The 72,089-nt window shown below is 42.3% G+C and overlaps 2 protein-coding genes and 1 pseudogene across 2 annotated transcripts; 1 reads left to right on the top strand and 2 right to left on the bottom strand.

Annotated features, from left to right (window-relative positions):
- Positions 1–23,414: 23,414 nt before the first annotated feature.
- Positions 23,415–26,110, bottom strand: LOC147451359 (uncharacterized). Its single transcript, XM_086520610.1, has 6 exons — positions 25,854–26,110; positions 25,464–25,775; positions 25,134–25,332; positions 24,336–24,758; positions 23,845–24,284; positions 23,415–23,472 (listed from the first exon to the last, which is right to left on the bottom strand). Exons 1-6 carry the CDS (start codon positions 26,108–26,110, stop codon positions 23,415–23,417), a joined length of 1,689 nt encoding a protein of 562 aa, XP_086376736.1.
- A 143-nt stretch (positions 26,111–26,253) lies between these two features.
- On the bottom strand, positions 26,254–27,112 carry LOC147451358 (uncharacterized; the record flags this gene model as incomplete). Its single annotated transcript, XM_086520609.1, has 3 exons — positions 26,254–26,262; positions 26,335–26,385; positions 26,477–27,112. Coding segments are annotated over 3 exons (696 nt in total), but the record flags the coding sequence as incomplete, so codon positions are not given.
- A 16,334-nt stretch (positions 27,113–43,446) lies between these two features.
- Positions 43,447–50,060, top strand: LOC147451357 (uncharacterized; annotated as a pseudogene).
- Positions 50,061–72,089: the final 22,029 nt, after the last annotated feature.

Here is a 72,089-nt window from a genome sequence, read left to right as displayed (position 1 = left end):
GATATATATCGCCACATAAGTATGACAACGAAAGATAGATATGATAGCTTAAGGCTATGTGAGAGTGTGGTTCCTTGAGCACGAGGGAGAGGGATAGAAGAGCATATGACTATGTGAGAGTATGGTTGCTTGAGAAAGAGGGTGAGAGATAGGAGAGCATACGACCCCTTGAGCATGAGGGAGAGAGATAGCTTATGTAGCTTTTGGGAGAGAGAGCTATGGTTTTTTATTAAGATGATCCGAGAAAGAGTAAAAATGAACTTGTCCCATGGTTTTATAGCCCCCCCCCCCATGTTAAGTTTCTAATTTCAACCGAGTCTCACCTCCCCCTACCACTAGTGCCAACATTAATGCTCGGTGTGGAGTTGATCTCTTGACGACGTGGTAGGTCAAAATTTGGCATGCATGAAATGTGACGCCGATAGTGTCAAATGGGGGTGCTGAGAGTTTTGATCATGCTCATTCTCATTCCCTATCAGTAGCTACTCGTTGCGTTGCACCATAGCTTCCCTTTCTTTTTATTCTTTATTCACATTATCCCCCCCTCCCACCTCCAACCGATTGCGGGGCCACATTGTTTTGGGTAGCCATCGCTTTGGGCTTGGGCGTCCACCCTTAAAATACACCACATTTGACATACATATCGACGAAGGAAATGCTAAGCACAACATGATTCGCCAATAGCCCCTCCCTCGGCCGGCACACATCCAATTAAAACACTACCAAGCAGGACACCTTTCCCCGTCAACAATCTCATCATTATTTCTCTCAACCATGTCAATGTCTCACATAAGGCCAAGAATCTTCAAAGTGCAAGCATAGGTGAAGGAATTTGGAGTAAGCCCTTCCCTACGTATGCGGTTAAAACAAACAAAGTTTTCCCATGCCACTACTACGTTAGGCTTATCCTTAATCAAAGCATTCCAAGTGATGACATTTTGGATGAGAAGCCCTTTAAGAACCGCATGTGCTTTTGTAAAAGCATCACATATGAAATACATTCCAACCCAAACACCGCCAAGCTTACATGCCAAGCAAAGTATTACCACGTACCCACAGATATCGACTAAAGTAGTGTTGAGCAATACTTTTGCTTTGACAAATGCAATGCATTTCGCATACAAAATCAACCAAGGCATTGCCAAGCACCCTATTTGGCCCAAATATTGACCTAGAAAGTGCCGATAAATACTTTAATTGCATTCACATCAATTTTCCCTCCTCATAGATGTCTGAAATTGCGTGGAAAACTATACTAGCCATAAGTTGAGCATTTAATACCCGATTTGAACACTGTAAAGCACATGTTGTAGACCTTTCTAGCCACTAGCAACCAAACCCATGTTAAGCATAATTCAATCTCTTTGACACACACGAGGTAGCTCCAAGAACAACAAAACTAACCCCTGGAAATTCTTGTACTACCCATAACTTCTTCATCTGAACTCAGATGAGCCGTAGAGACAGACATGGAGAGCATGTCGAGCACTACACTTTTGACACACAAAATTGCATTTTGACAGCATCTCTGTATCCTGGCTTATAGGCATCATACCTCATTTGATGGCCCCAAAATCCACAATTACCATACATTTCAATCAACTTGATGTCATAGCACATTCTGGCATAACTCATAAGATTGGAAAAACTCCAAAAATGCATACAAATTTTCATCTTTCACCCCGTGGTTGCAAAGCGGCATGACAAAGGTAACCCCCGCCCCCCCCCCCCCCCCTCCAATTGGGCTTATTTTAGTTTGCATTCCTAATAATGGTGAACCTAGTTGCCATAGATGAATGAGGGGCTGCAAGAGTTCTCACACTAGATTACTGAGGAGGAGAGAAATTCCACTTGAATGCAAGTGTTGCTAAAAGCCTTGCTACTAGGCATCTCCAAGGCACATTCCAAGAAAATTGTAGTATGTATTGATATAGCAAATCAAAGATTCTTATCGCGAAGGTAAAATGTTGGTGTTGTGGTGTAGCTTCTACTATCAACCATGACACAATGCTCGTGAGTGCTTGTAAAAAAGAAGGTGGGGTAGCCACCTTCTCCCTAAAGTTAAATGGGCTTAGTAATAGCAATTGGCATCCATTTTGGGCTAGGTTTGGCCTCATCATAACCCAAGTTGTGACTTTCATCTATCTATTATCAACCATCACACAATGCTCTTGAGTGCTTATAAAAAAGAAGGTGGGGTAGCCATCTTCTCCCTAAACATTAAATGGGCTTAGTAATAGCAATTGGCATCAATTCTGGGCCACGTTTGGCCTCATCATAACCCAAGTGAGGCTTCTATCTATCATAAACCTAAAAGAGAGTGTCATGTAGCCTGTAATAGTGGTGACTAGGTAACGTTAGCCTTCTGGTTGTAGAGCAAAAAATGCGGGGTTCAGGGGGAGACCGCCTAGCCATAGTGAATGATAGGCCACATGTAAAGGGTTCGAGATGAGGGGCATTTTTCATTGTCTCATAGGATGGGTGGAGAGCTTGGTGACCCAACCCTCTCTAGCTGGAATGCCAATAGTGGCATTACAAAGCGTTAGCATGAGTATTAGAGCCATGTTCAAATCACCACGTGTGAACAAGCCCACGTGATCAGTTGCCTTGTGTTGTTTGTCACCCATGATGGCATTGACAAGCACCCTCTTGCTACCCTTTAAAATGCCTTCTTGCTCACTATCTACCCACAAGCTATCATATTGCACCACCCCCACCGCCGACGCAAGTGGCCTTGCACCTCCTCTCAGTGTTTGTTGCCCAATTGTAGTGACCCAGCACCATGTCATACATTGATGGAGAAAAAGACACTGCGTACACACACACACACCCTTGACCCTTAAACCAACATAAGGAATCCATTTACTTTCCTCAACTCACACGCAAACATTCATGAGATCCATGAAAATTCTCCCCACAACCCCACTTCAAGCTTCAAAAGTCGAGACCTACAAGCCCTTGCCTGCCTGCAGACACTACGATGTGAGTCGAGCTAATCAAAGCTTGAAATACCACTCAATGGCAAGCAAAAGACACGAGAAAAACCATCAAAAACTCAAAAAATTGAGTCACAAAAGGCCTCTCTCAAACCATTGCAAAAGTTTCACCAAACTCTACTCTGTTGGACTCTTTATCGTAGCCTCAACCCTAATAGCACAAATATAGGGTCACATAGTCTTGCAAAAAGCCGCACCTTCCTCCTCAATTCCTCACACACACACACATCCATGGAAAATTTAGAACTTCCATAGACTCTTCCAAGTGAAAAAAATTGAAGAGAAGAAACTTTCATTCACTCCTCCACACACTCGAAAATAGGACGCAAACAAGACGAGACTACACAGGACCGCCTGTAGAAACCCTACTTCCTCCTTCACACAGAGGTGAAAGTTCTAATATCCTACTCCACACCTCTCCCCTCAACATGGAAACTCATGTAACCATGAAATTTAAAGCCATTTTACACCATTTTGACTTTTTTTAGGACCAAATTTGGCCAGTTTTGACCTCCAACGGGCATTTTTCATGAGAAAACACCAAAGGGACTCCAAAATCCACCAAATTTGGTAGTCTTGATCCTTGATACTCAAAATTCATGGCCACATGCCAAATTCTATTTTTGACCACCTCTAAAGGCGGTTCATTTATCGCTGCATATCGAGCACCGCAGTTCGCAAATAGATAATTACCGCACGTGTCAAATTTCCAGGGTGGGATGACGGTGCCCACACTTCCACTTGCATTATTTACATATAGAAAGCTCAAGCACACAACCTAGATCCAAAAGAAGCCACTTGGAACTGCATCTAAGGCTTCGACACCATTCCCAGTTATGTACATGTGCCAGAGTACCGGCATGCAACATGACTATTTGCCATATATAAAATTGTCCACCATATTTGAAACCTAGTATAACGTTTGACTATTTACCATATATACATTGTCTACCATACGACATGACTAATTACCATATATACATTGTACACCATATTTGAAACCCAATATAACTTTGGAAAAGCTTTCAAATGCATGTATTCACATTTTTATGTACACATGACCATGCATTTACACACTACTATGCACAGGCCAAAAGTGGTTTATCATCATTGCCCAACCTCAACCTTGAGTATTCATGCTCAATACTTACATCAAACAGTGTCCTAAAGCTGACTCCAAAATTCCTCCTGGATCATAAGGAAACTCATATATTTACATAGCAACAACTACATGTTCAAGCATGCCACTCACATTAAAAGGGTAAGCATCTAATGAACTCTAGACCAAATTAGCATATAAATAAATCAAACCATTCCTGACCTTGTTCTAGACTCTTAGTCTACAAAAGCCTTCCTTGTGGGCGGATTAATATGAATTCTTATTCCATAATCCTGGGTAGCCTCATACAGAGTCATATTCCATAATCAAAACATGACTAATGTACCTTGCTCATACAGAGCCGTACTTGAGGGAGTTGATGACCCGTGCAATACCGATACACCCATATGCTACCCTTAGATTGTCCAACCGTGCTCCACCTAAGAAACTTTTGCTTGTGCTTTATATATTGTGGAGATTTTTGCAGGATTCAACAAGTTAATACTTTAATTGTAACTCACTTATCTGTTAAATTATGCGATTCATAGAGCGAGCTACGGCTAGCATAGAAGCCCCGCTTCCATGCTTGGTGTGCCCAAAACCACTACTTGCCATGCATAATGGACCAATGGATCAATGGATTTGCATATATTTTCTTTATTTTATGGCCGTTGCATGATTCTATCATGCCCTTACATAGTTTTCCTTGATGACTTTGGCTTGCATGGCTTGTGCATCTGCAGGTTGTGCAGTAGATCTACTGCTTCACTAAAAATGGAGAGACCCAAAGAACCTCTCAAGCCTCAAGTGCCAAATTTGTAGAAAAAATCTTCGGGTTCATGGGGTGTGCATGCACCCCTAACCCAACTTGAGTGGCAAAAACCTTGACTGCTTGGGCGCCCGAACGAGAACCATGTTCTCTACAAGAATCAATAATGGCAGGCAGCATGTACATGAGCAAAAATGTAATCATCCCACTCACCACAGCTCACAAAAGACGACGCCGATGTGAAGAACTATTGCCTACTTGCTAGTGCAAGTTCAATGAGCCCCAAAACATGCAATTTTAATGTGGACGGCCTCCTCCCCTGCTAGTTGAACTTTCCCACATATCATTGATTGTCGACTTTGTAGGGGAAATTTCACACAGCCATGCCTCGAAGATCTCCAACAACCATCTTGCTCCACAGATGCATGACCTTTCTTGCATGTTTCATGCAGCCCGCATCTCCTTCCTGCAGACACGAGAGAGAGAGAGAGAGAGAGAGAGAGAGAGAGAGAGAGAGAGAGAGAGAGAGAGAGAGAGAGAGAGAGAGAGAGAGAGAGAGAGAGAGAGAGAGAGAGAGAGAGTAGATCCATGCCTCCTCGCTTGAGAAGATCCATGCCTCCTCCCTGAGCTCCGATACCAATATGAGACATAGGGAATTGCCTTGGGTAATCCTCCTCCCTACCACCCTTTATATAGACTCTTGGGCTCCTAGCCCTAGCCTATTTTCGGATTCCCCTACCCAGACTATGTAGTCTAGGCCCTTAGCCTAGGTTCATGACCCCCTAGGTTGACCGTTGGCCTTACATAAATGCATTGACAACCACTTCAGTAGGCTCTCCACTTCCTCGGAGTAGAAGGATGCCTGTGGCATAAGTGAGCATGGCCTAACCCATAGTTATGGGAGTCCAAGATGATTCGCCTATGGGGCAGTTCATAGAGACAATCTCTATTTAATGGTTTGGTTTAGCCGAGCAGTTTTGCACACAGATTCTGATAAATTGTCTGACAATTCACTCTGAAAACACAAAAATTCCTCCTACTGCAGATTCATCACTTCAACAACACAGACATTTCGAACTGAACATTTCTGCACTTGTAATGTACTCAGAACATAGAATACACAGAGAGAATGAAACAGATATACGACAACTAATCTGAATTTTGCATTTGATAAATTGCTGCATCTGACAACTAGAAATCCGCCATTACACAGAAAATCCACCCAACACCATCACGCTACATAGCTGAATGTTCTTCCTCACATGAAAGAGCAAACGACCCTTAACCTCCAAGATCCCATAAGTCACTTAAAATAGACTATGATTCACACCTTTGTCAAAAGTAATCCTCCTAAGGTTTAACTCCAACACTTGGCACAACCCGATGGCTTGAGCCATAGGCTGACCTCGGATCCACAATCCCTTGATCCGTAAACTAGATAAAAGAAAAAACTTGCAAAGATAAAACAAAATCAGCATAACAGCCATCTGAATATCCTCCTCTTTGAAATTTTGCAAATGCTCTGACTTTTCTTCTGCAATATAATCCTCCACTGATTTTTGATGAATATGCCACACTGCTGACTTTTTTCTTCTCTAACTTCTTGCCTTGTCATTGAATAAATTCTTCCTCCACATTTTGAAAATTGGACCGTAGTCCCTTGTCAAGCTGAAGTAAAGAAACTTGACTGTCAAATCAGACAACACTTTTGCAACACTCAAAATTTCCGCCTTGATGAAGAAAGTCCGCATAAACTCCATCAGATCATCCTCTTGAGTAAAGCACATTCCACTGAATCCATCTATCGATTCCTCTTGAACTTCTTGAGCATCCATACAAACTTGTAACACATTCCTCTTCCACAAATCAACAACTCCAAAATCTGGAACACATGAAAATCTGAATTCTGACAATCCGCCATCCACATCTGTGAGGATTCTATCTGATCCATTCTTATCAAAATCTGACCATAAAACAATCCGCTCAGCTACATTCTTTGCAACTGAATGTTCTCCTTTCACATACTCAATCTTTGACATCAAAATATGCTCTTGAATCTGCCAAGCATCAAGATAAGCTTCCATAAACTTTTTTGGTATTCTTGTATCACCTGCAATGTAACCATAACAATTATCTGCAACAACATGCTTTGACGACCTAGAATGGATTTGCCTCTTGTTCCTCCATATTCATCATGAAGAAATTCAATTGTTGAAAATTCCTCCCATTGATAAGCTGATTCCAACTTCTGTTTATAGGATTGAGATATCACTTTTGCAATATCCTTTGGCTGTATATCCTCTTGTTTCTGCTGATCTTCCACCTGCTTCCTTTTTTGATATTTCGCCTGTTGCTTATTCTGATGCTCCGCATCATACTTCCTCCTTGAATCCAATTTGATCTTCCACACCTGTTTTGACATAATTGGACTTGTAAAACGTGCTTCAGATCCTTCAAATATCTGCATTTGACATCCTCCAAGCTGAATGCTATCATAACAACTTTTGTCAAATAAATTTGAACCCAAATCTGCCAAATAGTCGATTTGATCACCAACTTTCTTCACAATGAAAACATCCTGAAAGTTAAACTGAACATTTTTTATCCACATCAAAAATTTAAATAGTTTAAAATCGAAGTTTTCACCCTCAACAACTTTTATGACTTCCCACATAAGAATTTGACATTCCACTGTTGACTTCTGCTTTGCATCCACATCTCTAATTAGATTTGCTATTTTCCCATCACATTCCTTTCCATGCTCTCTATCATCTATAACCTGTGTATCCAAAGCTTCAACCAACAAACTATTCCCCTGCATCATTGCATCCTTTCTCTCTGGCTTAATTTGCATCAGGATCTGACTTCCATGATGACAACCCAGCTTTGCATTCATTCTATATCTCTACTGAATTACTGAAATTGCATCTTCTTTCACATTAAACTGATGCTTGTATACATTTGAATCCATACCTTTCGTATTTGAATAATCCCAAGCACATACATCAATGAACTCCTGCAATAACCGTTTAAGATCCTCCTTAAATTCATCATCCAGGTTGACACTGACTTTGAAAACTTTTGGAATCAATTGAGATCCCAAATTTAGCTCTTGCAAAGCATCCTTCTTCACCCTTGAAACTATCTCCATCAGCTTGTCATACAAGTACTCAACTCTTGTATTTGCTTCTTTTGTTGCAATATCCCCGTCCAAATTGTTGAAATCCTCCTTCACATTTGACCTCTGATTGACTTCTATCTTTTGAATTAAATTTTGATCTACATCTGCATTCTCTGACTTATCAGATGACTTCTTAGAGTTCTCCTGAGAAACTGTAAATTCAGACACAATAAAATGACTTTTTGCTTGAATCTGTAAACCATCACAATCAACATATGTAAACTCCTGTATGGTTTGTTCAACGCACTGGGATCCTGATTTCAAAATCTGCTTATGGGGTTCATGTATCAATTCCTCAACATCATTCGGCTGCAAATCCTCTTGTGTAAATTTGTTTGGTAGAAGTTCCATAGTCACTGCATGAGCATATATACTCTAGTGGTAGGTTAGGAGTAGCTAAGGTAACTTTGGGGCTCTCTTGGCCAAGATCCTTTTGCACCTCCTTCTCCTCCATCTTTGTTACTCCCACTTGGTGACTTTCAAACTCCATGCCAATCCAGATGTCACCATCATCACTTGACTCCCCTTCGAACTCATCCTCAGATGTATCTCTCAACTTCTCACATGATTTTTGTAATCGCCCAATGCTTTTCCTGCTTGAACATGACTTTCGCATGTCCCCTTTATGAGTATCCAACCATTCATATGCATCCTCCAAGTCATCCTCAAAATCAGCCAACCTTTGTAATGCATTCTTCATTTCCCACAAATCTGAAGCTTTATGCACTTTACGTATTATTCTATGAAACTTTGTGCATAAATCAACCATACACCATTTCCTACATGCATCTTTCATCGAGCATTCATCAACCGCACATGGACAGTCATCTGCTTCATGCTTCCTACTCATACAAATCTTGCACTTCTTCTTCTTCTTTTTACCCCCCATTACTTCGATTCTTCTTGAAAACCTTGTGATAAAATGTTACCTTCTTGTGGTTGCAAATCAGATTCCATCTCTGCAATTCAAATTTCTCCTTGTATTCTGATCATCTTCTACATTCTGCTTTGCAAACTGTTTTCCTTCTTGTAACTGTCATCATAATTGCTACTCGGTAATCTGCTTGGCACTCGTCAATCCCACAAGAGAGAGTAAATCCGACCATGAAGACGCCATAAGCACCGTGATCGCCAATGTTTAATGGTTTGGTTTAGCCGAGCAATTTTGCACACAAATTCTGAGAAACTGTCTGACAATTCACTCTGACAACACATAAATTCCTCCTACTGCAGATTCATCACTTCATCAACACAGACATTTCGAACATTTCTACACTTGTATTGTACTCAGAACATAGAATACATAGAGAGAATGAAACAGAAATACGACAACTAATATGAATTCTGCATTCAACAAACTACTGCATCTGACAACTAGAAATCCACCATTACACAGAAAATCCGCCCAACACCATCACGCTACATAACTGCATTGTTCTTCCTCACATGAAAGAGCAAAACGATCCTTAACCTCCAAGATCCCAAAAGTCACTTAAAATAGACTACGGTTCACACCTTTGTCAAAAGTAATCCTCCTAAGGTTTAACTCTAACAGTCTCATCTCTACTTAAGGATTTTAAATTGCCTAGCCTTGGAGGCAAGGAAAGAGAGTGGAACAAAGATTCTCTGAATATGTTCCTAGCAAAATGGTTAGACAATCATGCATTGTGAAAGTTGTGTGTAGCCCATAGAGGCTAGCTTCTTGTTGACTAGCAAGATATAAAAGTGGTGGATGAACGTTACTATGTGTCCTATCACTTGGGGGAAGTTCAAAATGAAAGGAGTTCTTGCGATGCAATGAAGAAGTTATGGGACAAGTCCTCGATGGAGAACAAGTCCCTAAGGACATCTTAGACTATAGAGAGATTTTACTCAAGTTAAAAGGGATCGACGCATTCCAGACTTTGTGAAGCTTCAAGAGGGGCCTCACAAATGACTATTTTGAGCCTGTTCAACCAAAAGATTTATTTGAGGTGATCAATAATGCATAAGTCTATGATGATGTCGAGCACTATGGTGAACAAGATGGGGCAAGCAGGGCTGAAGATAAAGAGAAAAAGGGGTCAGGCTTAAAAGAAAGGGATTCCATAGTGAGAGGCACGGGGAGAGGACGGACCAGGGGAGTCAGGGTGGTCGTTAGACTAAAAAATTGCGACCATTTAAAAGAAAAGAGAGTTTAAAGAAAAAGAGAACTACTCTAAAGCACAGAATAAAAATCACTGCTTTAGCTACAATGAGACAGGGCACACCAAGCCCGATTTCCCAAAGCTTAACGTTGGCACTAGTGACGGTAAGCCCAAGAGACATGGTAAATCCTCTAGGCCATTACACATAGTGCAGAAGCTTCCTCTCAATTTTGAAGAGTTTGGCGAGGTGACTGTGCCAATGTGACCAACACCATGCTTGTTCAGTGACCTTGTCTATGTGGCAGCCTAATGTAGGTCATCATGACATGGTGCAGATGTGTGGCACTGTAGGTGGCTGTAGAGTCTTAAACCATTTTTTGGTTAAGAATTTAAGGTTGATTGAGACCACAAGCAATCATGAGCACATTGTTGGGTTGGCCAATGGTTATGATGATAAGACATTATGGAATACCGTAGTCTTGGGAGTTTCATTAGCCATGTAGGGGGGCTACAAGGCTTTGATTGACTTTTAGGTCATGCACTTGGCTAGAGTGGATGTGTAATTAGGTAGGGAGTGGCTATATAGCTTGGGACCTAGTCTAGTTCGGAGTTATTTGCATAACATGCTACCATTTGTGCATGGTGGTAGGGTCATCACCTTGCAAGGAGACCTTAGTGACCCCTCTACCCTCTCATTTCTTCCATGGAGCTACACAAAGTAGACTACAAAGTCCAGATAATAGTAGAGGTATTTGCTTGTTACTCTCTTTTAAATTCTTTTGATTTAAATGAAAGTAATAAAAGTGTCTCCATTGTTGAAACCATAAGTAATGTGTATGTAGACAAGCACAACTAAAAAGATGGACTTGGATGAGATCCACTCTTTGAGAACCCTTCTTGGCATACATGCGATTCTATATTTAAAAAAATTAAGGTAAAAGAGACCCGGAAGAAAAAAATACATAGATGCCTTGATGAATTTATTTTAGAGGGATGTATCGGATGGCTTGCTACCATCTCAAGAAATGGATTATGGCATCAACATTGTGCCAAGTTCAAAATCTATAAGCAAAGTTGTTTATAGATTAAGCCATTCCAAAACACAAGAAGTGGAAAACAGTTGATTGTATACTTGTTTTAGTTCGTGGGAATCACCTATTCTTTTGGTAAAGAAGAAGGATTGATCTATGGCGGTGTGTGTAGATTATAGGGCTCTTAATTGAAGAACAATTAAGAACAAGCACCTTCTATGAGTAGATGAGTTGTTTGATCAACTCTTTGGGTCAAAGTATCATTAGACATGAGATAGACATAAGATCTTGTTATCATCAGGTTAGGAGTAGACTAGAAGATGTTGTTGTGAAGACAACATCTAGGAATTTTGAGTTCTTGGTTATGCCATTTGGGATAACCAATGCACCAATGGCATTTCTGACATTGATGCACAACATTTTATGTCCATACTTCGGAAAATTTGTAGTAGTTTCCTTAGATGATATACTAGTCTAGAATAAATCTCAAAAAGAGAACATTTACGTCTACTGTTTGAGTTATCGAGAAAACACAAATTATTTGTGAACAAAATAAAATGTGATTTCTGTGCAACTCAGATTCATTATATTTGGCTCACATTATATGCGCAGAGGGAACATGGATGGAACTTTAGAAAGTGGAATTAGCTATTCTTAGGTGGCCAACACCAAAAAAATCTCAAAGAACTATAGATTTTTCTTGTTGGTACTTCAGGGTTTTGTCGATAATACGTAAAGGACTATGCAAAGGTTGTTGTCCCATTGATGGATCAATTGATGTCAGAAAGTAAGAGTATAAGTTGGGAGAAGCCCAACAAAAAGATTTGAAAAGCTCAAGGTGGCTATAACGGCTGCATGTAGATTAATCATAGTGGATCTAAATGAGCTGTTTGTCTTGGAGACATGCACAAGTAATGAGGCCATTGGAGTCGTGCTTATGCAAAGGGAATGGACGATTGCATTTGAAAGTAAAATGTTAGATCATGCCTAGTGTACCTACTTGGCCTATGAGCGAGAGTTAACAACTATTGTACATGCACTTTAAAACGTAGAGACACTATTTTTATGGTGCCACTTTTATGGTCCGGAAAAACCGTGAAAGTCTGAAATGGCTTTCAAGCTAGATTGAAGTGAAGGGAAGAAAGGCTCAATGGGAAAAGATCCTACATAAGTTTGACCTTCAAATATATTACTAGAGAGGTAAATATAACATACTGGTAGATGCACTCAGTTGCATATCCCTATTTAATGAATTAAGCTTCAAACTCTTCAAGAACAAGGTCTTGGAGTCACTACGTGGCTTATGTGACCATGATCTATCTTTTACAGAGGTTTGGCATGTTGTATACGATTGCACCACTTCACATACATGACTACCTCCCTCATACCTCAATGAACAAAGGGAAAAAAACCCAGTGGAGAAAAAGTTCCTTTCGGGTATGCTGCCGTGCCGCTCCGGTTAAAAGACAATTTTATTGTCCTAGTTTGTTCAAGGACATCTAGACTTATGTGCTGAAATGCAATAAGTGTTAGGTCAATAAACATGAATGTCTCAAGGTTGGGGGAATACTCCATCCTTTGGAGATTTCTCAAGGGAAATAGGAAAGTTTTTCCATGGACTTCATTACTAGTTTACCCAAGACTAGACTCAGTGTGGGCAATAGTGGATAGATTAACTAAAATGGCAGTTTATTGCGAATAAGTAAATTGTTAGAACGCTAGATTCGGCAAAGCTCTTTATTGAACATCTCTAAAAGCTATATGGACTGCCCACATATATAGTGTCATAGAGATGGAAATTTTAATAGTCATTTTTAAAGGCAAGTCTTCAAAAATCTAGATACTACTCTAAGCATGAGTGTAATAGATCATCCGTAGTTTGATGTTCAAACCAAAAGGGTGAATCAAATCCTAGAGGATATGTTGCATTCTTATATAAGTAAGAAGCAATCGAACTGGGAAGAGTACTTACCCATTTTGGAATTTGGTTACAATAGTAATTCCAAACATTCAACCATTGGGATTCACACCATTCATATTGATGTATGGTTTCTAGTTGATCTCCTATGGTTGTAGGTCTAGACAAGGAGAAGATTCAATTTGTCAAGGACTTCCTTGAGGTTATGAATGATATGTTGAAGGTAGCAAAGGAAATAATTTGTAGTGCACAGGATCATGCTAAGACGTATGCTGATAAAGGACGAAGAAAAGTTACCTTTTCAAAAGATGACGTTGTATTACTATAGTTTCTTGCAAGGTCAAAAACCATGAAAATAGGAAAGTGTGACAAATTTCTCCTAGATATTGTAGTCCCTTCAAAGTTCTTAAAAAGATTGTGAACGTAGCATATAAACTTGAGTTACTAGAGAGTTCTCAAGTTCAACCCATCTTCCACGTGAGTAAACTAAAGAAGTTAGTTCACATTTTGGAGAACATAGTTTCTCTAGAAATTTTGGTCGGCTTGATAGAGCCACCAAAGGTATTGCGTGAACTAGAAAGAATTCTAGGGTATCAAGATGATAGACAACACGTCATAAGGTGTATCGGGAAGTATTAGTTTTGTGGACATACTTAGACGAGGAAGTGACAAGTTGGGAATGCTATAGTGCGATTGCCAAGATATTTTCCATGGTGTTACGAAAACTTTTTATAAGGGGGGCAAGGGGTAATATCACGTATCCTATAACTATTACCATATATATATGGTAATGATCCTTGTGAACACACTTAGGACCGATGATACATTTTTCCCTTAGTAGGAGGTTTTTCCACCGTGCATTATATATATGCCCATCATTCTAGGGCTAACTTATCTTTCCATTGTGCACTAAGAAATATACTCTTAGTTGTGTGTCTTGAGCTTCTTCATCTTGTCCAACGTGTTTCCCTGCAACCCTATTTTAACAATTGGTATCGGAGCAAGTTGCATCCTCTTGGGCATAGTTGTCAACGCTGCCATCACTCATCTGCTCAATTTCTCTAATTTGGATAAGCTTTGGTGAGCATCAACAAGTCAAAAAATCCTTCCAAGACTCTCTAGAGCAGGGTCTACTCAGAATTTTGACTCGGGCTCATTTTGGCATCCGTTTCCACTACAAGAAGTACTATGTAGACCAATTCATCCTTTTGTGCAAAATTTTTGTCAGTGAAATTTTCAACAGAATAGGTCTCTTACAATCTAATTTGGGTTGTGCTATATATCATGTGTTGGTCCTACTTGTAGTTTTCACATCAGGTGCAGTCACCATGCTGACAAAAACACATATGTTTTCAAGATGTTTGTTGTTGAGGATAAACTAGATGGGGATAACTAATCAAGTGGTCTTACATGATGCAACATGTTCTTGTGTCAAAGGATATTTGGCATGTTGTGCAGGGCTCTACTGAGAATGTTGTAGGTTTTGGTGGGAGGACTTTTATAGCCAGAGTTGTTTTGCCTACTACTGAGCAGTCTCGTTGGGATGTTAGAGATTCACAGGCTCATGCATTAATTACATTATTTGTGAAGTGCACTTTTATTCCTCACATTTGCTCAACTAAATTAGCAAAATAGGCTTGGGATATTCTGGCTTCGGTTTATGCAAGTTGTAATGAGGCTAAAATTGCATTGCTACGTAAAGAGCTGGAGTCAAAGATTATGCATGAGGAAGATGACATGGACACTTTCCTTTCTGGTATCAAGGATATTATGGGAAACTCATTTTTGCAAGCAAAGTAATTTTTGACGATTCACTTGTGCAGACTGTTCTTGATGCATTGCCAGATTCTTACTAGACTTTTGCTAGTACTTGGAGATTTGGAGTCAAAGATTATGCATGAGGAAGATGACATGGACACTTTCCTTTCTAGTATCAAGGATATTATGGGAAACTCATTTCTACAGAGGCAAAGTAATTTTTGACGATTCACTTGTGCAGAATGTTCTTGATGCATTGCCAGATTCTTACTAGACTTTTGCTAGTACTTGGAGACTTATGTCCCAAGGAAATCTTGATGTTGTCAAGTTTGATTCATTATGCACATTGCTGTCGCAAGAGTCACTTTTAAGAAAGAACATGACTAAACAACATGCAATTGAATAGGGTTTTGTTGCTGCTCAAAGAAAAGGTGTTAATAGCAATGTAGCCACTTATCACGGTTCTTCAAAAAGCGAGAAATCACATATTCATAATGCTTCTGCTAGAGGCGCCAAGTATGGGAATTCTGGTAAAAAAGGAAAAAAGAAGATGCGTTGCCATTATTACAAAGCTAAAAATCACTTGATAAAGCAATATCCTAAATTGAAGGCAAAACAAGCAAAGAAGAAAGAGGCACAAGTGCAGCTATTGCAGAATGTTCTATAAAAGGATTTTTGATACTAATGTAGATGCAGAGTGAGCATTTAGTGTAGAGCGCACTTATGATCCTTCTCGCCATGATGCGTCTATGTCAGTTACTGCAGATTCACATGTGTGGTACTTTGATAGTGGTGTTGCAAAGCACATTACCTCACATTGTGGCTTGTTTACCTTTCTCGAGTTTGGCCCTCATGGGAATAGAGTTACTTGTGCCAACAATGCCTCTTACCTAGTAAAGGGATCTAGAATGATTGTGCTGACTACTACAAATGGCAATTCTTTCACACTTGTTGATGCACTTTATGTACATGGGATAAAAAAAACCTTTTGTCTGTATTTGCACTCGCTAAACCTGGTCTTGTTGTCAAATTTGTGGATGACATATGTACAGTTCATGATCTCAATTTTGGTGATGAAATTGTTGCATCTTGCCTTTCATAGGTTGTATAAGATTACTTTGTATGACAAGTGTGGGACAAATTTTGCAAATGCAGTTGTGGATTTGAAGGTTATTTTAGTTGCAAAACTTTGGCATGAATGTTTTGGGCATATGAATTTTGCTAGCTTGCTACATGTGTAGAAATCGGATATGGTTGCTTCTTTTCCGCCTCTTAAAGCACCTTCAAAGAATTTTTGTGAAGGCTGTATTTTGGGTAAGATGCAGCATTTGAAGTTTCCAAAGGATGGTTCAGTAAGGGCTACATGAAGATTGCAACTTGTGCATAGTGATGTTTGTGGGCCTATGCACACTCCATCCTTAGGCAATTACCTATTGTTCATGACTTTTATTGATGATTACTCCAAGCATGCATGGGTGTATCCACTTAAAGCTAACTCCAAAGTGTTCATATGATTCAAGAAATTTTTGGCTATGGCTAAAAATTTATCCTAAATGCACTATGGGCAGCCTTCGCTCAGATAGGGGGGAGAGTATACGTCTCATGAGTATAATGCATTTTTGGATGATCATGCGATACAACACCAATGTAAAGTGTCGTATACACCTCAACAAAATGGTATCACTAAAAGGAAAAATCGGTCACTTAGGGAGATGTCATGATGTGTGGTCAAGAGTCAAGCTTTGCCACATTTGTTTTGGCTTGAGGCTATCATGTGTGTTACTTATGTACTTAATAGGTGTCCTATGAAAGCTTTGCACTCTATGAGTCCTTACGAAGCATGGCATGAAAAGAAGCCATCTATTGATCACATGCATGTTTTTAGCTTATGCCATGGTGCCACAAACGCAACACAAAAAATTAGATGATAAGGTTGTTAAATGCATTTTTATTGGTTACAGTGCAAAAGCAAAGGTTATAGGTTATACCATCCACAAGAAAATGTATATTGGTTTCACAAGATGTTGTGTTTGTAGAAGATTTTGTTCAGCATTTGTTATCATGCACCAAAGGCTGTAATGTGTACCACACCTTGTTGCCTCGTTTCAATGGTGAAAACTTGAATGTAAATTCTAATGAGGCAAATGTATAGCCTATGGGGGTTTCAAATAAGTCTATGGATCAAACTGTTACTGATGCAAATGTACATGATGTGGAAAGGGATAAGAATGAGGAGGCTAGAGGTATGCCAAAATGGCTGGGACATATTTTGCATGATAGTAAATTGGAGGGGGTGGTTATGGAGCGAGCTTTAGAGCGAGATTTTTTTTATTTTTTTTTGCCACCACCTATACCTCCCATTGCCGCCCCTTACCACCCATGACAACCAACACCCTAATCCACCACCGGTGGTTGGTGGTGTTAGCTCACTATCACCATCTGCCACTCCTCCTCCTACCACCACCGCCCATTGCCGTTGGTTCTCCTCCCACTCTTCATTTTAGTGGGCTACTCAAGGACCTCCTATCTCTCTTTCTCTCTCTCTCTCTCTCCCCAACACACTCTCTCTTTCTCTCCCTCTCCCTCTCCCCCCTCTCTCTCCCTCTCTCTCTCTCTCTCTCTCTCTCTCTCTCTCTCTCTCTCTCTCTCTCTCTCTTTACTTTCTTACACACACACACACTTCTCTCTCTCTCTCTCTCTCTCTCTCTCTCTCTCTCTCTCTCTCTCTCTCGCCGTTTTTTGACCTCTCTCTCTCTCTCTCTCTCTCTCTCTCTCTCTCTCTCTCTCTCTCTCAGCCGTTTTTTGACCTAGTAGACAGCAGTTCACTCTTTTGACCATAACTTGCTCATCCGAACTCCGACTTAGGTGATCTATAGCCTCAATCGAAGAGCACGAAGCCCTCTACGCATTGATGTAAAGACAGAATTTTTCTGTGTAATGGAAGGCTTTGCTGTAATAGCATCTCAGAACTGAAAAAACTGTCAAAACTTTGCGTTTTTGTTGCCGACTTGAAGGCAATGTCAGACAAAACTCGCAAGGGTGGAAAAGCCACACTCGCCATGGAGAATGATGCAAAATCTCCAAGGAATTTGGATGCTAATCCAACCACATCATCTACAACAACGGAAGCAATGATCATGGCTTACTTGATCTCGTTACAAGAAACCGTCAACAAACAAGGTGAAGAGTTACGCGCACTTGCAATGGAGAATGGTACTTTAAGAGTTCTCGTTGTGGAGAATGAGCACCTCAAGAAGGTTCTTGAAATGCAAACAACACGCTTGATGCATCTTGAGACTGAAGTTCAAGAATGTAAACGCTCTCTTGTTGACATGAATGTATTGAAAGAGCGCTTGAGCAAAGTTGAGAGTGATCATGTATTGAAAGAGGAAACAATAGATACAATACGACATGATGTATGTGAGATGAGAAATGCATCCAAATCATGGGCTGATATATGTAAGGATAATGTGGTTTCTACATCTCCTATCACGCAAGCCGTTGTCCAAGCAAAGAATGTAGAGAATGTGGACACTCAAGAATTGCACGAACGACAAAAACGCTCAAAGAACATCGTCATTTGTGGAATCAAGGAGGAAAGCATGGAAACACCCCAATCTCTTGCAGTTGCTATTGAAGAGTTTTTTGCTACACACTTTGGCATGTCAGGAATCATGGCTTATGGTGCACATCGAGTTGGAAAACAAGGAGTCCCTCGCTCGGGAGAAAGACCTATTGTATGTACCATGGCTGATGAGGTAAAGAGAAAGATCATCCTTGACAATGGTTGGATCTACCTCAAAGGAACAGGTTGTAATGTATATGAGGATCGCACTCTTATGCAACAAAATGTACGTCGCAAAGCATATGAGGAAAGACGCAAGAAGGTTAAGGTATCACCTCAAGAAGAAAAGCCACTTAAGGAGGATGCAAGTCCACCCAACAAATAGGGACACATGATCTATGAGACCAACTCACGCTTGCGAATAAGCTTTTGGAATTGTAACGGGTATCCATGGAATGCGAGAATTGGCATTGATGAGCTTACCAATGACTCCGATGTGATACTTCTTGTCGAAACATGGAGCATGATGCGCAACGAATTCTTGGATTTGACAAATACGATGTGCATTCTTTGATGTGGGCAAAAAATGCAAAGCAACGAAGAGGCCAAGGAGGTGTAGCATGTATGACCAAAAAGGGTTTGAAAGATGTTTCCATTGTCAAAGAAGATAAGTATAAACGCTACTTATGGCTGAAAATCAGCCCACCAAATGGTCAAGTCATGTTTGTGGCTGGTTGCTACATTCCTCACTATGACTCCAACTTTTATGCTTGCTTGAATATGGATAGAGATCAGCCCTTTGTTGAACTAGAGAAAGACATTGCTCAGTACAAGGATCAAGGTGAAGTCATTGTTTTTGGAGACATGAATGCTCGCACAAATATGCTACAATACGACACACAACAAGTAGACATGCCGCATGTCTCAAGAAGAATGGATGACTCATACATGTATAATCGAAGTTCTAATGATGCAAAAGAAGTGGATCACTATGGAAAGTCACTTCTACATATGTGCAATAGTACCGGAATGCTCATTGCAAATGGTGTATCTCTATGGCAAGGCACCAATGACTTTACATGTAGAAAGCACAACGGTGCTAACGTGATTGACTATATGTTGTTCTCGGAAGCCACTCTAGAATGCATACAAAGCTTTACACTTGGTGAATGGAATCCGGAATCGGATCATAGGATGTTATGTATTGACCTCAAGTGTGGTAAACGGCCCGAGCATGTAGCCTCCAATCATGATGTGAATCATTTGTACCTATGTCTATACTTCAAACGAGCATTTATATATGCTGATATGGTGGACCAAATGTTAAGCATGATAGAGCATCAAGAGAGCCCAACATTAGAATGCAAGTGGAAAGTTTTCAAAGAAGTAATTTTCTCTTGTGCGAAGGAATGCTTTTCGGTGAAACACATGTCTTGCAAAAGGTCTAAGAAGGGTAGCACCAAGAAGAAATGGTTTGACATGGAATGTAGTCAAGCCCGAAAACACTTGCTAAGATTGGATGCAATCAAAGACAAGGAAGTTTACTTGGAATGTTCACACACATACAAAGCACTTGTTCAAAAGAAGAGGAGAAGGTGGGAAGTCGAAAAACAACTTCTTTTAGCACAAGAGAAAGCACATGCATGTGGCAAGTTTTGGCAAAATCTAAAAGGCAAGCGCGTTGAGAGCTTTGGTGACTTGACTCTTGAGGATATGTATATGCATTGTAAGAATCTCTATGAGCAACCCAATGTTGATAAGATGGAGTGTTGTAGCTCCCTTCTGTTTATGTCTCCCTTCTTTACCATTGAAGATGTATGCCGCGTGCTTGAGAAACTTGCTACTCGTAAGGCAGGTGACCTTCAAGGTGTCAAGGCTGAAATGATTAAATGGACAAGCAAGAAAACACGATATTGGATATGCGATATGTTTAACCTTGCACTTCAGTATGGCATGCCTCATGATTGGAGTGCAAATTGGATCAAACCTTTTCACAAAGGAGGAGATGTAAACAATGTGAACAACTATCGCACTATAATGGTTGGTTCTTTAATGGCAAAGTTATTTGGATGTATCATGGAGATGAAGATAAGTGAATGGGCTGAAAAGAATGGCAAACGTGCACTTGGCCAAGCAGGTTTTCGAAAGCATCATAGCACTATTGATCACCTTGTCACTCTTCGAGTTCTTATGGAAGCGTCTCGATTGAAAGGAAAAAAGTTGTATTGTTGCTTTGTGGATTTCAAGAAAGCTTTTGACATGGTACCGCGAGGAAATCTTTGGAGACATATGCAAAGCCTTCAAGTGCCGAGAGAATTTATGCATGCAGTCTTTCGTATCTACCAAAAAGTGATATGTCGATTACGTATGGGAGATGGAATTTCAAAATTTTTTGCAAGCACTATTGGTGTCAAACAAGGATGCCCACTTTCCCCAACCCTCTTTGGGCTACTCATTGATGAATTGGAATGCATGGTTCTTGACTTTATGCAGCAAGAAGGCATAGAAGAGGTTAAGATTGGAAATGCGGTGATCATGCTTTTGCTTTATGTCGATGATGTAGTGCTCTTGGCACATACCTTAGAAGATGCACAAAAGCTTATGAGTGTCTTAGAACGCTTTTGCCTACATAGCGGACTGATCGTGAATGGATCCAAAACCAAGGTTATGCTTGTAAAGACCCTCAATGATGAAAATCCATGCATTGTATATAACAATGAGAAACTTGAAGTGGTAGATCACTTCAAGTACCTTGGCCTTGAGGTTCCATCCAATCATAAATGGAAGGATTGTGCAATGCGTCGCTTGGAAGCCGGAAAGAGGGCCTATTATGCATTTGAGAACATGTGCAATGCAGGAGAGATCAAGTGTTGGGCTCTCAAAAAGTACCTCTTTGACACATTGGTGACACCGGTGCTTCTTTATGGAGTGGAGGTGTGGGTGGAAGCATCGGGAAGTCTACTTGGAAAGAGTTTGAGAATGTCCAAAAGCGTTTTCTCACCAACTTTCTCCAAGTCAAGACACAAACACCCTACATGCTCTTACTTCTTGAGTCCGGATTGCTTCCCATTGAGGTCTTGGGCATGCAAAGGGTTGTGGAGTACATGCGTAAGACACAACATAGCCCTTTGCATCGACTTCCTAGAATCGCATATGAAGCAAGTCAAATGGTTCAAAAGACATGCAAGAGCAAAATACTAAGTTCGGGGTGGATGCTTGATATCAAGAAATGGTTTGGAAGATGGGATGCATGTCACTTGGTCAAGGATGCGTCGATTGACTCCCAAGTTAATGAGGCCTTCATACAATGCCAATGTATCACGGCTTGGGAGAAATCCGGAGGTTCTCGCTTCAGCCAGTACACCACACACGTTGCCCCAAACTACAAATCTCTCTTCTTCTCGGAACGAGGTAACCGAACCCATTCCTACATCCTTGAGCCCATCCCGTTGAGTGCGATCCGCACCATTGCCTCCATTCGTCTTAGCTCCCATTCTCTACGCTGCGAGACAGGACGTTGGGGCACTGGCGAGGAGTGTCATCGACTTTGCACGTTATGCCCTCGTCAAGTGCGAGAGAGTGAGTACCACACACTACTTGAGTGCTCAGCTTTTGACCACATTAGGTCCTCTTTTCCCCATATATTCAGTCATGATCTCTCCCTACATAGCTTCCTCTCCCAACCACGATGTGGACTCTCTATTGCGACGCTCATTTCAGCCATTTTTGAGCATTGAGAGTCACTTATGAACTCCACTCACACCACGTGACATGTTCATTTGGTCCCATAGGTATATTTGACCTCCCAGGACGATAATAGAACTATCTATCTCTCTCTGTCTCTCTCTCCCCCCCCCCCCCTCTCTCTCTCTCCCCTCTCTCCTCTCTCTCTCCTCTCCCTCTCTCCTCTCCCTCTCTCTCTCTCTCTCTCTCTCTCTCTCTCTCTCTCTCTCTCCCTCTCTCTCCCTCCCCTCCCCCCCCTCCCTCTCTCGTTCTCTCTCGCTACTCAAGGACCTCCTCTCACTCTCTCTCTCTCTCTCTCCTCTCTCTCTCATCCTGTTTCTCTCTTTATTTTGCTGATTTTGTCTCTCTCTCTCTCTCTCTCTCTCTCTCTCCTCTCTCCTCTCTCTCTCTCTCTCTTGCCCTCTCTCCCTTCCTCCCTCCCTCCCTCTTTCTTTCTCGCTACTCAAGGACCTCTCTCCCTCCCTCCCTTTCTCTTTCTCTCTCTCTCTCTCTCTCTCTCTCTCTCTCTCTCTCTCTCTCTCTCTCTCTCTCTCTCTCTCTCTCTCTCTCTCTCTCTCTCTCTTGCCCTCTCTCCCTCCCTCCCTCCCTCCCTCTCTCTTTCTCTCTCTGCTACTCAAGGAACTCCTTCTTTCTCTCTCGCTACTCTTTCTTTATCGCTACTCAAGGACCTCCTCTCTCTCTCTCTCTCATCTACATTCATCCACATTTTGCAAATTTTGTCTCTCTTTCTCTCTCACTTGTCTATCTCTCTCTCTCTCTCTCTCTCTCTCTCTCTCTCTCTCTCTCTCTCTCTCCTCACACATTTACTAATTGAATATCAAAAGACAACAATGATAGAATTCACACAATCTCTCTCTCTCTCTCTCTCTCTCTCTATCAATCTGTCTCTCTCTTTATTTTCTTGAGTTAGTCTCTCTTTCTCTCTCACTTGTCTATCTCTACCCTCTCTCTCTCTCTCTCATCACACATTTACTAATTGAATATCAGAAGACAACAATGATAGAATTCACTCTCTCTCTCTCTCTCTCTCCCTCTCTCTCTCTCTCTCTCTATCAATCTGTCTCTCTTTATTTCTTTATTTAATCTCTCTTTCTCTCTCACTTGTCTATCTCTACCCTCTCTCTCTCTCTCTCTCTCTCTCTCTCTCTCTCTCTCTCTCTCATTCATCACACATTCACTAATTGCATATCAAAAGAGAACAATGAAAGAATTCATTTTGTTGAAAACTCAAAACAAAATATCATCATTTGCACAACTCAAGTTAAATGTGATAGCACAACAAATGCTACATTATTACAACAGTCTTTTTGCACTCAATAAAGTTTTGAGCTCGTTATCAGCCAGACTAGACTGATGGATGAACATGTTGTTGTTTATGTCCATTCCAAACACTCTCAAGTAGATATAATACAAGTGTTTGCAAGCCACATAGGTCATTCCTTCCCCTAACCTCCTTTGGAAGTCTTTGCAAGTACAACTAGGATTCCTAGCTACTGTGACTCGATATTTCTCACCACGTAACTTCGAGTTTGGTGTTACTACAATGAAGACTTCATGCTTACCGATCTTTACCATTTCCACTTGTTCGATGACCATTTCTAGTCCTAAAGCATTGTCGATCCTTTTCGATGCCTCTTCAGAAATACCTGTCCTATACCTGCCGACACGCCTTTGCCCTTGAACTTCCATAGTTTCTGTTGCGATATGAAACCCCGCTAGCTGCAAAGACTTTACTTCATGCGTTGTTAAGTCCGTGCCCTGTGCCACTGGCCACTCAAGTGGAGGCCTTGGAGGCCGCATTACAATATATGGACAAACATCCCACACATGTTTGACATCATCACTACAAAACCATACCCATGTCTCATTGTTACGCCCCTCCCAGTTGCGTTTCCCCCAGAAACTTGGTGCCGCTGTTCCCTCTTTGCATAAATTCACCTTTTTCTTGCACTTTCCTCCTTTGATTTTTCCTTGGCAAGTGAACTTAGACCCCGGTTTGCACCTGCGGATTGCCCACATGGTGTCATTTATGTCAACCTCGATGGCCCTAATTGTCACCCCTTCATTCTCCTCGTCCATATATTGATCTTGGATTACCTGTGATGCATCTCCAAATGACAACTTTCGAGCCTTTCTTTGTCGAGCAACATTTTGAGTGACATACTCTGGCCTGTGTGAACTATTTTCCTCCTCGCCTATAACATTGCCGAATGTCTTGCGTCGCCTTGTCATTGTAACCCGGTCTCCAAAAAACTCTGGCACCTTTGGAAGATCAGTTCCTCTTATTGCATCGTTCACAGCACGGCTACTCTGTGATGGAGTAGGTGTGTGAAATTGTTGTGAAGCTGCCTTGTCTCTCATCTTGCGTATGCTTGGTTCGATTCCTATATACTTACCCTCTGTATATGCCATTCTTTTGGATTGTTGAAGAAGAGTGTTCCCAATATCCGAAACTGTTGCATCGTACAAAGAAATTTTAGGCTTGTGACCTTCGCCTGCTAGCCATGAAGCGTGACGTGACTCTGAGAGATTTGTTCGAGGGATGACCTCGATGCAATAGTCATCTAAAGCCTACAAAAAAATAAATAAATTTACTTCTTTGATATCATGAAGGGTCTAATTAAATGGACATCCTACAAACTATTGTAGAATAAATTTGAAACTTACACCAACAATTTCCTTCCTCCAATGAGGGTACCTCACATGCCACCAACTCAACCAACACTCCATTGGGCCTAGATTCCCATCTGCCACCTTTCCTGTTGCCCACCAAGCTCGAATGAACCGATATTGGCCCTCTGCATCTTCACTGCTACGCGCGCACCGCCACAGTCGACACAGTCATTTGTGCTCGTCTTGAAATGCATTGAGAACATATTTTGTGGTGTGGATCCCTAGACTTTGTTCCCAATGGAAAAGGCATGATCTCTCCCTACCTTTCATCACCATATCCAGACCTCCATTGAAAATTGTGTGCACCGCATTCCAGTTTGCTTGGGCTTCATCTGCCATAAAGCCAGCAAAATCTGGTGGGGGCACCCCATTGCGCTCTAGCACGATGATCATTTGTTGCCAAAATATCATATGTGCTATAGTGTCCTCTTCTTTCATCTCACATATGGCAATTGTCATTAATTCTTGGACACTGAACATCAAGACAAAGCCACATCAACATTTAAGTATGTGTCAATATGTGTTTAGTATTCTAGAATTTGTTCTAGAATAGATTGTAGGATGTATTGAACATAAAATTAAAAGAATTAAATTTAAACTTGCCTTGGATCGTAAACATGGGCTACCATGGTTGTCCATCCTTCTACCCGTCTAACGTGATCAAAGCAAACCCACGCTCTTTTTAGATATCCATTTCCATTTCTTTGCATTCTATTGACAAGATCTATGCCTGAGCCAAGACTTGTTGTCAACATCTTGAATACAAAACATCTATCCTCCTCTCTATTAGATTGACTGGGAAAAAGCATTCCGTGGATAAACACAAATGTCAAGCGTCTCTTTAAGTCAATTATCAATGACTCCTCTCCACGAGCACTCGATTCCCCACGAAATTTATGCACCCAGTTCTTAATTCTGTGTAGAACATCATGAAAGTTTAGAAATATATAAGACTCTAAGTTTATAAAGTATATTAAAATGCATTTCCCATACCTTTGGCTTTTAACAAGAGGAAATATTTCTTGAAGTATAACTAACAACTCTACTTGTCCAAGCAAAGTGCATTCACCTGAAGAAGGTTGAAGGACAATTTGTGAAATAAGCTTAACCACCTCCATTTGGATTTTTCTCGGCCTAGCTTGGATGCCAAGCGAATCAACGGCCTCAGCCACCAAAGACTTCACCCTTGCAATGGTACTTTTGGATGAACCTAGTTTGACATCATGGTCATGGAAGCCTTGATGCACCATGGCTCGAGAATAGCGTTTGTTGGTTGGCATTATGTAGTATAACTGGCAGTCGTAGGTTTTTCGAATAACAGGCACATGTTGACAATAGAAGCACTTCAAGGTTCCATACTTTTGCAAGTCACCATTTAGCATTGGTCTCTCAATTAGTTTACCTGTTATTCCATGCCTACAATTGTGATTTTGACACTCTTCCCTTGTACATGAAAAAAAAGAATAATGAATACCTGTCCAAGACGAACAGTTGGGTTTTCCTGTAGATAACACTTGCGAGCACTCTGCAAACACACATTCAAAATCACCTCCACAATAGCTTTTCCTTATTGTTGCTGGAAATTTGATGTTTGTGGTTGTTGGTTTTGTCCACACATGCCCATCCACTGATTGCTCCATTCCATCCATAACTGACATCTTGATATTAGGCTGAGGTGGAAATTCAAACACCATGTTTCCATTGTAGCTTGATGGAATTTCTTGCACCCACTCCCATTCCGATGTTGCAATCAAGGTCTTCAGCTTCGGAGATCTCATATTGGGATTTAACGCTAGCTCCACTATGCTAAAGGAATCACCGATCGGTGCCCGGTCCTTCTTACATCCCTCTTGTAGTGGGGATTCTAGGTCGACCACCACATTTTTGGGTGTTTTGTTGGTGGGGTCAAAGTGAAACTCTTCGTTCTCTTCATCAGAAGAAAGCAACAGTATTTCGGCTGATTGTAGTGTTGTAGTAGCTTTCACAGGGGAATCCAAGAATGCAACATACTCTGTGGAAACTTTAGCATCCAAAACATAAAGAGGAGAGCTATTACCTTTTCCTGCATTCTGCAAAGGAAATGTTGATGGTTCACCTTCAACAGATTTTGCTAGTGCAAACACATTATAACCAGCTGGTGCATTTATGTCAGCTCCAGATAAAACCAACAAAGATCCTTCCAATGATAGGTGGTGTGGTTTTCCAACCCCCACACCACCCACGTGAACGATGAAATGAGAGCTTTCCACAGAGAGAGAGAGAGAGAGAGAGAGAGAGAGAGAGAGAGAGAGAGAGAGAGAGAGAGAGAGAGAGAGAGAGATGGAGGTGGGAGGAATGTGTTGGCAAAGTGAGGGATAGGAGGAGAGGATGAGAAGGGGAGATAGAGGAAAGAGAAAGAGATAGTGGTCAAGGTGTCCAGAGCACGGGATGTAAGTACAGCTGAGAGAGAGGTATGTGGGACAGCTAGAGGGAAAGATGATAGAGAAATGGGCTAGAGTAGATAGAGGATGTTATAGATAGTCAAGAGAGAGAGAGAGAGAGAGAGAGAGGTTGGAGGAGAGAATTGAGGTAGAGTGGATAGAGGTTTGTATAGGTAGCTAAGGGAGGGTGAGGTTGAAGTAGAGCTGAGAGAGAGGTTGGAGTAGAAATGAGGGATGGTCAGTGATGGTAAGTAGAGAGGTAGAGGAGTAGAGATGGTGAGTGAAGGTAAGTAGAGAGGTGGAGGAGGAAAGATGGAAAAAAATGGTAAGTTGTATTGAGCCATCTCTTTATATAACTCCTCATTAGGAAAAATATGAACCCTCTAGGGGCCCTTTGGGATTAAGGTTAATTAGAGGCCAGCCAATGAGAAGAGGGTGGTGGACACACTCTATGCCCTCAAAAATGTAGGGGGATTAAGTAGTCTTACACTTCTTAAATGGGCTCTTACCTAGTGAGAAGGTGGGGTGGGGGGGGGGGTGGGGTGGGCCATATGGAACCTCCAACTTTCCTCCTTTTTGATCCGGTTTTGAAAAAATCCCAAAAAATTGAAAATTTTCAAAAATTTCAAAACTCAAATTTCATCTTTTGAAAACCCCCCTAAAACTATTTTATGGTCAAAAAAGCATTTTTTGATCTCAAAAATTCAAAACGTGCATCCAAAAACCCTAAAATTCAAAATTTTTTAAAAACTTTTAAAAAATCTTTTTTTGCTATCCAGAGCTCCCCCAAAAGTAGTTATTAGGCAAAAAGTGTTTTTCTCTCTCTAGAACCCCTTTTCCAACCCCTCCTTGGTTGCAACCATCACACTCATCCTCTACTCCAACACTCTCTCTCTCTCTACACCATCTCCATTGCTGCAGCAAGGAAGCTCCTCTCTCCTCCCCTACCACCTTCCATTGCCACACCAAGCAAGGGTTATCCACCTTCTCCTCCCAGTGCCACACCAAGCAAGGGTTGTCCACCTTCTCCTCCCATTGCCACAAGGGTTAACCACTTTCTCATATCACTTTATCCCACCTACATTGTAGCAACAAGCAAGGTTCTTCTCCTCCTCCTAGTTTGCTTTGCTCAACCATGGCCAACTCTACTTCGCAAAGGCGGCCAAAGGATGAGGTCACAACACTTGCATGCCACAACACTAGAGGTGTAGATGATGAGTGGGTGCCACAAGAGTTCACCAAAGGTGCTTGGGTATACATGCAACCATCTGCTGTTGGCCCTCATCGTGTACGGAATCGTGCAAACTTGGATCTTCATTGGAAAGGAAAGCTCCTTGGCTTCAAGAACCGCAAAGACAAGGGGACCGTAGCCATTGTGCAACATGTTTTCGTGCAAACTTGGATCTTCATTGGAAAGGAAAGCTCCTTGGCTTCAAGAACCGCAAAGACAAGGGGACCGTAGCCATTGTGCAACATGTTTTCTCAATGTCAACCCTGCACTTGCAACAACCACCTCGATTTCCAACACATTGTAAGTACATGTTTTGAGAATACAAAGCTAGGTGTGAAATCACAGTGTAATGTTATTATGGACTCATACTTAACATTTGTCATGCATTTATAGTCATATTTCCATCCACGTTGGTGGAGGAGGAGCCACTACATAGTCTCTCCGGCACATTCAATGCTATACATGCGGATATTGGAGCAATAATGTTCCCACATCTTTGCCCAACCAAACTGGTTCAAAGAAGGATTTTCTTCTATTCTCACTCCTATATTGTCGCTACTTCTACACAAGCATTTGGAACGCTTGAACCCATCAAAGTAACTTCCTTATTAAGTATGGAGTGGCCGGTCCCATTAAAGTAGCATCTTTCAAGCAAAAGATGATAATGGATGTCCAAAACTCTTTGAAATACTCTAAAGCTTCTAGGTCTGTGGGCTTGAGTTGGTGTTTGCCTATTCATTGTTTTGTGAACATTTTTAAAGAGTTTGGATTTGTGGAGACTACCACAATGGTTGTATGTAAAGATGTGCATTACGAGGAATTAGGAAGGCTTTTAGAAGAGGACTAGGGTTTTGTGGAGGGCATGCGCAACGGGGACCGGTATCGTTGTAAGGTTGGAGCTTCAGGTATTGGAATGCGCTATTTGAAATCCCGCACCTCCTTGTACATACGATTTCACTATGATCATTGGATGTGCAAGCTTGGAGTGTGGACTCCCTTACAGAGTGTAGACGGCACTATTGCAAGCTTTGACATTGCAGTGAAGATGCCCAACGATGCTTTGGAGGCAGTCCAAGTGAACAAGCATTGGACTCTCAGTAATGTTCGAGAACATTTGGTTATTATGGGTTTTGAGGCCCTTCAACAAGCACAATTTCGTTTACAAGGTCACAAGGTGAGAATCCTTCCACCACATTTTCAATACATCATGGTTTGTCGATCATTAGATGCTTATTGTAATGAATGTCCGCAGATTGGGAAGAGAATGGAAGACAAATTGAAGGTCGAGGAGGACTGGGGGATAGATGGAACTATGCTATCGATCTTATAACTTTGTAACTCTTGCAATTTTCATATTGATCCCCGCTGTAATCAACATGATTTGCTTCGGCAAATCATGCCTTTGAATATAATTTTTTGCATTGGGATGAGAAATCATTTTTTGGTGAAAGTGCCTTTTTTTTATGTCTTAAAAAAAGGGTCCATTATAAAAGGGGGGCCACCTAACTCATTCACTATTTTCACTTTTGCAACTCTTGAGCTCCTCCACTCTCTATCCACACCCCAGGTTAGACATGGATGCTGCCACAGCCTCTGCATCTGCACCCACATCCACCCCTTTGTCACGCTTCATCCTCTTCCTCGAGGACACCAAATACAAAGGGAAGTTGGACCTCCACACCTTTTTTACTCGTCTCCCTGACCTTGACGCCACAATTGCCCTTCACATGGATGCATTTGAGGAGATTTCTGCATTCATAGAGGAGCACATCATAAAATATTCTGTATCTATCCCCCCACATGCAGGGATCTGGGTGCCTTGCGATCTTTTGCGCTATATACACAAAGGTGATCGCCCATTCTCAAAGCGGTTGCAACGATTCCAAGAAATTGCAATCGATGCAGGCCATTACTTGGACGAGCAAGCCCCTGGGGTGTCAGCGCTCAAGAAGCGCAAGTTGGGGGTGGAGTACCTTTCTCGGCTCGCAACATTTATCTTCTTGGTGAGCGAGGAACCTGATTTGGAGGAGCTCCGCTTACCACACCTTCAAGTTGGGTCCTTTATCAAGGACACCAAGGAGCAGCAGGTTATCCCCATGAACCCTGTAGCGGAAGGAAAAGCACACCGGCTCGAGTACCCTAGGGGTCTTGAGGAAGTGGTTGAGAAATCCATAGTTACGGCTGGCCCTAGTGACACTCCAGTGCCACTACCACTGACAGATGTGGAAATCCCAGAGGTAGAAATCAGCCGCTTCTCCTCAGTGTTAGTGGATGGGGAGGAGTATGTGTTCCTGCATGATTTGGAAAAATCATTTGGCCTGCGCATGGATGAATGCTTGAGCGTGCTATGCAACAGCAGCAAATGTCCCTTAGACAATACGCCAGATGCCCTAGAAAGCAAGCTCTTGCCAGATGGGGACTCTGTTGCTGACACTATTGCAGTTGTATGTGCGGAGGTCCTGGCAGCAGAGCAGTTGCACGTGGCTGATGAAGATTTCCAAGCCACTCAAGCCAAGGTTGAGGCTGCTAGGATGCCTATGCCATTATGTGACCTCCCATCTGATGATCCAAAGCTTGTATCTGTGGTGCATAGGAGCATTGACTTGGATGCAAAGGGCAACAGGGAGGAGGACGACAAGGAGCAGGAGGTAAACTGTATCCTAATTTTCATGTTACTATTTTATCCTTCATTGTCTTTTTTCTTTACCTTCATAGGTTTATGACAGGATGTTGTGGAGGTTGATGATTTTGCTGCAAGGACAGGTGGCAAGCGGACGGGCTTTGGACCTCAAGCTTCCCTTGCGCATTACCTAGGACAACTCCCCCCTGGCGATGTGGCCATTATCCATAATGAATTTACTCCACAAGCCCATTTTATGACTTGGTCGTTAAAAGCTTTGAGCAAGTTTTTGTGTTTGAGCACCATTGCTCAAACTGCGCATCAAGTGTTCCTAGTGCGTAGATCCCTTGTATGCACAGCGTTTGGCACTGGCTTTCGTGGTAAAGTGCTTGCCCAGATAGGGATACATGCTTCCATTGGCTCAACTGACCCAAATGCCATAGCGCAGTCCCTCTTGACTGGGGAGTTTCCTTACGCGCAAAATAGGCGCCAGGAAATGGTCAAAAAAATTATGAACTCCTCAGATACATGATGTAAAATCACCGTGCTGGAAGGAATAAAAAATATTTGAAATTGTCTCTCTATATTGCAAATTCTTTTGAATCTGATTTGTCAATCTTGAAAATTGTTTCAATTGGTGATATGAATTGTTTTTTGATTGGTGACTTTGTTATTTCAAGTTCTGTATGTAATTGCAGTCAATTTCAGTATATTTGTGCTTTTTAAGTACCCTAGGGGGTAGATTAGCCTATAAGGGGCAAAAAAATGCCTGGCCACAAGGGCGCGCAAATGGCCCATCAGTTTTGGATGGGCCATTTGCGCGCCCTTGTGGACAGGCATTTTTTTGCCCCTTATAGGCCAATCTACCCCCTAGGGTACTTAAAAAGCACAAATATACTGCAATGGATTGGTTTTGCATCATTCATTTAAATGCACCCTTTTTATGGCAATTCCAGCATATGTTCAGACTCAAGGACACTAGAAAAGCTGAAATCAATTATGAAATGAATTTTCCAGCACACTATCACCTGCTTTAGCTCTACCTAGTACACCCCTCCACCAAAAAGTCCAATTACATTGGACATTTGAAAAATCCAAATTAATGTTGCATAGGCACTTGGTTTCACAATATGTTATTTGTTTTGATATCCTATAAGGAATTCAAACCTTGAAATGACCAAAAAAAGGTGTCCACAAGGATCCATGTAAAATATTGATGCAAAACCAATAGGTTTTAGTAAATTTGTGCATTTTAAGTACCCTTGGGGGTAGATAAGCCTAAAAGAGGCAGAAAAAGGCCTGGCCACAAGGGCGCGCAAATGGACCATCCATCAGTTTTGGATGGGCTATTTGCGCGCCCTTGTGGCCAGGCATTTTTTTGCCCCTTAAAAGCCAATCTACACCCTAGGGTACTTAAAAAGCACAAATATACTGCAATGGATTGGTTTTGCATCATTCATTTAAATGCACCCTTTTCATATGGCAATTCCAACATATGTTCAGACTCAAGGACACTAGAAAAGCTGAAATCAATTATGAAATGAATTTTCCAGCACACTATCACCTGCTTTAGCTCTACCTAGTACACCCCTCCACCAAAAAGTCCAATTACATCGGACATTTGAAAAATCCAAATTAATGTTGCATAGACACTTGGTTTCACAATATGTTATTTGTTTTGATATCCTATAAGGAATTCAAAGCTTGAATTGACCAAAAAAAGGTGTCCACAAGGATCCATGTAAAATATTGATGCAAAACCAATAGGTTTTAGTAAATTTGTGCATTTTAAGTACCCTTGGGGGTAGATAAGCCTAAAAGGGGCAGAAAAAGGCCTGGCCACAAGGGCGCGCAAATGGCCCATCCATCAGTTTTGAATGGGCTATTTGCGCGCCCTTGTGGCCATACATTTTTTTGCCCCTTATAAGCCAATCTACCCCCTAGGGTACTTAAAATGCACAAATATACTGCAATGGATTGATTTTGCATCATTCATTTAAATGCACCCTTTTTATGGCAATTCCAGCATATGTTCAGACTCAAGGACACTAGAAAAGCTGAAATCAATTATGAAATGAATTTTCCAGCACACTATCACCTGCTTTAGCTCTACTTAGTACACCCCTCCACCAAAAAGTCCAATTGCATTGGACATTTGAAAAATCCAAATTAATGTTGCATAAACACTCGGTTTCACAATATGTTATTTGTTTTGATATCCTATAAGGAATTCAAACCTTGAAATGACCAAAAAAAGGTGTCCACAAGGATCCATGTAAAATATTGATACAAAACCAATAGGTTTTAGTAAATTTGTGCATTTTAAGTACCCTTGGGGGTAGATAAGCCTAAAAGGGCCAGAAAAAGGCCTGGCCACAAGGGCGCGCAAATGGCCCATCCATCAGTTTTGGATGGGCTATTTGCGCGTCCTTGTGGCCAGGAATTTTTTTGCCCCTTATAAGCCAATCTACACCCTAGGGTACTTAAAAAGCACAAATATACTGCAATGGATTGGTTTTGCATCATTCATTTAAATGCACCCTTTTCATATGGCAATTCCAACATATGTTCAGACTTAAGGACACTAGAAAAGCTGAAATCAATTATGAAATGAATTTTCCAGCACACTATCATCTGCTTTAGCTCTACCTAGTACACCCCTCCACCAAAAAGTCCAATTACATTGTACATTTGAAAAATCCAAATTAATGTTGCATAGACACTTGGTTTCACAATATGTTATTTGTTTTGATATCCTATAAGTAATTCAAAGCTTGAAATGACCAAAAAAAGGTGTCCACAAGGATCCATGTAAAATATTGATGCAAAACCAATAGTTTTTAGTAAATTTGTGCATTTTAAGTACCCTTGGAGGTAGATAAGCCTAAAAGGGCCAGAAAAAGGCCTGGCCACAAGGGCGCGCAAATGGCCCATCCATCAGTTTTGGATGGGCTATTTGCGCACCCTTGTGGCCAGGCATTATTTTGCCCCTTATAAGCCAATCTACACCCTAGGGTACTTAAAAATCACAAATATACTGCAATGGATTGGTTTTGCATCATTCATTTAAATGCACCCTTTTTATGGCAATTCCAGCATATGTTCAGACTGAAGGACACTAGACAGCTGAAATCAATTATGAAATGAATTTTCCAGCACACTATCACCTGCTTTAGCTCTACCTAGTACACCCCTCCACCAAAAAGTCCAATTACATTGGACATTTGAAAAATCCAAATTAATGTTGCATAGACACTTGGTATCACAATATGTTATTTGTTTTGATATCCTATAAGGAATTCAAAGCTTGAAATGACCAAAAAAAGGTGTCCACAAGGATCCATATAAAATATTGATGCAAAACCAATAGGTTTTAGTAAATTTGTGCATTTTAAGTACCCTTGGGGGTAGATAAGTCTAAAAGGGGCAGAAAAAGGCCTGGCCACAAGGACACGCAAATGGCCCATCCATCAGTTTTGGATGGGCCATTTGCGCGCCCTTGTGGCCAGGCTTTTTTTGGCCCTTTATAGGCTTATCTACCCCCAAGGGTACTTAAAATGCACAAATTTATTGAAATTGACTGCAATTACATACAGAACTTGAAATTACAAAGATAATAGACAGAGTAGACACAACTGTTGATCATATTGTCATTGGAAAGTCAAATCATTACAAAGATAAGGGTGTGCAATACAAAAAGAGGGATAACTTCGGCTAATGCTCGAAGTCTCGTCGCAATCGACGTGCAAGCTGCATATCTTTTGGCTGTATTGTCACTCGCTTTGCATGAATGGCGCATAGGTTGCTATCTTCCAACACCGAAATGATATGGGCCTCTGCAGCTTCTTGAATAGCCTCTAGCGCTATTACTTGCATTCTATACTGATTTCCATAGCTTTGAAGCACCTCCTTCATAGTGCGAGCAAAGGGGGCGCGTCGAATCAAGAGCTCCGTCGTCTTCTGGTAGTGGCGGATTTCTGCAAATGCCCTTGCTATTTTTCGGCGCCGCTACGGTTGTCTTGGGGGCACTTGCACATTTGCTGGCGGGCGGCGTTTAGGCTTCTTGAAAAACTTAGACTTGCGCCTATTTACATGCTTAGGGGCTGGTTCTGCAGCCTCTTCTGATTCTTCTTCTTCCCTTGGTTGCCGATCTTGTCGTGTGGGGAGAGCTCCCTGGCCTTGAGGCAATGTCTTCCCCCCAACGGCAACCCGGTGTGTGCGCGGTATTTTTTCTCGCAGCCATGGTGGCTAACTCTCTGATTCGATGTCTGTATGGACCACCCAAGTTCTGGATGGTCCTGCTTGTGATTGGGGGTGCGACAGCTGCTCCCTATCGGACTTTGATGTTTGCTGGCCCTCTGCTTCTCTCCAGCGCTGGGCACGTTGCTTCATTCTCTTTCTAGGTGTTATATCCTTAGGAGGTGGAGATTCAACAGTCCTTGATGACTCTCGTGCCCTACCACCATGCCCACTACCAGAAGAGTTCCTGGAACGGCCAGGTGTTCGTGGCCGTTTTCTTGTGCCTTTAAGCCATGACGGCTTCTCACATCCTTTGAGGGTGTTTTTGTTGGCAGGCGGATGCTCTTTCGCGGTTTGTTTGGTGCGCGCCATTTCGTTGGTAAGAGCTCACCTGTTCTTAAGAAATGAGTGATTTATGAGAGCATGCAATATTTATAAGGGCGCATTTAAAAAGGGCCCTATTCACACTAATTTTTTTTAAGAGAAGTATTATTTTTTAAATAAACATGTCGCTAAGAATTGGACCGTGTGTTCACGTTTAGTGACTCGCGCAGTATCCACTTTGATCCTTGTCGCACTCTGCATCGCCGCCATACAGCATGCTTGGTGGGACCTTGCGACATTTGCCACTTGTTGCTATGCTCTTGACGACTCCATTTGCGCACTTCAATAGCAATATTGGATTGTCACGCACGCTCCATTGTGAGCTTACGAGCAAATGTTGTGCGAAAAAACCAGTTGAACATCTCCTCCAAATAATTGGATTGCACCATTCCACCACTATGTCGAGTATTTTTGAAGTACACTCCCCTTGCTCGATAATGGGACTTCTCCATGCCTTGAGTGCTAAAAATTTCAAGCGATCCATACTTCCGCATAAAAAATGCACCATGCGCAAACAAGATATGCTGTTCACATGAGTAAACGATCCACATTATTAAATAAAAACAATCCCTTGTAATGAATACACCATGAATGACTTACCATGTAATGTGTGATGTTATTTTCACCCCAAGAAAGGGTGAAGACCTTGGTAAAATCCGCCAAAGCTTCTTGAAATGATTAACGTTGTTCTTCTGTTGTGCTGTTAAGGCCCATAAGCTTGACCATTTTATCAAAATGGGCCCAAACTTGCTTGCGCTTGTTTGCAAGCTCGCCATTTGAATCATTGTCAGTAGTAGCTTTGCATAACTCCTTCCAAAGCTCCCAAAGGTTACCTGCGTGCTGGTTGGAGCTGTTTTGAGCATCATATCGACTTGGCTTTCCTTGGGAAACTCTCTTCAAAAAGTGTCTAGCTTTTTGTCCACTCATTGACACTTGTTGAGCAATTTCATGGGCCTCCCCTGTGTTCTTTGCAGCAACTATAGACACATTTCCACCGTGACAGCCAATGGAATTCAAGAGTACCTCCACTCTTTCGATCGCTTCCTGGGACTTTTCCAACGGTTTCATTGTGAAAGCATAGTCAATGTGGAGCTTCAATAGCCTATCAAAAATGCGCATGAATGCGTGTAATGTACAAAAATGTACATTCGATAGAGAAAATCGAAAGATTGGATTCCAAGCGTGGTCCTTTTGATCACGGTCTGGGGCATTGAGAATGGGACATCTCAGAATAGACGCTTCCCATTCTCTACCTTCATCTCCGACATCACTACAATCTAACCCTTGTTCACCATGCCCTTGCCATGGAAGCATGTAACCGGCCTTTGCAGTGCTCTTATGTGATTTTTGTCCATTAGGTTTGTACCCTCGAGTGCAAAATGGACAAGGCATGAGAGAAGAGGCCCCTTGTTTGCATCCAAGCAAACACTTTATGGTCTTCAAATCCCCACCTAAGTGCCAATCCACATCATAACTACCAAAGCCCTCAATCTCCAACTTCTGACCTTTAATTTGGGAGTGTATTACTTCTGTGATCCATGGAGTTCTCTCAAAAATCCATGAAAGTACTCCATTGGTCTCTTTGGGCACCTCAATAGCACCCAACCACCAAATGTCTTTCTCTGATTGCACGCTAAAAGATAGGGTGGGATATGGCTCGATTGAATCCCTTCGCTTGGTTTGCAGAAGGGCCTCGTTAATTACAGTGACACTTAGCCTCTCTAACCTTCGGCCTTTCACTATTTGACACTCATCGAGTTTCAGCACAAAAGCGACTTTTGTGCCAAGCATTACAAAATAAATAGTGCTAAGACCTTAAACTTCAGTGTCTATGATAAGAATAATACCAAAGAAAAAAGTAAAGTGTGTCACCTTCTTTAGGTAACTCGTAAAATCTAAGCATGGCTTCTTGAAGCCTTCTAAGATCCATGAAAATATTGTTTCACATTGTGTAAGGAAAGCCCTTCTCCGAAGGTCTTATGTATTGTTTCTTACCTTTTCCCCTTGTCTTTGTTGCGCACGAAGCATAAAGGGAAGTTGGCATTGTGTCCTCAACGTGTAGGTATGTCCCAATGCGGGAGAACACATCTTCGTTTGTGGCCTTCTTTGCGAGCTTGACCTTGTGAGGAACGAGAAATAGGTTCTTTGAGGGCATCCTTTAGGAGTTGAAAAATAGCCTGATAGGCTTTGGTGCTGATTCCAGCCTCATCACAAGCTTGTTGAACATCATCATCACTAACCACATTTCATAATTTACGCATAAGATCCTTGGTGACTGCATCCTTAATGTGCTTACCTCCAGGTGATTGTAAGATAGAAATCACGTCCTCGGTATTGAGACAACTAGTGAGAAGGTTGACTCGATTATCTTGGCTTGTTCCACTGCATGCCTCCTGGATGAAGTTTCTAGCAACAAATAAACATAAATGTTAGAAAATAGTGTGAAGTAAGAATGCATCATGCAAGTAAAGACCAAATCACCTTGTGACTGTAACTCGTCGTTTGCGTACTCCTCCGGAATGTGCAAGAGTTCCAATGGATGAATACGGGCGTTTGCGTTTCCTTGCACCAAGGGGTGTTTCTTTCAAGTATGTGATGGTGTTGGTAAGCTTCTGGATGTGGGACTCCTTTTCTTGCATTTGTTGTTCAAGACTTTTAACTACCCTTTCCGAAGAGGCAACACTCTCTTGTAATGCCGTCGTCTTGAGGTGAAGAACTTGTCATTCGTGCATCCACATATGCAAAAAAGCACTTGCACCCATACACAGCCGCTTGCAATAGCCTAACAAGCCTGCTTCTCCCCTCCCAAGAAATTGAAGAAATGTGGAAAGGCTATTAAACGGTGGATGGAAGCGGCTTATAGGATCGTAAGGGTACAAATGGCCATCCACCCAAATGTCAACATTGGTCTCACAAGCGGTGCGACGTTCCTGTGATGACCTTTGATCACCCTCACTAGTGGTCTTCGGTGCAAATGCCGTGGGTAAGCGAATATGTATGCTTTTGGTGTGCGGAGTACGTGGTGGTGGAAGCAAACCATTTGTGATGTCCGTGAGCACCATGGAAGCTGTTGCGTGAGGAAGCAAATGATGAAAAGATAGAGGGGGAAGGGTAGAGAGGCCGAGCAGGATGGGAGGAGAGAAGGAGGGAGGGGGGGGGAGGGAGAGATTGGGGAGGAGGAGGAAGGTAGGGGCAGAGAGGGAGAGGAGAGGGAGAGGGAGGGAGGAAGGAGGAGGGAGGAGGAGGAGAGAACAAAATGTTTATTACTTTTTGGGGGAAAAGATTTTTGAAAAAATGGACTTTCTAAGCTTCTGGGTTAAAAAATGGGTCAAAAAATGATTTTTGGATATGTATATATGTTGGGAGGGAGTTTTAAGTAAAAAACAAATAAAAATGATTTTTTTTTTAAAAGTCAAATTTTGACTCTTTTTGACCCACGGAATTGCTGATGTGGACACACCCCTATGCTTCCTTCACTTTAAAAAAAGCTAGAGAGAGAAAGCAACCCTTTAGGTCCACATCCTATATTTGTCTAAAAAAAAGGCTAGAAAAGCCTACTCAAAACTACCTTCTTCAATGCCCTTGCCCCCTAAACCCCACACAACATTAGCCTTAATCCCTTAAAATTAGGATTCCTTACAAGGCCCATGCAAGGTTCATATTTCTCCTAATGTCGGTCCTCTCTCTCTCTCTTTCTCTCTCTCTCTCTCTCTCTCTCTCTCTCTCTCTCTCTCTCTCTCTCTCTCACACACACACACACACACACACACACACACACACACAAACACACACTTTTTTCTTTCTTGTTAATCTCTCTCTCCCTCACACACACACATGCACATAGTGAAGGTACGGTATCTTCTTCATGCAACCTTTCCTCATCTTTGGGCTCTTGTTGGGTTGTAGCTTCCATTAAACATGTCAAAACTCTAGAAGGATTGCACGCTCATTGACGCTGCACGTTGATGTTGCTCCAAGGCAGTGGTGGTACTGTTGCAACACATGGAGCTTTCAGTGTCGAGCTGCAATGGGTAAGAACCTACGTCCCCGAAAAGATGGTCAAAGATGGTAAAACTTGTAGGTTTTCATAAGAAGGCCGAATGTCTATCAATACAAGATGATAAAACTTGTAGGTTTTCATAAGAAGGCCGAATGTCTATCAATACAAGATGATAAAAACTTGTAGGCTTTCATAAGAAGGCCGAACGTCTATCAATACAAGATGATAAAACTAGAATTTTAGTTGATTATGTAGGCTTTGAATATGAATTGCTTCATTATTTTTAGAAATGATTTCCTTTTTGTGAGGTAATTTAACTGCAAGCTAAGATCTCAAAAACCCATCTGAATTGTCAAAAGGGAGTAAAGAGTACAAAATCTTGAACTTCTGGACTTTTAAAAGTAAAAAATAATGATTTTTTTTTGCCATCATTAAGTCGAGCTATAAGTGGAGCTTACGTAGGATTACGTAGGCTTTGAAGATGACATGCTTCATTAATTTTAGACATTATAGCAAAAACCGAACTCAATTGTCCACAGGGAAAAGAGTATAAAAACTCGAACTTTTGACATTTTAAAAATAAAAAAAAATGAAAATTTTTGGCCTTTATAGAGTTTTGCTAAAAGTAGAGCTTACGTAGGATTACGTAGGCTTTGAAGATAAATTCTTGGCATTTTAAACATGATCGCAATAACCGATGTCAATTGTGGACACGATCTTTTGGCATTTTAGAAATCAAAAATATGATTTTTTTTGGCCTTTTTTAAGTCGAGCTAAAAGTGGAGGTTAGGGTGGATTACATAAGCTTTGAAGATGAATTGCTTCATTAAGTTTAGACATGATCGCAAAAAACAATCTCAATTGTCAACACGGAATAAAGATAATGTAATCTTGCACTTTGGGGATTTTTGCCTGGTTACATTGATTTTTTTGGCCAACTTTTAAGTTTAAAAAAAGGGAGCAATAGCGATATCGCTATTGCCCCCTTTTTTTTTGCCTGTTTTAAGTCAAAAATAAAAGGGAGCAATAGCGATATCGATATCGCTATTGCTCCCTGTGTTTTTTTTAAAAAGCCTGCGCATGCTCTCTCTCTCTCTCTCTCTCTCTCTCTCTCTCTCTCTCACCCGCCAAGCAGTCCTCTCTTGAATCACCAAGGCGTGGCGACTGCTGTCCAGAATCTGCCTTAGCCGACTGCTCACGAAAAGGTAAGCTCTCGCTCTCTCTCTCTCTCTCTCTCTCTCTCTCTCTCTCTCTCTCTCTCTCTCTCTCTCTCTCTCTCTCTCTCTCTCTCTCTCTCTCTCTCTCTCTCTCTCTCTCTCTCTCTCTCTCTCTCTCTCTCTCTCTCTCTCTCTCTCTCTCTCTCCCGCCAAGCGGTCCTCTGTCGAAGCGCAGAGGGGTGGCGCCTGCTGTCCAGAAGCGTTGTCCAGAAGCGGCCTTAGCCGAATGCAAGCCAAAAACGGCCTTAGCGGCCTTAAACGACTACGAGCCAGAAACGGCCTTAGCGGCCTTAGCCGACTGCAAGACAGAAACGGTGAAAGCCAACTGCTGTGAAGCCAAAAACGGCCTTAGCCGACAGCTGTGATACCAAAAACGGCCTTAGCCAAAAACGGCCGACTGCTGTGAAGCCAAAAACGGCCGACTGTCAAAAACGGCCGACTACTGTGAGGCCAAAAACGGCCTTAGCCGACTGATGTCCAGACACGTCCTTAGCCGACAAGGGGGACAAGAGGTAGACGGCAGCAGGCAGCAGGCAAGGGGGACAAGAGGTCGATGACTAGGGGCTCAAGTACACCTCGCGCGGCAGCAGGCAGCCCCCAATTGAGGCTAATTTGTAAGCGATTTTTTTAGCAGCCTTGCCTTGTTAGTGGCGTGATCAAGCCCACCATTGCTACCATGCCCACGACTGCAAGAGCAACAATTTGTTTTCGTCTCAGTCGAGCTCATTTTCATCTCTTTCATCATCCAGTAAGTAGAGCTTCAAGAGCCTGTTTTGCACTTGGCGCTTCAAGAGATTCTTTTGCACTCTCTTATGCAACTGCGCACACATGGACGTGATCAAGCCCACCATTGTTACCATGCCCACGACTGCAAGAGCCCTAGAATCTGTAGAGTAAGGATATTGGCGCTTCAAGAGCCATGGATAAATAAATAAATACGGTCCTGATCGTTGCTTCAAGTAGTTTGCCGCCTCTGCCGTTTCTTGACCACCGCCTTTGCCGTTTCAGTAAAACGCATGGGGCAGCTTATGTTCATTAAAGCGGCCTCATAAGTTGCTTATGTTCAGTCATAAGCATGGCCTGAATTGGGCAGCAGTCAAGCCTGGCGTGTATTGCCGCCTCAGCCGACAAGGGCCAGTGTGTTCATCAAGGGGCAGGTGAGAGATCAGTGAGTGTGCTAAGCCGACAAGGGGCTAGCTTATGTTCAGTCAGCGTGCTTAGCCGACAAGGGCCATCTCTCTCTGTCTCTCTCTCTCTGTCAAATATTGCACTGCTTTTTTATTTTGAGGTTTGGTAATTTTATATGGTCATTATACCGTGACACACACACACACACACACACACACACACACACACACACAGAGAGAGAGAGAGAGAGAGAGAGAGAGAGAGCGAGAGAGTCTCTAGCCTTCAATCTGGCTGTGCTTGCATGGTGGGCAAGCAGGGTATAATTTGTATGGGCAAAGAATGCAAAGATTTACTCGTGGAAGGTGTGCTAGGCGAGCTGAGGAATGCCCATACGCTCACCATATTCCTGGAAGTGGTGATGGTCATTATACTGTTGTAAGAAAGATTCCATGTGATAATGCTCTTAAGTGTGTCGGCCTTTATTGTTTGTCTGTGTGAGTGTGTTTTATATGTGTGTCTCTCTCTCCCCTCTCTATAGTATAAAAAGAAGAGTAAAGATTGAGAGGACCATTTTATGTTGTTGCTCCAGACAGGTATGGTCCTCCCTTCTTTCCTCCTCCTCCCTCTCTACCACCTCATCCCATCCTCCTACTTCTATACCCCCTACCTTCTCACCATCTCCTCCCCTCTTAGCTATCCTCTCTCTATCCCTCATCCTCTCCACCTCTCTATCCTTGTACTCTGTTGGCCATCCTCCCTCACCCTCTACTTTTCTCTCTCCATATCTCCATCCCTATCCTCTCCGTCGGTCATCCACTTTCTCTCTCTCTCTCTCTCTCTCTCTCTCTCTCTCTCTCTCTCTCTCTCTCTCTCTCTCTCTGACCTCCTCTCTCTCTGTCTCCTTGTCCTCTTCCTCTCTCTCTCTCTCTCTCTCTCTCTCTCTCTCTCTCTCTCTCTCTCTCTCTCTCTCTCTCTCTCTCTCTCTCTCTCTCTCTCTCTCTCTCTCTCTCTCTCTCTCTCTATGTTGATGTAAGACTAAACAAAATCCACTTTACTTTGTTGAAGGTGTTGCAGTATTGGAGAAAACAAAATCTAAAGGACATTCATCCACGTTCGGCTGTACAGGTCAGACTTTGAACAAATGCCGAAGCATTCTATTTTTTTGAGATTCATTATTCACATGCAATCTAGTATAGATAATATACAGCTTACCATCTTCATAGCATTTGTGCGTTGATGACAGTTTCAATTTCTTGCGGAAAACAGATGGCTACAAAAAATTTGTCTTTTAGCAAGAATGAGCACGTGGTGCTCTTAAGCAAGGGCAAGGAAGTTGGGAAAGGAATTATGATACAGTCTCTACCCCACGAAAAGCTACATGGAAGAGAGTTGCCTAGAGGCACGTTGGGAGTAGCCGTCCAATCGGCATCAGCTCCCGGTCTCATGTTGCCACATGTTCCACCCATTGACGATGATGTGTGCACCTTAGGTGCAGCAGTGGGTACAGTTGTGGCGTGGCCGATAAGAGAATTGGTAATGAGACCTCTTAATTTTATTCAGTCTTACATGCTCTCTTTTGAAAGCAACATCGAATATTTTGTGTCCAGGCAAAAGGGCAACGAACTGTATCCTCTGGAGGCAAGGGTTCAATACCTGTCTCTCAAAGAGCCACTAGCATAACATCGGGTGCGATGCCCAAACCAAGCATTTCAAAGCCTCCTCCAAAGACTCTTGTTGCAGAGGTAAGCCACCGGAGTTTATTGCACATGTCAGACTTTGAAGAAATGCCGAAGCATTCTATTTTTTTGAGATTCATTATTCACATGCAATCTAGTATAGATAATATACAGCTTACCATCTTCATAGCATTTGTGCATTGATGACAGTTTCAATTTCTTGCGGAAAAAAGATGGCTACGAAAAATTTGTCTTTTAGCAAGAATGAGCACGTGGTGCTCTTAAGCAAGGGCAAGGAAGTTGGGAAAGGAATTATGATACAGTCTCTACCCCACGAAAAGCTACATGGAAGAGAGTTGCCTAGTGGCACGTTGGGAGTAGCCGTCCAATCGGCATCAGCTCCCGGTCTCATGTTGCCACATGTTCTACCCATTGACGATGATGTGTGCACCTTAGGTGCAGCAATGGGTACAGTTGTGGCATGGCCGATAAGAGAATTGGTAATGAGACCTCTTAATTTTATTCAGCCTTACATGATCTCTTTTGAAAGCAACATCGAATATTTTGTGTCCAAGCAAAAGGGCAACGAGTTGTATCCTCTGGAGGCAAGGGTTCGGGTGCGATGCCCAAACCAAGCATTTCAAAGCCTCCTCCAAAGACTCTTGTTGCAGAGGTAAGCCACCGGAGTTTATTGCAGTATTTACTCATGGAATTAATCGTTGTTTGCCAGTAACCTAGCCTAATAATTATTTGCCTACGGCCAAGTAGTCGACGGGTGTCAAGAAAAGAAGTGCAGATCAAGCAAGTGAAGTCGTTGAAAGCAAGCGGGTCACACGAGCACATAAAGAAGAGGACCCTAGCTGGGAGCCCCCAAAGAAAAAGGGTAGAATTCCTTTGAAAAAGGAAGGGGCTAGCACAAAGAAAGAAGTCACCAAAGTGAAAGTAGTGCAAAAGCCAGTGAAAGCCAATGCAGAGGGCACTACACAATCCGAGGTACCAGCACCATCAAAGGACAAGGCCCCTATTGCGAACAACTCAAGTGAAGAAGATGACGAAAGAGAGGATGCGGGGGATGAAGATCGCGGTCTTTTTACTATTACCGAGAAATCCACGCTGAAATGGGATTTGCTCGACGACACTTTGCACCGCCTTCAGGTTGGTAATTTCTAAAATGGTATGCTCCTCTAATATTTCCTGTTTCAAACTACAAGATCAAAAGCTATTCAAGTACGGTTACACAGGATACTCGCAAAGTACCACTGCCACCAGTGCCCTTGTGCCACTTGTTACCACATCCAGCGGTACGGCAGTGCAAGATTGTGTGCACAATCTAGCTTTGGAGTTCTCTAGAAATGGATATGTTCCACATCGTGCCAGGTTCATGCTTTCAATAAGGACTCCAGATCTAGATTCAGTAGAAGTTAGTCATGCAATTTGGAAAACCTGGGATCCAATCTGGATGCAACTTAATGAGGACTTTGAGAAACATTTGCATAAATCCGGGTGGGGGGACCTGAAAGGGAAAATGTTGTACACATGGGATGGGAATCACCGTCTTCGGGCATGGAATGCACAAATTGATACAAATAGATTACTTTATACACTTTTGTTTCTGACTCAATATCAAGATGAGATGAATTTTGTGAAACTATGCAAGATAATTTTGCTCTGCAGTTCACAAAGTGGAGCCTAAGTACCATTGCTATGTGGAAGCTTGCATGGTTAAGGTCACTAAAGAGAACGAGGGAGAAGTTCTCACTGTGGTGGCACGCTTGAATCGGTAAGCTTAGCTATAACATAATTAATGCATCCTAGTTGAATCGATAAGCTTATCCATAGCATGAGTTTTGCTTCCTAGTTAATTTGATAAGCTTAGCTATAGCATGGTTATCGCTTCCTAGTCTTTTAACGGTGTAAGTTTTGTTGTCACAGCATTAATGACAAAGGCTACGTAAAAACTTCCTTCATAGATATGCTATGTATGGTAAGAGCAATGGGCACAGCCAACATGGATACATTGCTTAAGGGTTTGGAGGAAGATGTTCCAGGATGGTTGCAACGAGAATTAGATGCTGAAATGAATAAGGGTGGGGGGTTGCGAAGACGCTGGTACAAGGTCCCTCTTATCGTGCTATCCCAATTCTATATCCGGTAAGTTTCATTGTCCTTTATGTTATTCTCACCATGACAATGTAGTGGATCAAACAAAGAATGAACTAATGTCACGATTCAGGCAAAGTATACAAAGGCTTTGCAATCTGTGAGCAATAAGCGAAATGAGCTCTCAACGGAGGAGTTCACTACCCATTACCGTAATGCATTCTATATGGCTGACAAGAAAGCCTGAAAAAATACGCAACAGCCATCCACAATTGCGGATCCTAACTTAGGAGAGGAGTGGTGGAGGTAAGATTAATAGGGGTTTCTTTCAAAGGGAATTAAGTTTACATTCCCGTGCTGCTTAAAAAAATTTAACATTTGTTAGTAGATTGCTTATGGACATAGATTGGAGTAGGAGACCAAAGTGGTTGACAGATGATCGAATATACAGTCTTGCATGCACCGATCTACTAGTCAATCATCGTAGCAATGTGCTAAGGGCCTTGGTTAGCGATGATCCAACCACATTATATCCAAGCATAAAATCAGCGCTAAGTAAGGTCATTTTTTGATAAATGTTTCAAATAAAAAGAGTATAGTAAACAATGACGCGGTTGTTTAATAATGTAGATGACCACTCCGTATTTCGCACTTGGTTACATCGAGAGACATGGTGGAATCGACTTGTGAACGAGGCTACGAGACAGTATGCGTTGCTGAAGAAATCGTGCCGCCTCCCTGAAAACGACACCCTAGTGACAACTATAAGGGAGTGGCAATCGAGGTATAGTGGCACATTGTTTGAAGTGGAGTGCAAGAGATTGAAAGGTGGTCTCAAAGGTAATAAGCAGAAACAGAAGGAGGGTACTAACATGGCCGCCAAACGGGCATTTTACAGGTATGTAATCTTGTCCTACTTGGTTTCTAAATCTTAAAAAAATTTGAGTGGATGACAATAAGTATATTTTGGCAAACGTATACCAGATGGGTGCAGATCATGGATTGGACAGATAAAGTTTCAGTTACAAAAGAGTGGGTCAATGTGAAGCACACTGCATGCATATATACGGATGAACAACGTGCAGCATTGTGGCCCAAAAAAGTTTATGTTGAGTGTCCTCTTTTCATTGACTTTGCAAAGGACACATTTCCCCCCAACGAGCGGGAGCAGTTCAAGGAGGCAAAGACTGGTAGAGTTAAAGACAGCACGAAGAGGTAAAAGCATACAAAACCATAGTTAAACTATTTTCTAGTCATGTGAGGATTTAACTGCAACACGTGAAATTGCCAGGGTAAGAACCTACGTTCCCTAAAAGGAAAAGATGTTGTGACTGAGGAGACAGATAACGAAGAAGAGGTGGAGGAGGATCGTGAACCAAGGCGCAACGACGGTGAATGTCCTTCGGAGTTTGAGGATGATGAAGACGAAAGTGATGTGCCGCCTTCTCCAACTGCTACACCTACAAGAGCCCCACAAACTACCCAGGCAAGTTTTCGCACACCCTTGTTGTTGCTTAAATGGAAAGGTTGAACTAATAGTACTCGTGTAATTTATATGCTCTCGACAGAGGAGCAGCACGAAGAAGGGTAAAGGTCAAGTAATGGACAGAGATACTCCAATGCCTCTAAACAAGGTAAGTACATCAAGTCCGAAAGCACGTCAAGAGGGAGACACACAATCAATGGGAGAGAACCTATTAACACCTAGAAGCCTAAAAAACCAAGCTCATAGTCATTTCCTAGAGCCTAAACAAGCTCCACCAGCATCTCATTCCATTTCAGAGCCTCATGTTCTTCCTTCGCATGAGGAGGCACCTGAGCAGGCACAACGACAATGCATAGAGATTGGAATTAATATAGAGCCTGCTCATTTACACCGCCAGGCGACCACTAAAAGTGAAGGATTGTAGATGCCATACGTTCTAATGAAATGGCAACAATTATCGATCTACCTCATAAGTATGGAATGATTGATTGTGGTATGTGTTGTGCAGTAACCAATGTATTTATTGTAGGGGGATGATGCAGATGATGCGAACGTCACAATACCGAAGTTTCAACAGGATTGTCTAATGTAGCAGAGACTGGTCATCGCGGGGAGCGTTCTCTTCTTGTTGGAGGTGAGAAAGTGTGTAGCAACAAAGAGACGATATCTTTAAGTATTTAAAATGCAGTCACTTACCTGCTTGTTATATCTAGATGTCATGGTGCAATGCAACACTCCACCTCACGATGAAGCGCAGAATTCAATGGCACATAGCTCTGGTATGCTAACAACGAGAGGTACTCCTGGTATTATTGTCTCACCTTACTAACTGGATATTCATTTCTTTAAAATCAGATTCAACGGTTTTAGCTATTGATCCTATGGGAGCAGCTGACGAGACGGGCAAAGGAGATGTAGGTGCCCTACTCACAAAAATTGCTATAGTAGCTACGCGAAGCTTTCGGGTGCGAGGCGGGACAACAAATATAGGCTGTGATGCAATATTTTGTCATCTACCAACCAACACAAGCGTCGTCGGGATAACATCACCCAATATCCCCAAATGGAACCATTTCGAAATAAATCATATCCAAAAGGTTTTTGGTATTGCCAAGGAGTATCTTGATGAGAAGGGAAATCTAGTGTTGATATGTCGTCGAGAACATGCATGGGTATTATCGAGCCTAGCAAATCAAAATGGGTTCTATCTTGAACATACAACTATCGTCCTGTGTGCTACTCCATTCAGCTTCCATGGTGGTGTTACGGTAGGTAAAACTACTTGCTTTCTTTGGAAAATTAGTGTGTGATAGATTCCTTCCTCATTATGAGTCTTAAGTCCCACAGACGCGATGCTTGGAAATCGTTGTATTCCGCAAAATTTGTGCCTATAGATTGAATCGAAAGCCTGATTCGGACGTTATGTTTGATTACTACAACACCAGTCGTTGGCAACTCAAAACGGATGGCTGTCCTTGGCGAGGTATGCCGTGAGTTTTCAAAAAGTTCACCTCCATTGTATTTGCTTATCTAAATTTCCATTCATACATTTAGAATGATGATTTCTCTTTAGGGGGCATGGAGAGAAGTCCAACTTTACACGAGAAGCTACTCTCTTTCTATACAGAGGAGGGTAATGTAGTATTACAAATGTATGCTGGTTGCGGTCTTCTGGCACGTCCGGGGCTACGAATGGGTCGACATGTACTATTGCTAGATCGACAAGAGTCAACGAAAGAATTGGAACGTCTATGTAATGGTAAGTGTCTTTCTTCCTCGATTAGTGTGAAAGACTCAATTATGTATCCCTCCAAATATGATGCTAAGTAAGATCCATTTGGTAATTGATCGTCGTGAAGGCACAGGCACACTTCCTTCTTGCCATGCGAAAAGGAAACTCATAGTGTTCGATGTTAACGGTGTCCTGTTTAAACGGTGGCAGTGGGAAAGTGCTCCTTCCCACGCTGTAAATATTCTAAATGTAGGCCGAATGGGTGTGTCATTGCGACCAGGGATATTGCGATTGCTGAGAGTGGTGTTTGAGCTTTTCGACGTAGGGATTTGGAGCTCCATGCAAGAGCAAAATCTGACCCCCATTATCAATTTAATTAAGAGTAAATACAAAGAGGCTGGGTATGGTGAGACATTTTTCAAGTTTTGTCTGCATCAAGGACATTGTGAAGAGAGGCACTGCGAAGGCAAGCATCCAAAATTCAATTTGGTGTTTGTGAAGAACTTTAGATCTCAATTGGTAGCCTCATACATCAAGGACCCTCTGGACACCATTCTAGTAGATGACAATCTTGAGAAGGCAATTGAAAACCCACCACATACGCTTGTCATAGTAAGGACTTACGATGGAGCGAGCAACGACAATGTGCTCCTCATGAATTTACTCCCATATCTAGAAGGTCTTCATGCATATCCTGGGTTAGCAACGGATTATATCAAGAAAACGCCTTTCAAACAGGGTACGCAATGTGTGTCATAGGATTCATTTAATAGGTGATTGGTTTCAAATACTGTCTTCTATGGCTTCTTAGTTAACTTTTAGTATTATTGTAGTTTTTGCTAAGAGCATTGTCCCTAACCAAAATTTGATTGTAGTTTCTGCAGCGCATGGTGGGGAAGTTGAGCACACAATGGATGCGACATTTGGTCTTGGAGGAGATGCGGTTATGGAACATCCTAAAATGTGATGAGGGAACCAAGAACATTGTGTACACAGCAATGTTTAGCTGTTATATTGTAACTGAATGTCATTAAATAAATAAAAATATTTGGATCATTATTTAGTCTCCTCTTTTTGTCTCTGTTTTAATCTATTTGGATTTAGATATGTACATGTGATGAGGGACCAAGATAATTATGGACACATCATTGTTTAGCTGTTAACGTCATCAAATAAATACAGTTATTTGGGTCACTTATTACTATCCACTCTCTATCTTTGTTTTAATCTATTTGGTTTTAGATATGTACAGAAGAGAGAGAGAGAGAGAGAGAGAGAGAGAGAGAGAGAGAATGAAAATACTGTAGCCTAAATGATTTTAGCATGCGATAGCGTGAACATGCACCCAGGTTAGAGTAATTGTTTTCTTTTTTGGTAAATTGCATAAAAAACCACATGGCAAAGTGGGGGTAGGGGTCGGGATTGGCGGGGTAGAGGAGAATAGAGAGGGTAGTAGCAGATGGATAGATTGAGAGAGAGAGGGGGGTATAGGGGTTAGAAAAACATATTGCAATGTGGGGGGCGGTATGCGGAATAGTGTGGAAAAGGAGAGGGAGAGAGAGAGAGAGAGAGAGAGAGAGAGAGAGAGAGAGAGAGAGAGAGAGAGAGAGAGAGAGAGAGAGAATATTGTAGCCTAAATGAATTTAGCATGCGATAGCGTGAACATGCACCCAAGTCAGAGTAATTGTTTTCTTTTTGGTTCAATTATATAAAAAACATTTTGCAATGTGGGGGGCGGTATGCGGAATAGTGTGAAAAAGGAAAAGAGTGAAGGTCTGAGAGAGAGAGAGAGAGAGAGAGAGAGAGAGAGAGAGAGAGAGTTAGGGAGGAATGAGGTAGAAGAGATGGATAAGGAAGGAGGAAGAGGATGGTGGCTAGAGGAGGTGATGGATGAAGAAGGTGGAGGGGAGGGAGGATGTTGGAGGAGGAGGCTGAGGAGGAGAAGCAAGTGGAGGGGAGGAGGCACATGGGCGGCAAGAGGAGGAAGTAGAGCTAAGGAGGGCGGCCAAAAAAAATAAAAAAGCTCGCTCCTAAGCTCGCTCCATGACCTAACTCTAAATTGGATGCATCTTTGTCTAGTGATACTTATTCAGGTTCTTTCCATGCATCCTATGTGTCAAATTGTTATGCTTTGGCTATTTCTAGTTTATGTGATGTGGAGGAACCTCTATCTTTCAATGAAGCATAAAATTCAAAAAATTTGATGGCTACCATGCAATCAAAATATGATGCACTTATAGAAAATGACACATGGACTTTATGTGATTTGCCTCCTGGAAAAAAGGCCATTGGTATGAAGTGGGTTTACAAATTAACACATAAGCCAGATGGTGAGATTGATCACTACAAGGCTTGACTTGTTGCAAAAGGTTATGCAAAACCAAAAGGCATAGATTATGGAGAGCCTTTTTCTCCCACTTGTTTTTTGACTACTGTTTATTTTCTATGTGCATGGCAGCTCATTTGGAGTGATGTACATCAATCAGACATTGTTATTACTTTCTTGAATGGTGATATATTTGAGGAAGTTTATGTAATGTATCCTTGGGGTTTTGTCAGAAAAGGAGAATAAGATAAAGTGTGCAAATTTAAGGAAGCTTTGTACAACTTTGTACGGGTTGAAGTAGTAGAATTTGATGAGAAATTTTTTAAGGTTTCTTTTGTTCAAGTGGGATGCTATCCACTATGCAACACATAGAAAATTCTCTAGTAAACAAAACATCTTGTTGAAAATAACTTTAACAACCCTCAATATATAACAAAATACATGAACAACATAAGCTAAAATTTGAGATGGGTGAAACATACCCATATAGTGATATTGAAAGGCTTTCAAGTAAATATTTTATTGAAAAAACAATGGCATAAGGATAAATATTGAGTGAAAAAAAACAATACAATAATGCATATGGCTATAGGGTTCATGGGCTTATTGTTCTAACACTAACTTATAATGGCAAAATCCAATTGTCTTTGTCGTCTCCCTAGTGTCATTCTCGTTGTCATTGTCCTTCTTGTTTTCATTTTTGGCTCCACTCACGTGGGGTATGATATCTAACATCTCCCCATTTCATAATTGCATTGTGGGAAATAGCAGCAACTTGCTAGACATCCTCAGCAATTGGGTTTGCATTACTAACTTACTCATACATGGCATTGAATAGAGATTTGGTGGTTTCAATGGTTGCACGGTAAGCCTCCATGTTGTTTCATTCAGTTTGTGCTTTGCATAAGTTACCCATTACATACACGGTATCTCGAAAATGATTCTTGTGTACATTGTTGATGGGGCCAACATGGGGGATTGATGGACCACAATGAGAAGCATGTCCACATTGAGCGGTTTTTCGACGCTCAACATGTTGTTCATGATTACCCCTTAGCATGGTGAATGGGTGGATGCAAGAAGGATGAAAGAGAAGCTTGTACATAATTGGAGAGAGAAATTGCGAATGAATAAAATGAGAAAGTCACTTCACTTTTTAAGGCCATTCACACCATCACTTTTGATTGCTTTTCAAATAAAATATGACATTAAACAGGATGTCACTTCAAGATTGAACACCATAGGTTAACATATAACTTGTGGATAATTAAATATCACATATTCAATAATCTCACTTATCTTCATAAAATAGACAATAATTCTTTGCAAAATTTGAATATGATGATAAAAAAATACAAAATTTGATTCACATGACATAAAAAATAAGTTCATAAGCACTAAACAGTGTAAATTTTGTTTCATGGTTCAAGTGGCGACTGTGCTATTTGGCTAGGTGTTGGTGGAGGCCCCATGAATAACGATGGAAGGAATGGCCTATGGAGTGGTTGGCATGGCCAATCATGCACTATAGATGGATGTATACCTTGGGGTGGAATAGATAGCTCCATGGGATTATGGGGATGCAATGGGTGCGGTGTGGGTGGCCGTGTCTCCATGGATCATGAAACATTGCCAAAATGTAGAGTCAACCCCAACCCACTTAGAAGCCGTTGATGTGGCAACACACATGTCATAAATACACTGCAATCACGTTCAATGTTGATGCAATATTATTGTAGACAATCACACTGCGTTGCCAATCCATAGCATTTAGGAAGATAGTCCATGACTGGATCACCAACCCTCTTGAAAGCCACTTGTAGAAGATCACATATATCATTGGACACTGTAATGACATCTAAGTTTGTAACTTCAATCAATTCTTGACTTACCAAGAAAAAAACTCACTCTTCTCCACATCAGGGACCGAAAGGGTTCTACAATATGGTTGAGAGTCAATGGTGCCTCTTGGAAGGGTTCCTGAATCATATCACTACCAACATCAAAACCATCACCGTCATTTGCCACATCTTCAATGTGACAATTGTACAATGAAACAACTGGGAGCCCATCAAATCTACGTACAAACATGGCTAGCACCAAAGTCTAAACTTGTATCATGGTTTATGATTGACATGTAAACAAAATTATAACTATCATCAGACACATATAGAAATTCTTTAGGACTTACTGGATCTATGAAATCATTAATATCAGCATATGTGCATGAGAAAACTCAAAGTCACTTCACTTTTTAAGGCCATTCACACGATCAATTTTGATTGCGTTTTGAATAAAATATGACATCAAACAAGATGTCACTTTAATATTGAACACTATTGGTTAACTTACATGTAGCTTGTGGATTATTAAATATCATGTATGCACTAATCTCACTTATCATCATAAAATAGACAATAATCCTTGCCAAAATTTAAATATGGTGACCAAAAAATACACGATTTGATTCCACATGACATAGAAAATAAGTTCATAAAGCAATAAACCATTAGGAAGTGAATGGGGTATAGGAGGGACTCTTTATTTGACAGTTTAAGGGAATGCTTAAAGCCATGTTTGACCAAGCCTAAACGAAAGGGCAAAAAGGCCTATGCTGAGATTTTAAAAAAAGCCATTTCCATATTTTGTATTTGAAAATAGTTTATTAGTAACCCAAAAGAGAGGTGGATAAATGAATTTTAAAATGTTCTGTTTCCATCCCTCTTGTCTCTTTAACATATAAAACACTCTCTCTCACTTAGATCTCATTAAAGCAGGCACTTTTTAGCCCCCTGCCAGAAAAGCAAATTTTTCACATTCTCTCACTGCATTCTCTCTCTAGAATGTGAGCCAACTCTCTCTCTTTCTTTCCCCCCATTTTCTCTCTTGTCACTTCCCCTGCCAATCATTAAGGAACATTCTTTGCTGCCTCTTTCTGATAGAGTGCAGATCCTCCAAAGTTGTAGATCTGCCTCTCTCCCACTTTCTCTTCCTTTATTGTCTTTCTATCTCTTTCTCTCTCTCTCTCTCTCTCTCTCTCTCTCTCTCTCTCTCTCTCTCTCTCTCTCTCGCTCGCTTTTCCCACTCCAGCTCCAATCTGGAGCAATGAAAAACTCCATTACTTCTGTGTGCAGCAACATTTCTCTCTCTACACTCATGATCAACATTTTGAATTCAGAGGAGATTGAGTTGCACTCCCTCTCTTTCTTCCCTCAACAACATAATCCTTTTCTCCTATCTCTGAGTACTCCCCACTTCTTCCCTCCATAGCCACAAATGAATTGCACTCCCTCTCTTTATTCCCTCAACAACATAATCCTTTTCTCCTATCTTTGAGTACTCCCCACTTCTTCCCTCCATAGCCACCTTCACCTGCTTGCTAGCTAACACAAATGTCATTCAATCCCTACCAATGTAAGATATCACTAAAAAGACAAAACGATATCAATTAAACACTGATTTAGAGCAAGAGTACGCTACTGTGCTACTTGGCACATCTAATCCCAATGCTGGAGATCGTCTACAAAACCTTGGGTACAAGGCAATCAACTTGACATGGATTGATGTCCATATTTACCATGGCGATCCAATGACCAATGCATCACCGCCCTTTCGTAATGTCACTGAGCTACTGCGTTTTATTGGAGATGGGAGAGACAGATTGTTTGGTTACTATTGAACATTATATTCATCTTTTTTCAATGAAAGGGAAGGAAGAAAACATCTCTGTGCTGCCTATTCATCATTGCAAAGAGAAGTACGTGAAAGAAATTCAGCAAGTTAGAGAGGAAGCCAATGAGAAGATGAAGCAGCTAAACAACGAGATGTCAAAGCTTAACAAAAAACAAGAGCATCAAAAAATGGAGCAAGAGCGCCATCTAAACAATTATGTTCAGCTACAACACATTGCACGTAATAATGCACTGGCGAATTGATCATCTCACACACATTCCATTGGGCTACCACATTTGCAAGCGCAAGAGACATGCGATGTCTATGCTATCTTCAAGCGGTGGAGCTCAAAAGAAACGTATCCCCATCAAACTCGGTAGGAATACAAATGCAAGCTTCTAATTTCTTACATCTTTTGCAGGTTGCTGTAATATTATTTCAATATGCAGGAACTTGGCTCAGATGATGATGGGAATCGATTTCGATGCTCAAACAATTGGACATACTCTACTACATCATATCATCAAGCCAAAGGAGTTTGTAGATCTATTGGATGATCCATCAATGCTGGCATTGCTAATGTTTTGAGCCAAAAGTATTTCAGTGAGCTAAAGAGCATTGTGTTTCCTCAGGAGATGATGGAGGTGTGTGACAACGCAAGAATAAGTTTCAAGGCCTACGAAGATTTGTATAGAATTGTCACACTAGGTCACAGAGAAAAAGGTTTGTTTAGGTTGCTTCCAACACCTATAGTGTTAGTGTTGCAAAAAGGTGTGCCAATAATGATGTTGCAAGCTTGTTGGGTGGATCTCAATATGTTGAGGATGCCCTGTCATTAGAAGAGAGAAAATCTCCTTTTTGTTACAATGAGTTCAATAATGTATATGTTGACTTGTTGATGCTCCAAGAGTCAATGATCAAATTTTAAGGGTTGACACATGAAGAGTATGATGGAAAAGTTATATTTGTGATGAAGCTTGATGAGTGAAATGTTGTCAAAGGTCAATGGATCAAAAGGGTAAGCATTATGCTTATGAACAGATCCTTGGTGGGCATCGATGTTGAGGTAAATTCCAACAAGAAGGGAAACACCTATTTAGGTGTTCAGTCTAAGAAGAATATTTGGTGGTTGGCTGCTTTTCATCTCCCACATGAGACACATGAGTCCCTCAAATGGTATTTTAATCACACCCCAATTGTTGATGTCATTCGGCAACAACAAGAAGGGCAACGATTGAAGTTTTCAAGTATGGGTACGTTCCAAGTGGAGTGGCATTTGGCAGAGACTTGAAAACTCTCAAGTGTATGTTACGGTGCAAGCAAGGTGCAATGACCCTCTTTCCATGCATTTATTGCTACCACAATAAAGTCTCATTAGGAACTGAGGGCAAGGGTTCAAAGGCCAGCAAGTCAAAGGGAGGTAAGGGTAAGTGTGGCAAAGCTGCTATCAAATCTGCGAAAGGTGTGCCCACTACACAAATAGTGGGTAAAGCACTACAACAATGGTTTCAAGGTATCCTCAATTGTAACCAAAGTGTACCCCCTAATCGAGACATGGACGATCCAAATTTGGATCTTATTCTATCGTTTTCTTTGGTAAATGTGCATGTGTGCACTTTTCATGCTCGTCTACAAATTCTTGACAAGTTGCTTATGCTCCATATTAATTATGCTTGGAATATGGAGCCTGCAAAAAGAAGAGAAGAGTGTATCAGAGAACTCGAATCTATCCTATCAAAGTGTTGGCCTACATGGGGGTGTAGTAGAGTTATCAAAGGAAAAGAAGGCATCTGGAAGTACACAGGATCATCCTAATAAAATATGTATGGGTGGTAGTAACGCTACGCATTTGCTTTCAGACTATTCTGACTCCCAAAGTCCCAACGAGTTTCAATTGTGGAAAAAGATGTGTGACATTACCACAAGGCCCCATGAATAAAGATGGAAAGAGTGGCCTATGGAGTGGTTGATCTTGGCATGGCCAACCATGCACTATAGATGGATGCATACCTCGGGTTGGAATAGATAGCTCCATGGCATTATGGGGATGCAATGATTGTGGTGTGGGTGGCCATGTCTCCATGGATCATGAAACATTGCCAAAATGTAGAGTCAATGCCAACCCATCTGGAAGTCGCTTCTGTGGCAACACACGTGTCATAAATACATTGCAATCACGTTCTACTAATTTACACACTAATTTTCTACTAATTGCACTAACATTTTGTGCTTATGCTTTGATATTTGCCTAATTAGAGGATTGGATTGATTCTAGCAATCTAGCAATGCCGGTTTGTGCTAATCGCTTAATGAGTTGTTGATTTTGGAATGCAAGATTAGGGCTTGGAGCATTGATGGAAGTGGCCTACACATTGTGTAATTGGCGGTTGGATGGTGCCATTGAGCTCAAATCTTGTGCATTATGCTTAGCTGTTGTCAAGTTGATAATAATGAGCTTTTGATTTTGTGCATTTACATGCCTTCGTAATGCCAAAATTTCCATAGAATCGAAGAAATTGATGATTTCAAGCTTAAGCATTGAAGCATGGCTCTTGCTTGGATTTGCACTCCATAGCCAAGAGTGTTGGTGTAGGCTCTCAACCTCTACTTGCTTGGAGAGGGAGCTCTTGCACTTTGCATATCACACAAATGAGAGTGCTTGTGAGTGTGTGTGGGTGAGTATACCCCCTAGGCACCCCCCTAGCTTGCTTGGGTCTACCCCCCCTTGTAGTTCATGCCTGAAGCTCATTGGACCCCTCCAGGCCTAGCCAATCACAAGCAGGAGCCATTACAAGCAACATGGGTAGCCTTGGGACAAGTGTCCCCCTTTCCCCTTTGAGAGAGAGGACTTGATAAATGCTAAAACAATTAGATAATTCATGTAATTTATCATTGGACCCCTTTGAAGCCTAGCCAATAGGCTTCAAGCAACACATGAAGGTAACATGGGTAGGGGCCTGACATGTGTCCTTGCTGCCTCTTCAAGATGGGCTTCCCTTGTGTGTGTGAGTGGGTGTTCTCTCTCTAGGCCCTAGGAAAAGGGCTCGCCCCCCCTCTTGTAGGAATGCTTTTGACTTTTAGGTGATCAATCACCTTACTCACCAAGCATGACAAAGCACTTGAACTAGGGGGGGTTCCCACAAGCATCTCAGGCAAGCTTCTCAAGCATGGAGCCAGTCAAGCACCTCAAGCATCTTAATCAAGCACCTCAAGCATGAAAAACACCTCAAGCATGACAAGCACCTCAAGCAGGACAAGCACCTCGAGCTTGGGCCGGGTTCCCACCTCAAGCTCAGCCCTAGCTTACTTAAGGTCAAAAGGACTTTTACACACATTTATTGGAGGTCTTCAATGAAGCTAACCCTAAGGTCTTATGCTCCATTGGTTAGCCTTGCTCTTTGATAGACCATCTCCCTTTTGGGCCCCTTTACATTGGCCCCGTGTTGAGATAGATCTAAAAGCACATACCTATATCTTAACACTTGTTCCCGTTTATTCTCCCACATTAAGTGATCAATTTAATATGAGAAAATCATTTGGGTTAGTTAGATATTAGATTTTATGACACAAAAGGTATGGCAATCTATTGAAGGCTTGGTAGGTGGTGAAGGCCAGACCATAGAAGACTTTGTGAATGCATTCAATGCGTTATGGACAAAGTGGTGTACATCTTTGGGGGCTGAAATTTCTCTAGCCATGTTGAAGAAGGATAAATTTCTTGCAAGATTGAGGAGTAGTTTGTGCTTGAAGGTGGAGCTTAAGCAGCCAAGGACCTTTGAGGAGGTAGCTGAAATTGAAAAGAATAAGGATTGGAGAGAGGAGCATCTTCACTTGGAATACTGTCGATTCAAAGGCTAAAGTGAAAGCTCCAGAGCAACCAAGGGTACTCATCAAGGAGCGAGGTTATGATCAAAGGTTATGATCAACAAGCTTCTCATGATGTGAATGCTCTTTTGGTGGTTAAGCAAGTACTTGGGGTGTTGCAAAGTAAGAACCCAAGGCTGAAAAATATGTGTTTTCAAGTGAAGAATCTACTTAAGCTTTTTGAAGCTTGGAGTTTAAGGCAAGTTGACAGGTTTCAAAATGAAAAAGCACATGGTGCAACACAAGCTTCAACTGGCCAATTGTATGTGATAAGGGTTGATTCTGCTCTTTATTTGGGAAGGGAATCTTTGGAGAGGGAAGAAGAGTTTCTACAAACAAGTATGCTTCCATCAAAATTGGAGAAGTCAAAGAAGTCTGGCTTCCTGCGCCATGCCAGAAGGTATGTGTTGCTTGGTGATGCCTTGTATATGGAAGGGGCTGATCTTGTGATGAAAAAGTGCCTTGGAAAGAGGAAATTTACCAAATTTTAGAGGAGAATCATGAGGGTTCTTGTAGCATTCACTTTGCTTCAAAGATCACTTTGCATAAAGTCTTATAGGAAGGGTAAGTGTGGCCAATCATTCAACGTGATGTTCATCATTGGTGCAAGTCTTGTAAAGAGTGTCAAATCAAGACAAATTGGGTTCTCAAATTAGATATTAGAGGCACCATTGTGGCTTATGATGTGTTTTAGAAGTGGGGTATTGATGCAATAGGTCCTCTACCTATGACAATAGAGGCAAACAGTTACATACTTACTGTTGTTAACTATATATCTAGGTGGGCCGATGCCAAAGGCACTAAGCAAATCATGAGTAAAGATGTTTTTCAATTTGTATATGAAGATATTTGGTGAAAATTTGGCATGCCATTGGAGTTACTTTTTGACAAGGATCCAAGTTTCAGGGGAGAGCTAGTGGATTATCTATGTGATAAGCTTCATGTTCATCGTAGGTTTACTACTCCATATTTTCCCAATGCAATGGACAACAAAAAATGTGAAGACTTAGGATTTAGAGACACCTTGTGCTCTATGGGCTTACATGACTGCCATCAAATCGGGTATTGGTTTCTCTCCCTTCCATCTAGTTTTTGGCAAAAGGACTTTAGTTCCTATTGAGGTGGAGGTACCAGCTTTGAAGCTGATGGTAAAGCTTGAAGAAGAGCTTAATGATACAATCAAGGAGATCCTTTTACATTTGCAATGTGTACAATTAGACAAGTTGCTGGATTTTGAGCATTATGAACAGGTCTTAAAGAACAATCAAGCAAAGGCAAATGAGAAGGTGAAGGACAAAGGCATCAAGAAGGGTGGCATGGTACTTCATTACAATAGTAAGTTTTATAGAACTTTTTAAAAGGCGTTTTAAATTAAGTGGCAAGGTCATTTCTTGGTCTTACACAGGTTGGCAAATGGTACATATAAGCTTGCTGACTCTGATGGTACCCCACATAAAGCATGTGTGGACGACTACAGGTTGAAGACGTATATTGCAAGTCTGATGACTGTAATTGAGGATGAGCCTTCTTTTAACACGAGTGTGCGCTCCTTGCCACACTGTCGAAGCAAGGGACTTGCCAATACACCGTATGCGAGCCACAAACGGCTCCAAGCACACAACAAGCCTAAACTAGCAAGCTCAAGAAAACAAAGGGTGTGTCACTCACCGCTCTACGCTCGCCTTCGTGGTGGATTCCTCGCCGCGATGAAGAAGAAGCTGCAGTGTGCCGCGCTCAACCGCTTCGTCGCCGTCGTGCCTTCGTAATGCTCGATCGCACACACACTCTGCCTCTCTCTCTCTCTCTCTCACACACACACAAGGAGGTGAAGAAGAAGAAGATGGAGATGGAGCAAGAGCACTCTTCAATTGCACAAATGAGAGAATGAGTAAAAATTAGGTTTAGTTGGCTTTTATAGGAGCTCACCCCATTCACACTTGGGCGCCCATGCTTAACCAACTAATCCCTTGAATGTCCAAGTTAAAGTGCGCCTCTCATCGACGATCACTCTACCTTTCCCTATTGGTCCGACAAGCCCGGTACCTGACTCTATCGAATACATAATACACGTCCGTCGTAGGTGATGGGGTGTCCGTGAGCCGTGAGGGTTAACATGCCCCCCTTCCTGATGTAGATTCCGTCCTCGGAATCTATTGAGTTGAAGTTGGTTCGTCGAGGTGGAAGAGCATTTGAGATGAATGTCCTTAGCCTTCTTCAGTCACTGCAAAATCAAACAACATTGGCACAGTAATTGCATTCTCTTAAAAAGCATATGCAGTTTTAGGTAGACAAATTGATTGGTCAAAGAATTTCAAACAATTTGTTAGCAATGAACATTAAATTGCAATGTAATCAAATGCATAAACAGATGTAAAGGTAGAAAATTAAACAAGTCTGGGGTCGCTAATTTGACGGTCGAAAAGCACTAGAGATCGAATATTTATACCATGGGTAAGCTTCTTAATTTTCTGTGGTCAATTAAGTTGTTTAATCGCGAGAGCCAAGTATTCATGTTCGAGGGCTGACTAGAGGCTATATCTAGAAAACCTTGTAGTTAAGCTACCATAAAAGGAATTTCTCATGAAATCATCGCCTGACTGATTACTTTTTCTTTGACCCCCCAAGGTCTTTTCACATTGATTCAATTATGATGTGTGTGCTTATTTTGTATGCCTTGGGTTTTTTGCTTTTCAAGGAAAAGCGCCCACGCTGGGAACCTCTAGGGCTCTAGTACCATAGGCGATACATGTGAGTGAAGTACCAAATCAAGCTGAGATTTCTCTTCCAGCTTAAAATTTTACATTGTGGCACTTTGATTTTTTGCTTGTTCATTTTCAGCATTTTAATTTTGTAACTTTGGGGGGCCATATAACACTGTTACCCTCCCCAGGCTCATCACATTAGTAAACTCCCTTTATAATACTTAAGCTAAAGGTCGATAGGGTTAAGCCCACTAGAAAGCCCTAGTACATTTCACACAATGCTGCCTAAATCGGATTAAGAACCTAAGTAACCATTGCTTATTAGGAAGGCATTCCCCATGGTATTAAGAGAGGATCTCTAACACCTAGCTTGGTCAAACTAGCTTAGTCGGACTGCTTGATTTTTACACCTAAACAAGTGATTATGACAAAACATTACATTGAATTAAATGTTTGATACTAAGCAAATGCGCTGAATATTATGCTACCAATCACAATCAAAGCAGACAATCATAGATGCAAAAAGATAAGGGCAATGCTAATGGACAAGAAACACCTGTTTGTGTCGATGGTCGCGCTTGATTTGAAGAGTGAGTCGAGAGAAAGGTTCCATGAAGGTCCAAACCCTATCAATAGCAACACGCTCCTGTACACACTAGGAAACAAAAGGAATACCTCCAGGAGGCACATCAGTGGGAAAAATTAAAACTCCTAAAAAACAAACTCAAAACACAATCTAGACCCCTAACCTACCTATCTGTCACCCCTTTTAGAATCAAGGAAAGAGGATATTATATAAACTGGGTGGCCACCCTAAGGCTAGGCCTCTATCCTCATCATCTAGATAAATAAAATCGTTGTCCGTGAGGCCATAGTCTTCCTCGGTCTCTATTAGTTCCTCTTCATCATCCTCTTGTGCAAGCATGCTAATCAAGAACCTCGTGATGCGTGGATACTCATCTTGTGCAAAAGAATAAGCATGTGCCATTGGAGACACATTCGCTACTGGGTAGGGATCACTAGTTAGCCATAGACGTATCAGCCATTCTAACTCCTCAAAATTTCTCTCACATGCAAGGATCTCTATCAAATCCCATTCACAAGAAAGTATAGGGTAGCATACGTAGAACACTTGTTGAAAAGACAAGGGGTACCTTTCATCAAAAATAGAAGTGCATGCCTCTGGTGAAGTAGCCATTTCTCACAAGACAGATAGATTTGGTTAGGCCTTTAAAACATAAGAGTTGTTTTTGTGTGTTTCTTGAATTGACACGGTGAATTTGGACTTATATGTAAGATCTGATAGGGTGCTCTCTCATTGCTAGGCGCTCTTGCTCTTTACTATTTTTGTTTTTTTGTGAGTATAAGGCTATATATATACATTCCCTAAGATCGGAGATTAAGAGGTCAGGGAAAAAGGTTGAGAGGGAAGCAAGTGAATGATGGATGTCCACAAACACTCCCCCCTTCCTTGGGTAGATCATACCGTTTGAAATGAGCTTTTCACCCTTTGAAACCAATTGTTCCAGTTGGTAATAGGTGAGGATTTTTGCCAGTAGTTTGTTATTACCCTAGGTGCCTTGTCAAGCTGCAAGGGTGGTAAGGTACTCTCCCATGATTTTATTTGCAACGTTGTTGTAGGTGGTGAACTTACCCCGGAAGGTGCAAACTCTTTCGTGCTTGGATGGATATGTACAGTGGTAGGTGGAGGTTGTGTCGAAGCTTCTATTTGCGTATAAGAACTACATGAAGAGCAAGAAGCTTCATTTGATTTCCCTGTTCCTGAGCTAGGTGGAACAAATCGTTCTTTCTTTGGTACCTAAACTAGCTCGGGAGCGGGTGTGTAGCATTCTGTGATCTTTTTCTTTGCACGATCATTGATTCGTTTTGGAGATACGGGATTGGGCTCACTCGGGTCAGGTGATAGGTAAGAGTACAATCTACGTTTTGGCACCCAGATTTGATCATTTCCTTGATAGTAGCCTTGGGCTTCCAATAGTCGTTTAGGAATCCAACGCAGCGTTTCTTTACATTTCTTGGAGTGAGTGGTACGGTTCTTACTAGGTTTCCGTTTTTTTGCATCAACCATGCTCACTACAGAGGTTTTAGGGACCCACATGTATGTTTTCTTCGTTACCTTAGGATGAGTCTTGTCAGAAGCGATATGCATTGCTTGTAGCATATTTAAGGGTATATGCATTTCATCCCCCTCAGGTGTTACCCAGGTCGTCCCCCTATTTCCCCAAGTGTCTATGGTTGATGCTAGGTGGACCCAATCCACATTGTCCGACTCAGTCATCCCAGGTAGGAAATCCATATAAGGAGAATCTTGGCCAATGTCTGTATCCTTCTTACAAGTGTAACAATATTGTAGTGGGGCCGAGTGAACTGTGGTGTCAGAGCGATGATCAATAATGGTTTTACTCCCTAAGGGGTGTACCTTACCAGTCACCAAATCCACTCTAAGGACAGAGTCTTGGAATTGCAAATAGACATGATTTTTAGACCAATCGTGAACCATTTGTGCTTCCCTCATGAATGGTCGTCCTAAAATCATTTCATATGACATAAGGTGTTTAGAGAAATCCATTACAATGAACGTATGTCGTACCTTGTGTCCTAGAACTTTGATCCTAAGATCCTTGAGCATCCCCATAGGTTTGGCTATGGTACCATTTGCCATCTTTACCACAATGTTAGTAACACTGAGGCGGGGTTTTCCCATGGATTCCCAACAATCTTTTGTAACGATGCTAACTCCCGCACCACCATCAAGAATTCCCTTTATAGTTAATCCCTTGGTAGTGATGGGTAGGGTCACATTAGACTCGTCGCCTTCAAAATACTGCCCTAATTCGTTAATGGGTACCTCGATCACAGACTCGTGTCCATCTAAGTCAAGTGATTGCACATGATTTTCCTCATCAATCATAATCGAGTCAGGCCTATTTGGTTGCGCAAACTGCGGTAATCCCGTTCGTAGATCTCCGTTAAGGAATGCTCGAAGTGCAAGGAATAACTCAGGATCTCCATACAGCTTTGCTATGATCGTGGTTCGGACCTCAGAAGACATGAAGTCCACTAGTTTGGCAACATTCATTGGCGTTTTGCAGGGTGTAGGTCCTTGACTAGGAACTGGTGAGGATGGAATCTCATATTCCTCAATGGGATCAGGTATTCCTTCGTTAAACATCCTTTCCAACAAGAAAGGTGTATGCTCACTTTCTGATTTCCTGTCCTCACTCCCTTCTTGGATGATACTAGATATGGCTAACGGTCTATGGTTCATGTGGGGTGGATGAGCTTGCGTGGGAAACACTGTGTCATGAATTTTGACCTGCATGGCTTCTGGTTCTAGTTTCCTTTGAGTCTTCTCCACTAAACCTCTTAGATGTTTCACCTGCTTAATCTCGTCTACAGGGTTTGGGTACGTCCCAATCTTCTTTTTACGATTCTTCCCTTTTTGCCCCTGCGGTTTATCTTGGGGGTCTTGGATTGGATTTGGAAACACTTGTGGTGTTTTCAGAGGCTCTTTATGGTTTTCTCTTATTCGGTTTTCATTTGGTCCCATGTTACGGTTTTCCTTGTCGGTCTTTCCCTTTGTGGTATTGGTTCTAGTCTCCATTGTCTCGACTGAATCTGAATCATCCTCGAGGTCATTCATATACACGGGGTCATCTCTTGTTCCTATGTTTGTTTTGGAACTTGGCTTTGAATTTTCCGTATTCTGCGACTTCTTCCTTCGTGTCTTCTTTTTCTATGCTTGGATAACTGACGCGGTATCTCTCTCTTCGAGGATATGTCCTGGCCCTTGAAGCATGGACCGTGTAATCGCATAAGCAGGTGCGACGGGTGGTATTGGCGACGTCACACTAGCAATTTCGACCAAATTCAGGGGTGTGATTTTAGGCGCATTTGGGTTATAGGGGCATTGGGCAATCAAGTGATCTATGCCACAACGATTACATGTGAGTATTGGCATTGCAGACGTGCTCCCTTGATTCATTTGCATCTGTGCAGCATTCTTTTGCAGCCTAATAGGGCACTCCGCTGCTCGATGTGGTCCACCACACTCGTAGCATTGAAGAGGTGGCCTCCTAGCCTGGGTGTTGATATTTTGACCTCTGGATGCGAGAGCAGCAGCTTGATAAACCGGCTTGACTTGCCCCCAACAATCTTCCATGTAGTATATAGGACACTCTTCCAATGTATCAAGTCCGTAGGCAATACTAGTGTCTATCTCCTCCTCACAGCCATCTGCATAAGCATTTGATGGCTCGCAACCCACTTGGTTCATAGGGGCGACTCTTGGATGCGGGGGCTGCGGTCCTAGCACAGGAGGTGGTAGCGGTGTAGCTTGTACAACATTTTGGAATCTAGGGACCATGTGTTGCGGTAGTTGCTCAACAGGTGGAGTAGGCATCAATACAGGAGCTCGAGGTGCATCCGTCCAGGCTACAGGTGGTCTATTTGCCATCATACGTTTCATCATTAAACAATCCTTAGCTTGGTGACCATACCTACCACATGCATTGCAAGTTCCATTAAATTTTACTCTAAACGTAGGGCACTCACTAGTGCTATGTGGACCTAAGCAAATGGAACACCATTGTTGCTCCCTTCTTGGATACATGTGACTATTTTGAGGGGGTCGATTATCCTTAAGAGACTCTTGGATTGCCTTGGTGAGGTCTGTCAAGAATGTCTCAAATACCTTTGGCTCATTGGCAATGGGCTTTGCAGTCATGGGTTTATACTCAATGGCTTGTGAGCTAGTGGATCTCGTGTCAGTAGACACCCTCATGCCTGCTATCATCAAGTTGTCCTCTAGTTGGATTGCATTGGCAGTGACATCTTCCCAGGTTGTGATACCTCTAATCACTAGTCCATTATAGATTCCTTCATTCCTCAACCCTCGAATGAATCGATCAAGCAGTTGGTTATTGTTGAAGCGCTCATTTACAGGGCAACGAGAGTTTAAGTGCTTTAGACGACTAATGAAGTCCCTTACTGACTCTCCTTCCTTACGTTCGGCCTTCTGTAGCTGAGATGCTACACCCCAAAGCACACCTTCTCGTATGTACTCCTTTAGAAACAACCTTCGAAGGGTAGGGTAGATTGTTTTCTCGTCCACCCTTAGGGTTCTATACCAATCTCCAGCCTTCCCACTTAATGTCAAGCTTAAGGCATTGCACTTATGTAGTTCGTTGCGTTCCCCTAAGTAATCACATACTTGTTCAAACACTTCAATGTGTTTCCTAGCATCTTCGTCCCCATTGAATTTTTGCGTGAGTTTGGCAATTTGTACTGCCTTACTTCTAGGCTCTCTATCAAATGCATGACGCATATTTTCCGCGATAGATCGACCTATGGTTTGAGCAAACGCTGCCAAGTCACCTATGTGAGGAGGTAGGGCCGGTGGAGGTACTCTTGGAATCATATGTGGGAGAGGAACGGGTACCGGTCTTGGCATATGTATAGATGATGCAGGATATGGAACATAACCGGGCATAGGTCCACTCGGATAAGGGCTAGGGAGCGGCATTCGAGGAGCATAAGCAAGTGGTACTATTGGAGGTGTGGGGGCCATGTGTGCATAAGTGGCTAGAGGCACATACGGTCGAGGCCCCATATTAGGTACTACGACACTAGGTAGTGGCACTGCGCTAACCGTAGATGTCATCGGTACATTCTCTGACAGGATTATCCCTGGAGTGAGCACTGTGTTTTCCTTGATAGAGGGTTGAGCCAAGTTAGGGAAGCTAAAGTTTTCGCTCGGAGGCTCAGATTGCATAGAGACCCCAGGTGAAATGACGTAAGATGGGTCCATGGGACTCATTAGAGGAGTCTCCATTTGTGATAGAGTAGGCTGTTGAGCCTTGCTCGTATCCAGAAATCTCATGGGGCCAGTTGAGAGTTTATTTACCCCTCGGTTTTGCCTTTCTGATTGAATAATGCCATGGATAACATTACAGATCATTTTCTGTTGATCTTCGATGCTCGTGGCACTAGAGGTGGATTGTACAATCTCTATCCATCCTACATGGTAGGCGTGGCCAGAGTGTAGATCCTTCAACACCTCAGTGTGGAGGTCATATGTCCAATGATCATTAAAGAACAATCCTTCTAGAGTCAACGTGTTAATGGTTTCTTGTGAGGTAGAAGCAATGTTGCTCCCCGTGGTTTTACTTGTCACCAACGGTACTCTAGAGGGAACTTCTGAAGGAGGCAGCTCAACAGGGCCTTCTTGGTAAGAAGTTGGCAGGATATCCACATGGACACTCTTTGGGGGTGTGGGGTCCACGTGCGATGTGAAAGGAGAGTCCACTTCCCCACCCCCTTCGTGTGCTTCATTTGCATCAGGTTCCGAGCGAGTAGCTCTACCTAATGTTTCCATGAAACGGATAAACATACTAGTACTAGGCTGTGGAGCTTCGGGAGGTGCATGGCCTTCTCTCTCAGTGTTTTGGGTAGGGTATGCTTCCATGATTTCTGAGTCGGAGGAGGAATCACTAGCGGCTATTTTAGGGTCTTGGGTGGTGCTACCTTGTGTCCCCGCTGAGGGTCTAGAGCTTATCGTGGATGGGTAATGGGTGTCCGTATGAACAGAGTCACCCTCAATATGCTCGTGTTCTAGCACCCGCCCAGAGCGTAAGTGCATGTGCTTTTGATACCCTAAGGTGTCAAAAAGCTGCTCTAGGAGGCCTTGTGACTAGTTTTTAGCGTGTTTTTTGTTTGTTTTTTTGCTAAATTTTTTAGAGCGTGTCGTGGAATGGGCCGTGTGATAGCTCGAAACGAGCGTATCGGTCAGAGGGTCGTGCCGTGCTTTACAGCCCTCCGTTTGGTCACTCTATGCCCTCGGAATCCCTAAAACTGTCAATTTCCAGTAGGGAACTAGGCCCAAACTAGAAAGTCTAAGGGTGCAAGTGGGAAGAGAAAGGAGGAGAGTGGAGGACTTGTCCCACATGCTCTCATTCTCTCTTGAGGGAGTAGGGTATATATATAAGAGTGAGTCTAGTATATATCATAAGACTGAGGACTGAGGCCTGGGCTTGGGCTTGGGCTTGGGCTTGGGCTTGGGCTTGGGAAACCGATCCCGATCTACCTTTTATACAAACCAACCCGTCCGTTTTAAAAGTCACGTTTTTTATTTTCGAAAAAATTCGCCGCCCGCTCACTCATAGAAATTGCAGACAATAGCAGAAATTGAAACTTGACAGCAAATGCAGAAAACGCAAAAAACAGAAATCTCCACACACCCCTTCCCTGCCTTTCCTATGATAGAAATTGCACCAGAAGAAAGCGTAAAGTGCTAACCGAGCTTAGTGTAGGGCATATCCCCGGCAGCGGCGCCAAAAATGTGCGCTCCTTGCCACACTGTCGAAGCAAGGGACTTGCCAATACACCGTATGCGAGCCACAAACGGCTCCAAGCACACAACAAGCCTAAACTAGCAAGCTCAAGAAAACAAAGGGTGTGTCACTCACCGCTCTACGCTCGCCTTCGTGGTGGATTCCTCGCCGCGATGAAGAAGAAGCTGCAGTCGTGCCGCGCTCAACCGCTTCATCGCCGTCGTGCCTTCGTAATGCTCGATCGCACACACACTCTCCCTCTCTCTCTCTCTCTCACACACACACACAAGGAGGTGAAGAAGAAGAAGATGGAGATGGAGCAAGAGCACTCTTCAATTGCACAAATGAGAGAATGAGTAAAAATTAGGTTTAGTTGGCTTTTATAGGAGCTCACCCCATTCACACTTGGGCACCCATGCTTAACCAACTAATCCCTTGAATGTCCAAGTTAAAGTGCGCCTCTCATCGATGATCACTCTACCTTTCCCTATTGGTCCGACAAGCCCGGTACCTGACTCTATCGAATACATAATACACGTCCGTCGTAGGTGATGGGGTGTCCGTGAGCCGTGAGGGTTAACAACGAGCATATTGAGGGTGCCTCTGTTCATACGGACACCCATTACCCATCCACGATAGGCTCTAGACCCTCAGCGGAGACACAAGGTAGCACCACCCAAGACCCTAAAATAGCCGCTAGTGATTCCTCCTCCGACTCAGAAATCATGGAAGCATACCCTACCCAAAACACTGAGAGAGAAGGCCATGCACCTCCCGAAGCTCCACAGCCTAGTACTAGTATGTTTATCCGTTTCATGGAAACATTAGGTAGAGCTACTCGCTCGGAACCTGATGCAAATGAAGCACACGAAGGGGGTGGGGAAGTGGACTCTCCTTTCACATCGCACGTGGACCCCACACCCCCAAAGAGTGTCCATGTGGATATCCTGCCAACTTCTTACCAAGAAGGCCCTGTTGAGCTGCCTCCTTCAGAAGTTCCCTCTAGAGTACCGTTGGTGACAAGTAAAACCACGGGGAGCAACATTGCTTCTACCTCACAAGAAACCATTAACACGTTGACTCTAGAAGGATTGTTCTTTAATGATCATTGGACATATGACCTCCACACTGAGGTGTTGAAGGATCTACACTCTGGCCACGCCTACCATGTAGGATGGATAGAGATTGTACAATCCACCTCTAGTGCCACGAGCATCGAAGATCAACAGAAAATGATCTGTAATGTTATCCATGGCATTATTCAATCAGAAAGGCAAAACCGAGGGGTAAATAAACTCTCAACTGGCCCCATGAGATTTCTGGATACGAGCAAGGCTCAACAGCCTACTCTATCACAAATGGAGACTCCTCTAATGAGTCCCATGGACCCATCTTACGTCATTTCACCTGGGGTCTCTATGCAATCTGAGCCTCCGAGCGACAACTTTAGCTTCCCTAACTTGGCTCAACCCTCTATCAAGGAAAACGCAGTGCTCACTCCAGGGATAAGCCTGACAGAGAATGTACCGATGACATCTACGGTTAGCGCAGTGCCACTACCTAGTGTCGTAGTACCTAATATGGGGCCTCGACCGTATGTGCCTCTAGCCCCTTATGCACACATGGCCCCCACACCTCCAATTGTACCACTTGTTTATGCTCCTCGAGTGCCGCTCCCTAGCCCTTATCCGAGTGGACCTATGCCCGGTTATGTTCCATATCCTGCATCATCCACACATATGCCAAGACCGGTACCCGTCCCTCTCCCACATATGATTCCAAGAGTACCTCCACCGGCCCTACCTCCTCACATAGGTGACTTGGCAGCGTTTGCTCAAACCATAGGTCGATCTATCGCGGAAAATATGCGTCATGCATCTGATAGAGAGCCTAGAAGTAAGGCAGTACAAATTGCCAAACTCAAGCAAAAATTCAATGGGGACGAAGATGCTAGAAAACACATTGAAGTGTTTGAACAAGTATGTGATTCCTTAGGGGAACGCAACGAACTACATAAGTGCAATGCCTTAAGCTTGACATTAAGTGGGAAGGCTGGAGATTGGTATAGAACCCTAAGGGTGGACGAGAAAACAATCTACCCTACCCTTCGAAGGTTGTTTCTAAAGGAGCACATACGAGAAGGTGTGCTTTGGGGTGTAGCATCTCAGCTACAGAAGGCCGAACGTAAGGAAGGAGAGTCAGTAAGGGACTTCATTAGTCGTCTAAAGCACTTAAACTCTCGCTGCCCTGTAAATGAGCGCTTCAACAATAACCAACTCCTTGATCAATTCATTCGAGGGTTGAGGAATGAAGGAATCTATAATGGACTAGTGATTAGAGGTATAACAACCTGGGAAGATGTCACTGCCAATGCAATCCAATTAGAGGACAACTTGATGATAGCAGGCATGAGGGTGTCTACTGACACGAGATCCACTAGCTCACAAGCCATTGAGTATGAACCCATGACTGCAAAGCCCATTGCCAATGAGCCAAAGGTATTTGAGACATTCTTGACAGACCTCACCAAGGCAATCCAAGAGTCTCTTAAGGATAACGACCCCCTCAAAATAGTCACATGTATCCAAGAAGGGAGGAACAATGGTGTTCCATTTGCTTGGGTCCACATAGCACTGGTGAGTGCCCTACGTTTAGAGTAAAATTTAATGGAACTTGCAACGCATGTGGTAGGTATGGTCACCAAGCTAAGGATTGTTTAATGATCAAACGTATGATGGCAAATAGACCACCTGTAGCCTGGACGGATGCGCCTCGAGCTCCTGTATTGATGCCTGCTCCACTTGTTGAGCAACTACCGCAACACATGGTCCCTAGATCTCAAAATGTTGTACAAGCTACACCGCTACCACCTCCTGTGCTAGGACCGCAGCCCCCGCATCCAAGAGTCGCCCCTATGAACCAAGTGGGTTGCGAGCCATCTAATGCTTATGCAGATTGCTGTGAGGAGGAAATAGACACTAGTATTGCCTACGAACTTGATACATTGGAAGAGTGTCCTATATACTACATGGAAGATTGTTGGGGGCAAGTCAAGCCGGTTTATCAAGCTGCTGCTCTCG

The sequence above is a fragment of the Adiantum capillus-veneris genome, chromosome 9, assembly GCF_014529385.1.
Source record: "Adiantum capillus-veneris isolate H3 chromosome 9, ASM1452938v2, whole genome shotgun sequence".
Lineage (NCBI taxonomy): Eukaryota > Viridiplantae > Streptophyta > Polypodiopsida > Polypodiales > Pteridaceae > Adiantum > Adiantum capillus-veneris.
Note: the sequence above shows the minus strand (reverse complement) of the source record. Positions and strands in the feature narration are given on the sequence as shown.

What these genes read in the sequence shown, in the direction of transcription:
- LOC147451359 (XM_086520610.1), bottom strand. Translation starts at nt 26,110, where the DNA reads ATGGTGCATCAAGGCTTCCATGACCATGATGTCAAACTAGGTTCATCC. An exon ending in TCAATGGAGGTCTGGATATG is followed by an intron (nt 24,759 to 25,133) that starts GTGATGAAAGGT and finishes ATTTTTTTGTAG; the next exon opens with GCTTTAGATGACTATTGCAT. An exon ending in CAGAGTATGTCACTCAAAAT is followed by an intron (nt 24,285 to 24,335) that starts GTTGCTCGACAA and finishes GATGCATCACAG; the next exon opens with GTAATCCAAGATCAATATAT.